This window comes from Lutjanus erythropterus, chromosome 3 (assembly GCF_056507025.1).
Source record: "Lutjanus erythropterus isolate fLutEry1 chromosome 3, fLutEry1.hap2, whole genome shotgun sequence".
Lineage (NCBI taxonomy): Eukaryota > Metazoa > Chordata > Actinopteri > Lutjaniformes > Lutjanidae > Lutjanus > Lutjanus erythropterus.
In genome coordinates this window covers 12,672,175-12,744,263 of record NC_139319.1, presented here as the reverse complement: position 1 = coordinate 12,744,263, position 72,089 = coordinate 12,672,175, and positions in this window count along the sequence as shown.

Genomic DNA, 72,089 nt, shown 5'->3' with positions numbered 1-72,089 from the left:
GAAGAACCAAAGTGCAAAGACTCAAAGATCCAAAATAATATTAAGATTGAGCAAGCAGGATGTAACACACGGGGCCCTATCTTACGCCCGGCACAAAGCTGTTGCGCTGGTGGTGCAAGTAAATTCATCATCGTACACCAAGGCAGTTGCCATTTTTGCCACATCTGCAAGGTAGCAAATGAACTTGTGCCTGATCTGTGTGGCCGTGGGCAGAAGGTCTAAAAATTAAGGCAAAACGAAGTGCCTTAGACCAGCTGAAACCTGGTCAAAGTGAAAACTCTGTGGCACAATCGGTCTGTCCGCACAAGACATCATCCAACACGTTTGGCCAAGGCACACACACACACACACACACACACACACACACACACACACACGTTTCCACAATCACAAAACACCTTCATTTACGTTCAGTCTTTTCCCCACGCAGGAGTGTGGATTGGTAAAGTCTCCTTTGAACATATTTTCTATCCGCAATGAAGTGTAAATATTGAAGTTACAAGTGTGTGGGGGTGTGTGTCTCACGCTTGGCTGAGGTGCGCACGTGTCTCCACAATCAAAAAAACCCTTTCATTAAATTTCAACAGCGTGTGTGTGTGTGTGTGTGTGTGTGTGTGTGTGTGTGTGTGTGTTTGTGTAAAAGTATCCTCACTAATAAGGATCCAGCCTAATAAATCTCAATAGACCTGCAAAGTGTGCACAGATGATCACAGCTGTCAGATCATCTTTAACAGATCAGTCACATGACAGCTGGAGCAGCTGCAGTGTTTGTGTCTGCGTGTTTATTGGGGTCCAGAAAAACGAGGATTGAACAATCATGATCTTATATCGTTATATCTGATCATGAGGGGTGGGACAGGGCAGAACACCCCTGCACCTCTGGTGCAAGCTGGTAAAAGTGGACACACCTTTAATAAATTAAATCTGTTGCACCTCGTGCTTTCCACTTGGACCTTAGATCACCGTTAAGATAGGGCCCATGAAACACTTGTTGAAAATGGAAAACAACTGAAAGCAACCGAAAGAGTGTTTTCACAGGACGCCGATAACTTGAATTAGTTGGGTGATTGGTTGGGTAGATACTTGGCTACTCGTCTGTGGGCATGCCGGTGAGAACGCTTTGCATTAGACCGCTGATAACATGCTTTCATCTCGGTGTTTGCGTGTGCATGATGGCAACACAGCAGAACTCATTCCTTCAGCGTGTTTTTTGTATGCTTCCTTGGAGATTAATGCTGTCTCCAAGATGTAATTTAGGACAAGAACAAACAGCAACAACACCAGAAAATTTTGCAGAGAAACTAGAGCTTGTCATCACAACTGCTTTTTCTGCTGTGATCTCAACATTAATCACACAGTGATCTATCAGAGTGTTGCCATGTTTCCCTATGGTGAAATTGTGCAAAATAAGATGGTGCAGATCATGGATGATTCAGGCCTGTGTCTACAATCATTACCAAGGATAGTGCTTCTGACAGGTAGATGCTGTCTGTGTCCCAGTTACACACCGCACACAAATTCTAAGCAGGTTGTGAATATGTAGTGATTTCGTGCTGGAAAAGTGGCAAAATCAAGTAGAGTCAAAATATGTTCTTTAAATAAAACTGTATTTTTAGGTGTGCACACTATTGTCCCCCAATGAAAGTCTGTCTGCCTGTCTGTCTGTCCATATGTCTCCATTTGGGTTACTAATGGGTCTTGTGCAGAGACTTGACTGCAGTTTGAAAGGTCATTTTCCATCTCAAAATTTAAATAAATTGCTTTGTGAAGTTTAAATGCCACTCTAAAATTGAAGTTTGATTGACGGCAAATATACAGAATAATTTCCTGTTTAAGTATGAAATGATAAAGCGTGCTGATACATACAATAAAGATGAGCATACAGTTTTCTTGCAGTCGGGAATTGGGATGCAACACAATGATCGCTGATGTCAACGGCTCATACAATAGAAGTAGCGAGTCTAACTTGGCATTTCTGTTCGTTTTCAGTTTCTAAGAGGTGTTATCAACAGCACAAACCAAAAAACCTTTGGACACAGTTGGACAGACCTGCAACCAATCAGAGCAGCGAAAAAATGTGACGTAGCGTAGATGGTAAATTAAACTTAGGCAGGTGCTATTTGTACCCAGAGTGGAGCAGCCAGTGTGGATATTTACATCCAAGTGTATATAGCCTCACTCTTATATAGGTGGAAGTGTGGCTATTTATACCCTTGCTTGCATGGTAGAGACAAGCCATGATCTTTTTCTAAATATAACCAAATATTTTTTTCATAAATCTAACTAAACTGCAACTGAAAACTGAAAAAAGTATTTAAAAAACTTTAATACATTACCTTGTTCATGAACACGATTTCTGCCTCAGTCATGTCAGATTTTCACAGGCAGTGCTGGTTCTTCACGAGTGAAAACAACAACTCCCATGATCCTATGCCGCTTCACAAAATCAAATGACAACTTTTGTCATTGTTTCATTGTGTGAAATAACTCTATAGAGGCAGAACTTACATATTGTTTTGGTTTAAGTGTAGCTGTTTCTTCTTCTTTTAGAGAAAATATACAGTCCAGTTTGTTTAAGACTGATGTGATAATGGATTCAATAGAAACATCGGCGGTAGCCAACTTGTCATCATATCAAACCACACTGGCCTGACCAGATCCAGGTGGCTGGTGGTGAAATTCAGCCCTGGACATATCAGCATATAAGCAGGCAGACTAATTAAACCAAACTCCATTCTAAAGAGAAGGTGTTTAATGGCAGGACCATATTTTTCAGTGAGAACTTTAGTCACACCCATCAGCACACACATCATTTACTCAGTAACATCATTAACAAATCTGAGGTGAAGTTTGTGCCACAGATCTATGTGATGTCATTATTTGAAAAGTGCAGCTGGCTTATATTAAAAACATATTTTCAATGACATGAATTATTTAGAAATGATTTATTATCATGTTTTTAAAAGTCCCCCCCTGAAAAAAAGGGAAAAATTAAGTAGCAGATTCCTTCGGTTCCCAGGCTACAAATAAAGTCACTGACTGTAAACGATTTCACACCAAATATTAAATATGGTGCCTTTACGTTTGTGCTAACTTTTTCATTTGCTTTCTCTTGCCTAAAATGAGGCTGCTGATTATAAAAACACTATAATTTCTACACTCTTCATCTTATGCGGATGTAAACACCCTCAAATTAAAGTGTGCAGTCATCACTTTAACCTCATAGTAGTTGTTTAATTTGAAATCCAAAGTGCTGCAGTACAGAGCCAAAACAATGAAATATGCGTCAGTGTCCTAATACTTTCTGACCGCGCTGCACAGCATGACGATAAAAAGGAAAATATGATGACCCTCACAGCCGCGCAACAAAGCCGAGCCCAGTACACAACTCCGATCTGCGTGTTATACAGTCGCCCCCCAGCATATCTTTCCTTTGGGAAATTTGCATTTAGAGTGTAGGGTGGGTACTCAGCCCACGTTCACTGCCCTGCTATAGAGCAACGCAGCACGCTGACTGTAAATGATGCCAGTAGCAGATTAATGACAACCATCAGGATGAACTAATTAGCAGCACCACAGTAAAGCAACCTACGGATACTATTGACTCCATCTCCACCTCTCCTTCCCTTTGTGGGTGAGGAGAGAGGGGCAGAGTGCTGCCTCGGTCTGATTAACGAACAGGAGAAATACTGAAGCCTTATCTCTCGTTTCTCTCAGAGAAGTCATCATGAAAAATGTTGATAACGGCGTCCGTGTGAGGAATCCCGAGTGGGAATAGCCTCAAAAAGTAACACACAAACAAACAGCCGGAAATTGATGAAAATATTTACTAAAAATTACAAGTTGGTACGAGTGCAGGAATGCTGCAGAGAGCACTGCTGGAGGAGGAACGCAGACACATAATAACATGTAGTTTTCTGATGATGGACACATTCACTAGACCGAGTAATTGTTTGTCCTTGAAAAGCATCAATGATTTGAGGAAAAAGAGTCTCCAGCAAATACTGATATCTGTATTCACACAAAAAAAATATCCTTGTGAAAGTATTTGTATTTTAAATGTCAGGAGGTTAGTAATGAAGTTTTAATCACTCTCTAAAAAAGGCATTTCTGGACTTTTTTGACATGGCGGGCTCAAGTGGGGACTGTTATGGACTTTTTCGGGGGGGGGGGGGCATGCATGCAGCACGTGTGTGTGCACATTAATGTACTGTTTCTCATATCTACTTATATTACTAACATTATAGGATCTTACAGTCTCTTATTCCTGTGTTTAAATTTTGTATTTCAAAACTAAATAGTCCCACTAATCACAGAGTGACACCTTTAAGTCCTCAAAAGGATGTATGTCCATTGTACATCTGTCTCCTCAGACTGTGAGATTCACCTTCCACACTCCATAATGAAAAATATTATTATTTTCTGATTTCTTATTTAAATTATTAATTTGTTAATTGAGTAGGCTAAATTAGCCCTGTAAAAAAGTAAAAGTTATAGTTAAAGTTAAGGACTACATAGAAAAAACAAAACCCCCGATCCAAAAACAAAACAAAACAAAAAAACAAAAACAAAAGGCTGAAGTAGAAGTGTAGTCACTTGAAGTGAAAGTGAAGTTCAAATCGATTTGCAAGTCTTTTTTGAGTTTTTCCAGTCGGATCTAATGTCATCAAATGTTTGATTCAGGTACAAGTCATGTGATTCAAGCCCACATCTCTGTTTCTGTGCAAAACGTTTGTCCAAAAACTGTTAAAAACACATCAGTGAACAGCACAAGATGAAACAACTTCACAAACATGCTATTCATTCGTTTCAGTTTATGGAGCAGATCTATGACACACATGTATGGTTCGGTTTTGGCTTCTTTCAAAGGTTATGAAACTGCTGGAATAGTGTCTATATAACCTTTCAGTTTACCTTTATTAGTCAACTATAACTGACCAAACAATCAAATATTAGACTGGATTTATGACTAGTTTCATCATGGTGACAGATGCCAAACTTGTAACGAAGTATTATTGGTACCGTGGATCTAGTAGGTTGTTAGTGTGGCTTTAAGCAATATCGGCAAATTAACATCTGTAGTTTGTGTTTTGCACGATTTCATTTATTTTCTTCTACTGAGCAAATGAGGCAGCATTAAAAACAGCTTCTGAGGAAAAGCTGCAGTGCAGGCAGAGGTCAAGCTCATCTAACAGGCGAGGCGAAAATGTAACTTAGCAGGCTTTATTTCCTGCAGGCGTTGTTGATGCAAAACAAGGTGTCCAAGTTTAACAGGCTGGCTGAAATGGCTGGGTTTTTTTTTTTTTTTTTGCAAATGCATCACAAATAAAGAAACTGTCAGAAGAGTGAATGATAAACGAAAGGATGTTTTGTTGTCTTTTCATAGCCATAGACTGGAGAAAAAATTTAATTCACTATGTCACTGTCGCTCAAAGGCAGCTTTTGAGGTGTTGCATGTTAATCAGTGCGCCAGTTGACGTAATGAAGCGATAAACATGCCGTAAATGCCAACATCTTTGACCATCCAGTTTGTTTTTATAACTTGTCTTGCATGACACATGGTTTAGTGATGTCTGGGCCTTCAATTTTTTAATATAAATTTCAATTGTTTTATGCAAACTGTGAATATTGTATGACCTCACTGGGAGAAAAACAGCCTTGCTCCAGTGTCCTCCAGCAGCACTACACCTAGTTTAAGTCAGTAACAACAACATGGATTTCAATGAGATAACACATAAATAAAAAAACTGGCACACATGCAACAGTACATAACGGCAGTAACATGTCTCTACAGACAGTGCATCACGTATTTTGTCTGATTTCTGCTGTATATGAGACACAGTAGCCTGTATAAATTACTTTGACATGGTTACTACAGTGAGGCTTTATAACAGGTCATAACTTTAGTTATTGTTTGCTAGAACATCCAGTAAATCCTTTCTGTTTAAATGATTTTTTAAAAAAAATGCAAATAGAAGGATGAAAGATGGCAAATAAGTCTCATGTAAATGTTAATAAATTAGTTGGTACAGTACGCAGAGCTTTTAGTAATCCAGTCCGGTCTCAATGCTTTTCAATGCTCAGTGCTTTTTCTGTTACCTTGAACTTTCTTGGACTCTCAGTTTTGTGGGTGTTTTGACTGACATGTCTCAGTCTCAGCCACTTTACAGACATACTTCTTGACTGTGTCAAAAACTTTCATGCTTAGCTTGTAACATTGTGCAAGGATAGTTTATTTTTAATACAATTACAGCTTTTTCCTCAGAGTTGTGACCACATTGCAAAAAAAAAATAATACAACATTTAGGGCATAGTTTCTTATTCCTATCACAACAATCACGACCGCTGTAATGAGTGATTGAAATCCTTCTTCCAAAATAAAAGCATGTGGGAAGCGTAATGCTGTATGAACAGACACTCGGGTCAGAAACTCCATTTCGAGGACATTTATTTGTAATGCAGACATGCGTCAGAGGTTCATATCACTCACATCCACCGCTGTAATTTGAACAAACCAGGAACATATGGTGTTCTCATTTGGCTTTCTAATTAAAATATATATTATGATATATTAATCTCCTCTTTGAACGCAAACACAGAATGATCTCCTGTAATGAACTCATGTGTTTTGACAGATAACAGCTGGAAATGTTCACAGAGACTGTTAATATTTTGTTGCACTGAATATCACAGTTATACTTGAGCTGTGTTTAGTCAGTTTGAGACTCTTGGTGATGCAAACAGTTTTGTCAGTTTTCCCTGTAGTGTCACCATGACATTGATAAGTTCAGATTTGAGTGAAATATCTCTACAACTATTGAATGGATTGCCATGAAACTGGGTCCAAACCCTCACGGTCCCCAGAGGATAAATCCTAGTGACTTTGATGATTCCCTAACTTTTCCTGTGGCACCGCCTGAATAAGTTCCTCACTTATCCTGTGAAATATCTCATCATATACTTGGTGGATTGACACAAATACACGTATGTTCGGTACCTGAGAGAATGAAGCCGACTGACTTTGGGGATATCCAAGCTTGTTCTCTAGCAACAGCATCCAATCAAGTTGCAGGAGAGAACCATGAAGAACTATTAGGTCCAGTTGGAAAGATCACTTCATTTGCATACAAAAAATATTTGATGCCAAACACAAAATAAACCACAGCATGCAAAATGTGCAGGTCAAAAGTTACGGACAGAGACACAACAACTTACAACTTCATTCAACATTTGAAGTTGCAGAATGAACAGTAAGTCTTTTTCATCAAAAATGACACTGGGGGAAGAACATGTTGGGACTTGGGACTTGAGCCCAAAGACTTGAGAATTACTTTTAACTTGCAAAACAATGACAGGATCTCACCTGGGGCTCCCTGGACAGGTAACCTTCAAACGTGATGATGCATTGTTGCTCAACCATAAACATCTGCAGCAGTAAAATGCAACATTAATGCAACAGTGATTATTAATCCCAAATCATCATTCATCATAAGGCTCTGAATGCAGGACCTTTACTTGTAGTGGAGTATTTTCACAGTGTCAATACTTTCTTCTGTTCCTGTTTGTAACTAAACGTTGACTGACAGACTAGATAATCTTTGTCTGCTTTCATTTTGTGCATGTGCATATGAACATGAGCTCTTCTGAGCTGCGCTTTATAAACACTCTTGCACATTTGTCAGTCGTAATAAATAGTAGAGTTCCGCTGTCACTTTTGTCAGGCACAAAGTCACTCAACAGCACTGGAAGTGGCTGCCAGCAAGATACAGACAGGCACACTGCCCAGCCCAGCTACACTACCAAGATTAGACAGATAGAAATGTATCATGCACTTCAACTTAAGAGCACATCAGCTTGTTGTTACTGTTGTTTCCTGAAATAAAACTTGGAGAAGAGAAAACAAAAGTTTAGCTAATTCACTCTCATGGTGGTTTTGTCTCACTTTTTGATAAGACAGATAATAATGCTTCATCCTCTCATTAAACTTGAAAGCACACTGACACCCACTTTGACCGAAGGGGCAGGCAGGGCCATTGCGTACTTTACGGGGCCCTACGCAACTTGTGTAGTGTTTGTATGGGGCCGACTGGCTCTGAGCCTACTGTAGGAGAAGACTGAGTGAGTTAGGCTGGTAGTTTCTTTTTTTCCTGGCAAGGGAAGGGAGGTCAGAGGGCCATAAGAGTAATGGTTTGCTATTAAATAGAATGGTTGGTAAATGTCAGCCTTTGTTTTTTATTTTTTCCACCTATCTTTGTGTGACTATAATGATACATGGTTATTTATAGTAGAAGACATTATTGTGACATGTTTACACATGCACGCTGACATTAGCATGGAGCTCAGTACAGTCTCACGGAGAGTTATTGTTTAGTTCTAGATAACTTGGCAAAAATAGGATTTCCAGCACAAACTACAATTGAATTGAACCTGTGGCCTCGAAGCCTCAAAGTTTTGCACTGATGTGCAATAATCATACAGAAAGAAATTCATTGCAACCAAGGCGTTTATTTTTGACCTCCAATGATGCACAAACAAAACAAGTAAAATCCAAAATGAAAATATTTTGTGATAGCTTAAGGAAGAAGAGGTTAAATTTCCAGCAACACTCGTAGTATAAAGAACAACTTAAGACCAGTGCCTTTCAGCTCCTGGAGCACCTGGGTCACTTTGATAACTGAAAAGAAGACAGAGTGATTTACAAAACCTGCTACCAGTCAAACGTATCCATGAAGTATCCAATATCATTTTAACTTTAATCTTGTCACGAACAACTCGTAGCAACAAGTCGACACACAGCCACTCTCCAAGGCTTGTTGAAAGTCATTTCGGCTGAAAGCAGGAAATCACTGACTGAAGTAGAAGTAGACGAGGCAGGTTGAGTGAAAGTGGGTACAACAAAAGGTAAATTACAGCACTTCATCACACACACACACAAAAAAAAAATCCTCCAAGCATCCACTGAGCATCATAAATCAGTGTAGGCGTATCCAAGGGATATTTCAGTTCATCTGGAGTTAAACACCATTCATCAACATCTTCAAGGGATAAATTTGAGCTGTCAGCATGGTCAAGATTCAGAAAACTGGGCATGCATTTTGAATTCAGGTAGAGAGGGAAGTTCACACACCAACAAAGCAGTGATTATTGAAAGCTATTACCTTGAAGGATTACTGCTTTGCACAAACCTACATGTGAGATAGTGCGTTTTTGACCGGTGTGCTGAGGAAGCAACTGGTTACACGTCTCGCAGGCGTGATATCGTGACCTTTTCCGTGTAACTGCGCCGAGCTGATAATGGCTCAACTGTGAACCGCCAGTCGACATCACTGCTGGTCACATAACAATATGGTTGTCAGGGGGACTGTGTGCGACAGCGGAGAGCATAGAGGATACCAGAGACGTCTCTGACACTATTGATTATCGTGTTGATGGAAACAGGTTGACTGACTTGACCACATGCCAGCGTCTCCGGGCCCGAGCAGAGGCTCACAGAAACTAGAGTCTATCACATGCCACTCTTGCTGCTCAACAGGGGGACAGATAACCTTTCTCTAACAGATGAGGCTGATGTGAGCTGAAAACATATACAGCATGTGCGTGCTACGCTGTGACTGCTACTGCAGGCAACCCTGGAGCGCCTCTTTGGATATTAACCCCTGGCAACATGTGAAAAATGACTGCTAGGTGCATGTTTGTCCTCTTTCAATATGACAATCATATTGTTTATACATTTTTGCTCCTTAACCTTTTCTTTAACACTTTTACCGGTTAATTAATCTTTCTTTCCAACAAAGAGAAGTCTCCTTTACTCTCCCACCTTCACAAGTATGTTTAAGAGGCACCTGCTATGAACTTATGTGCTGCAAACATACAAAAAACTACATTTCTTTGTGATGGCCCCAGCTAAATCACCAACCACTAAATTCTGCACTGTATAGACCAGTGTACAACATCACTGGACTGCATCAGCTGCTCATAAATCCATCACTATGTTTGGCCTTGTTCAGACTGCTAGCCCCAAATCATTTTTTGGCATATCCAGACTGTATCCAGATTTGATTTTAGAAAGTCTGGACAGCAAATTACCTCATGAAATGGGAAATGACTGCACAACATCACATTTGGAGGTAGTTTTAAAAGTGATTCAAATTGGTTTTCTACAGATGCATCTCAGTCTGGATACTCTGTTGTTAACTTTAACACAAACATGATACAGTCATCTTATTTAGAAGTAAAAGTAAAAGTTTGGGTGTTTAATTATATATGTCATTTATCTTTTAACCTCTGCTGATCTCTCGGGCTCCTTAACGATCTGTGGTGCAGTAATTATGGAAGAACAGATCTTGGGATTTGTGGGACGATCTCTGCATGAAGTCTGAACCGGCAGCTTGTGTGCAGTTGTGGACAGTGACCCTCGACTGATTCAACTGATGACTCAGTATAATTTACTGATTCATATTTCCAGGTTGAAACTTCAGTTAATGCAGTTAAAGTTGATTCTTCAGACCAGTTATTTCGCTCTGCGCTTGATTCGAAAGATTGCAGGGTCAGCAATAGTCTTTTTCGACTTTATCCATTTCTGCCTCCAGTGAAGCAAAGTCTGTTTTTAATTCGTGCACCAAAGATACCATGTGTTCCACCAGTAGAATACTGAGTGCAGCCATGCTGCTGCTGGGAGTTTTTTTTTTTTTTAACCTTTCTTTATTCACGGAGAGTTCCCTGACAGCGAAGCTCTCTTTTGCAGGAACGCCTTGATCACATTCACACATGGAAGCTGCCCAGTACAACCACAGTTTTATTTGCCGACCACTGAGGAGCTCCACTGGAGGAAATATTTTAGAGGAAATCTATCAATGATGAACAGCACTTTTAGTGGTTAATAATTTTTACTTAGGCATTTTCTACTCAAGACTGGAGATGAAACAGCGGTAAATGTTCAATTTTGGGGGGGAATTTGTAGAATAAGGAATGGAAAATTATGATATTATGTTGTTCTTTTGTTTTATGAGGTGGAATTAATTTTCAACATCCACTAGACTAGTGGCTCCACTAAATATAAAATAGCAGGACAAACGTCATGTCACTCATGGCAAAATACAATACTTGTAATAGGTTTGCCAATTTGAAACTACAACTGATACCTGAAAGCATTACAGTTTCAATTTTTCTACTCCAGTCCTTATAAGAGGCTATTTTCATTATTTCCATCTTGATTATCTAACCTCCCCATTTGTAAGAGCTCCTTTCTAACAACTTGAACTTCACTCTTCGTCTCCTCTACATCACTGCATTTTTCTTTTGTGTTCTTTAGTATTCGAGAGAGTTTCCATTATTTCTGGCAAGATCACATGCTGTGTAATTGTATAAGGCCACTTTTCTCTTTACTGGCCACTTACCACAGAAAAGTGGCCTCTTATATCTGTGCATTTTTATAATTGTACTTTTTTCAAGTCTAAGTGCCTCTTCATATGCTAATGTATGTATCCTGTATGTGTAATACTTTCAGAACTCTACTATTCTCCATATCACACTCACAGAAAGTGAGTTTCCGGTCTCACTGTCAAACTTGTTTAAAAGTTGTATTACACAATCTTTCATTTCTGTTTTTGTTACTTCCTCAGAAGACAAACTTATGTCTAACTTCAAGGTAAAAGGTGACTCTAGGATGGCTGCAGCTGCACTTCAGAATTTTTCCTTCTCAGCCCACAACACACACAGTCTGAAGTTGAGTGTCTGCTGGCGTTTACAGGTCAGTGATCCAGGTGGCAGTGATGTACTAACACATCACCTCACTGGACACTAAAAGGGAAGCTTAAATATTGAATCTGCCTTTGAAACGGGCACTGCAATTTTCCTCTTTCTCTTTGGTTGCAAACAAACAGATAAAGAAGAAATATTTCTCCTTCTCCTTCCATTTACTTTGGTAAGTTTATTTTACAATGATGACTGCTTAAGTAGCTGACCAATTTGTTTGAGGTTTATTTGTAAAGTATTATTTGTAGAACACACAAAATCTGAGCCTTTATGCCAACTGTAGTCAGTGAAGTGTAAATAATGCCAGTATGATTAAGAGACTGAGCCAGCACAGTTCTTGTTTTGTGTTAGCAGCTTTGGGGGGTAAACACATTGTGTTTGTGGTCTACTACTGTCTCTTGTCATCTTAGTCGGATTTGGTAAAAATCAAAATCACAGTGACTAGGTGACGATACAGGATCAGATGCAGGAGAATTTTTCTTCTGCTCCTCGTAATGCAGTGATACACATGTAACTACAGTGATGATACAAGAAGAAAAAGCACATAGACTGCAGCAGGTCTTAATATAACATAAGTCTTTTAAATACTCAGTGCAGTGAAATATGTGTTTTGGTTCCATTATTATAATAATATACTTCAGTTGGCCTCACACAAGAGCCTTTCATACGAACAGATTTGTTTTTAAGTGGCATGAGTGATTTAATAGAATTTGTGCCATTCATTTTCTAATGCTTTGAAAATCTTTTTGGATATAAAATCAAAATTATGAGTAGTCTAATCCTGCAGTAGCACTCATTTGTCTTCAGAATCTGTATTGATGTGGAATTTAAATATAAAAGCAAAATTAACTGAAATAGCATATATCACCAAAACAGACCTGATGCAAAATTAATATTCTGTTCACCACCATAGTCCTCACCTGTATATGGCAATTTCAGGGGTCATTAATAGGTAGAAATAATCAATAAAGTAAAATAAAGTTATGCGAGTTAAGTCAAGATTATCCAGTTAAAGTTGAATCTCTTTTGGCCCTCCCACTCCTACTCATAGTTATATTCATATGCTCTAAAAGAGGTTTAGGGAAAATAATGTTCTTGCTGCTAGTGTAACCATGGTTACTGCACACATGATATTTTTGGGTTGTTTGTAATAAATTACTTCACTAATTTTGTCTTCCTTATTAAGCTGTGCAACTTTAACCAGTATTTTAATTACACATTTACACGTGTAGTATTTAAGGTTTTTCTTCATGTCTCTCTTGTTTAAGAGCTAATTAGTTCCTAACTGCCATTGTTTGGGGGGGGCAGGTATGAGTGTGGTGCCATGTGTGCAACAGTTTTGTTGACCCCGCTGTGAACCTCAAAGAGTGAAGTTTGGTGCACTGTGCTGTCAGGTGGTGAAGATTAACAGGAGAAGAGTATAGAAAGAGAAGTTGTAGCAGCTTATTACCAAGAAAAGAGGGTTACAGGCTGGTGGCAGCGGTGTTCTTTCTTCGTCTTCGGATTAATTAACAGAGGCATTCAACTTGTTTACACCCGTCAGATCTTATTGGACAGCGGCTGGCTGCGGTCTACAGGTGCACTCTGGGAGGTTGTTTCAGTTTTACGCGGACTTGCGTGGAATTTTACAGACTGTTTACAAAGTCGCTGCGGTCATTAGTGGACGATGTTGGGAGTCTCTCGCTGATAATGACGGCACGACCAAAAAAAGAGGGTGAGCAGCAGCAAACTCCCTGAACTCTGCGTCATGTTGGATGCGGCTGTTTTATGCGACATGGTATTGGGTGTGGGGTATCAGAGTAGTTTTCTGAGTATGAGTATGTGAGGACAGTATCGGAGTGACATCTGATGCTGGTATCAGTATCGGTGCATCCCTAATGGTAACATTTGGCTGCCTGATGTAAGAGATCTATGGTGACATTCACAATTGTCCTTACAGTAAATAACCTCTTTTTCTTTCTGTCCTCTTCTGTGTATTACATAATTCTGCAAACTCCAGTCTTTTGCAGTACTTGGATCCTTGAAGGAAGGCAGCTCCTCCTGATGGCACAACATCTCAGATGTGCTGCAAAGACGGCGCATACAGACACTCTCTGTACTCCAATGTTACTGGCCGCAAGCGCTCTCTCGCTCCTTCCCACCATCTCGCTGCCTTTCTTTCTGTCTTTCTCACTCACACACACACACACACACACACACCTTATTCCCACCTCCGTATCCCCTGCAGTGCTCCAAGCGGCCTGCTGTCACTCTCCCCCCACCACAGAGCAGCACTCTCTTTCCCTGCCTGGCCCTGCAGCGCTGAGTGCTCGAGCTTTCATTCCAGCCTGTCAGGAGGAGTGAGAATGGAGACGCCGGGGTGGTAATGGAACCGGAGTAAACAGCTCTCACTCCACGCAGCATACATGACCACTGTGCAACGCTGTCCCTGGGCCCAACTCTGAAGCCTCATGCTTATGCAGCTCACGCACTGTTGGCGTTTGTTTATTAAAAGTGATGTTGGAGGACTGTTCTGTCTCTTCTCTTTAAAACACAGAAATCAAAGTTTTACACCAATATGAGCAGAAGGAGCTGCAGATGGGGAAATGTTAATATGTTTTCTTATCATAAGTATTTACTGTAGAAAAACATAAAATGACCATGATATGTCAACAAAGATTAAAGAAACATGCTATTTTGAAACACTCACTATTCTGACAAGACTGCTACAGCCGCTGCGTCTTCCTTTGAAATTTCCATTTTTGGCCAGAATGATTGCATGATAAAAAAAAAGAGTTGAGACTACTCAAAACTTTGGCTCAAAACTTGGCAATTTAGATTGAGTTAAGTTTTTCAAATAAAGTTTATAAAGTTTTACCGTACTATGATCTTTAGTTGAGATAATTTACTTTTCTTCTTTAGATAAAATTGTATCTGAGTTTTAGAGACAAAAAATGTAATTTAAGAATTGGTCACAGTGAACTGTGAGCCTTATTTGTCACTGTTTTGGTGGTTTTAATTTCAAACATTAAAATACAAACCATTATTCACTTTCACTTCAGTGGGTTTACTCAATAATTTTTGAAAAGCATGTTTTGGAACTCACTTCAACCACAGACTGTATGTTAAACAGGATTTCAACCTATTAAACATATAATCTGCGCCTCCAACTCGCTATTTGGACTGAAGTACTCATCTTTGCACATGCAGTTGCGCCTTTCAGGTCTAACTTCTAGCACGAGTACTGGATAACTTTCTGTCAGGCAGTTTAATTTAACCCTTTTGTTTGTTGTGAAAATGATTTTTGGAACCATTACCAGTAAGGGCCATCAGATGACACGCCGCTGCTGTGTTGGTGGATGATGCAGTGACTGTAGGCATTCAGTGTGATTACTCTTGAAGTGGGAGAGCTTCACACATCAGCCACAACAGCAGAAAACCTCCCAGGAGAGGCCTGCTCAGAGCTTCCAGTGGTCGCTGGAGGACTTTTGAAGCAGCGGCCACTCGATGTATCTGCTGCTCTGTCAACCCACTTACTTTATCACCATATAGTGTAGAAGTTGTTTCATCATAGAGTCTGTAGATTCTATATGGTCTGACTACAAAGACTGCTCATGCTTAAGAACCATGAAGGACAAACATGTCAAACTAAGCCAGATTCTCTTTATCAGTGCAGAATATTCACTCTGTTTTATGCTTCTTTGACAGAGAATACTGAGGTTTGATTTGTGATCAGTTTATACACAGACATAGATTGTCTCTTGTTGCATCATGAAGTACATAAAGTGTTTATAACATCCTCAAAAAGAGGGCTATAGCCGTGCTTGTATACCGTATGCACTACTATTCAAACCACACGATTGTCTTGCATATTTAAACAAATTCAAATCCATATCTAATATTCTGTAGTGTTTATTGGTTTATGCAAAATCACAAAGCTGAAGAAGGTGATGTGTACCTCCATACTGATCTGCTTCTGCTCTTTTGTTTCTCTTTCTGTTTGCTGACATGAATGTAAATATAATAAATCCACAATACCTGAGATGGCAAACAAACCCATGCAAAAATCATACATGAGACATTTCAGAATATAAAACCCTACTATATTAACAGTACAGATCTTTCTGAATTCAGTGAAAAGATTATGACATGAGTGCAATTGAGAGAGGTCTCGCTATGTGTGCTGCTTACTGAGAACTTAATCCAGAGGATATGTGGCAGGTATATTGTATTTGTCATGACTATTTGATGCATCTTATACGTCTGTGGAAAGTATGACGTGTGACTGCATCAGGTTTAATCTTGAAAAGTCATAAGCTGTACACAAACATATAGGCTAATTAGTTGTTCCTAACAAACTTTTATACAGTTCTAATCTGACATAACTGTTATTATATCTTTTTTCAACAGTAATAACTGGCATATCAACGGTTAATGAAGGATAACACAGCATAAAATAGCTGTAATTATTCATTTCTATTTTAATGTTAATTTTATTTTATTTGGCATCTTGTCTTTATTTGATAGTAAAGGGTGTGATTGTCAATAAATTAAAGATACTGCACATGGTTACATAAGAACAAATCCTCAGTCATTTATAAAACACTTAAAATGTGCAATTTATAAGAACTGGCCTCCTGTAAAATCCATACTAACAACAAAGAGGTGGCAACATATCACCAGAGAAACCACGAACTGCTGCTGACTGTAGCTGTCGATAGCTGGTTAGCTTAGTTTGCCGTGCAGCTAGCGGTCCTATCGAGCACGAGGGGAGTGTTGGTGTTTATACCGCTAGAACAGCAGCTTTCCAACTCTGGAAGGAGGCAGTGGAAGTGGCCTCAGCAGCCTCCCTGTGAACACTGAACATGGGCTCCAAGATATGATGGTGGACAGTTTGACAGTACCGAGGGGATTTACAGCATCTCTGACCACGTTTTTGACTCGAAGACGATGACATGGTGGGTTCAGTAGGGGGGTAAATCAGGAGAGGAGCGATCAGCCCCAGGTGCCAGAGGCCAAAACTGGCAGGAAAACCTCTTCGGTGTTGTTGACTGAGTGCACATTGGATGCTACGGTGACTCAGTATCACATCTTGAGGTACAAATATCAAGAATATCAAGTTAAATCCATTTTATTTATGCAGCGCCAGCATGACAGTCATAGCAGACGGTATCCCAGGGCACTTTTCATAAAGAGCAGGTCTAGACTCTTTATATTCTTTTTTTTATATGCAGAAATAATTTTTCAGCTCAAACCCGACTGCATTGACTTGAATGTATAAAAACCTCATGTGATCACTATTATCTCAATTTTTACAACTCAGTAATGGTTACTTAAGTGATGTAGACACCAAAACCTGCCACACTGTTGTTGCTGTAATCCACTCCAGAGAGCTGTGGCATACAGATGACCAGCAGAGTTTAAAAGCCCACAGCCATTATGGCTTTTAAACTGAGGGAGAAAAAAAAACACTCAGCGTGGTGAAAACCTGTAGGAGTCGAGGCATGCAGAGCACCAACTTGACTGCTCGCTCCCTTTAGAGGTACGACACACAGCCGTACACGTTTCTGTGTAAATGAACCTGCTGGAAAGCTTTAATAGTTAATCTAAAAGGTTCTCGATGATGAGGATCCGTCCGACATTTTCTAAAACGAGGTCACGTTTCATGACACGCTCAGAAGAGAAGAAGCCACTCAGGAAAACAGAAAGTTTCATCTTAATTATATCTAAAGCAAAACAACCTTTTTACACTTTATCTTACTGTATAATTTATCTGCGGTGGATTGTATAGCTGTCTGATATCAAAACATTTAAGAGTGATGAAAGTTTGAAATGCAGCTTTGTTGAAAAGGTTGAAAAACATCTGTCTTGCCAAGACAGATATTTAATCTTCATTTCACCTGACACTTGGTCATACAGCACTTTAACCAAACCTTAGTGGAAAAATATTATGAGTTGGTGTTTCTGTGTTCCCACAGATGTCTACTGTCCTTCTGCAATGACAAAATGTTTTTATGGGGAGAAAACAATATATCCAAAATTTCCACGGGCGGTGCTGCTCCACTCTGCTCTTCCTCCCAAGTCTGTGCTTGGTGTAACACCTTTTTATCAAATGGCTACATTATGTTTCAAACCATTGTATTGAATCCACAGAGTGGGACCACACAACGCCACAGGAAGTCCTTTCTACCAGTGACCATCAAACTGTTTAACTCCTCCTCCTTCTGTAGGAAGGACAGCTGAAACAATGGACACTGAGAACAAAAACAAGGATGCAACTAATGATTATTGGCATTGTTGACTAATCTAATGATTTTCTCAATTAACTGATTAGTTGTTTGGTCTACAAAGTGTCACAAGATGGTAAAAAAAAATGTCAGTCAAGACCAGGATGACGTCCTCAAATGTCGGGTTTTGTTCACAACCAAAGATATTCAGTTTACTGTCAGAGATGATTAAAGAATCCAGAAAATATTCACATTCAAGAAGGTGGAATCCGAGAAGTGGGACTTTTTTTTTCTTTAAAACATTCCTAAAACTGGCAAACTAGCTGGTGATTAAGTTAATACTTGATTTATAATCAATTAATAATTGTTTTAGTGGATTATTGGATTATTATTAACATTATGAGTCGTATTCCTTTTTCAAGACATCTGCACTTATGTTCATTATCATGTGAAATATTACTATTTTATCATTCATTTTTTATTGGAACAATAACAAATAGGCTAAAACCCAATGCAGCAAATTTCCATTTATATTTTAAGTTTTCATATCCTCCTAACCCTTAACAAATGTATATACTGATGGTTTGGGTTTGTTGAAGCATCAGCATCGTTATTCCAGATTACATCCCAATCCACTTTTTGTCCCACCTCACCTGTGTCTCTCCCTCAAACCTTCATACCTGGTGTGGGTATTTATTTGTCTGAGTTTAATTTGTCATATATATATATAAGACACTGTTCACCAACTTAAAATAGGATGTTCTTGTAAGGCTGATCCTCTGCAGGCTTTACAAGCTGACCTTACTCTGACATAAAAGAAAAGAGAATGTTTATCAATATTATATCAGGAGATAAGTTCTTGGAAGGTAAGGATTGTGCTTGACCCATTAATATCTAGAAGAGTTGTAATACCTTTATCTTCCCAGGCTTTGTTAGTAAAAGGTTTCCCCCCCGGATTAAAGGTGACCGTTATTGCATATTGAGGAAGATTCACACCAAACACTTTTAACCTTTAGGAATTTTTCTGCTATCATATGCAACATTCATTACCTTCAATATCACTGCGAATATTACTTTCACTGTCTTTGCCAATACTGCATTTTCTATTCCAGTTTATTTTGCTCTACTTTTTAATGTAACTTATCTTACTTCTGTTGTTATTCTATTTATATTTTATATTTAATATTCTTATGTTACTGTAATTTCTGGCACAAGATTAATAAAAATCTATGTGGTGATACAAAAATGTGTTTAAGATACAAATTTAAAGTGTAAAAGGCTTTTGTTTTACCTACACAGACATAATAGTGAGGTCGTAGTGGGCAAAGGCTCATCCAGTATTAGATTTGGTGTTGGAAAAACCAAAATAGACAGATATACAGTTGATCTTAATGTTGACGTTAGCTTAAAAAAAGGACAATATCTTATTATTGTTAATATTAATCACTGAAAGATAAAGAAATGAAAAGTCACATCTGACTAAAATGCAGTGCTGCCTGAGAGCAGCAGTATTTCCTACAAGAGAAGAAATAGAATTTTTCCAATTCACATAATCCTTTTTTAAGAGATAAGATTGAATCATCACTGAAGCATATAACCCCAATCACACAGAGTGCAGTTTTTGCAGTGAGAGGTGCTTAATTGAAAAAAAAAGAAGAGTGTGATGCAGACTCGCACTCACAGCAGAGAGAGAGAGAGAGAGAGAGAGAGAGAGAGAGAGAGAGAGAGAGAGAGAGAGAGACGTGATGAACCTATTCATAAAGTCAGTCTAACATGTAATTGTGTTGTCACTTATAGTTCACTAATGTATGTAAACTTGCCATAGGTGCACTCTGGTACACAAAAAGCACTATACCTCTGGATCTAATTTAAGTATGTGTAGATGCTATGTGTGTGATTAAGATTTCTTTAAAATATAGCGCCAAATCATTACTACAAATTTAAAGTAAATGTTAAGAAACTGTCACTATGAAATCTAAAATGTACTGTTTTCTTTTTAAAGCAGGAGATAAGCCAAGCTGCTTCAGTTGTTGAGTGCTTCTGGGCTGTAATTATCACCCGAGAGACTAATTTTGCTTAAAAAAGAATTTCAGCCATTTTCTCTTGAGTAGACAAACAGCTTCCAAGCATCGTCTGATGTACCTAAGATTTTGTGCTGTAATAAACAAAGTAGTCATGGAGACTAAAACGCTTCTCGAAAAACACAGCCATTAACCTGAAGGCCGTCAAAGCCTCATGTATCGTCTGCATTTACATGAAAGCCGTTTCTGTCCTCTCCTCCTTGACTTGCACCTGGTGTGTGACTGAACACACCTGAGGCTGTCATGATGTTGCGTGTAATCTCACAGAGTGTACAATATCCCCTGCTGCAGAGCTGTTAGCTGATGGTGGAGAGTCAACACTGACAATGACGCATACAGCAGTGGTGTGGCCACAAGCCCAGAGCCAGCAGTTGAGCAGATTAAATCCCTATTCAGATGGGATTTGTCTCAAGGACAATGTGCTAAAATAAGTGCTAACAAAGGACATCTGCTCCTTGGAAATTTACATGGGATAAGACATCACTGGGATGGTGGTTTCTGCTCCATTTACAAGTTGTCATCACACCAAAAGCTCGACCATGTGTGAAAGTGTTTGCCGAAAGAACTGTTCTCCTGACCGCTGCATTCTAACATGCACAGATAAATTACAGCCCTGCTTAGAACGTGAAAGAAAAGAAACATGAATTCAACTGATGGTAAGCCCATGACAGAAAACATGTTCCTGTGAGTTTAAAATAAGATCGAATGAAGAAAATTAAAGATTGATTTAATTATATTCCTCTTGAAAAGATAGCAGTCAGGTCAGTATATGGGATGTGATAGTTTCTCATTATTTTGGATAAAACTGTATTAATGTAGTGTCCCTTTTTTCCCAAATTGGGTTTATACATGTCAAATAAGGACTCGGGGTTTCCTTGGTGTTTTGTGCTCTCTTAAATCGTTAAAATCATCCGTTACTACAGGAATATTTTAACATATTGTAATGTTGTTGTCATGAAAATATGTTAAGGTGACCAGAGTCCACCACTAAACAGATGCTGAAGTGATGAACAATGCTTTCTCTGACGGATCTGTAAAATTTGTAATAATTTCCTCTGAGGTTTCTTGGAAAGAACTATTTATCTTGGCTCAAATTAAACTTTAAATTAAAATGAGACAGTGTTCAATTTGTACATTTCCAATTAATTAATTTCAATTAAATTCTCTGCTAGTGTAATAGAGTTTTTTAGTCAGTGAAAAGCGAGTCAGCAAAAAAATGCAAAAATGTAAAAGTTATCTACAGGAAAGCATATAAATGAACATATTTTAGTAAGTTTAGTTCGTTTCCAATTATAAATGAATAAAATATAGGTTTACTTTAAATGAAAGTCATTCTTAGACATTCTGCTTTAAGTAAAAAGAAATAAACACAAGTAATTTTGGATTTTTGTCTTTATCTTTTCCAAAACATGCCCGCCCTCCAAAGTTTGCAATTAATTATATAGTGAAAGTCTGTGTAAAGGAAATTCAGAGATTAGCACATTATACATGTTAGGAAATAATTGCTGAATACGTGTGAAAAGACTATGAACCATGTAGTTAGGCCATAAACTGTTTCTGTGTTTAGGACTTTTTGCACACACAAAATCATGGTTCTGTGATGCACTGGAGCCACAGTCCTGTAACACTATATACTACAGTGCATTAGCATTTAGCATTAGCAGTGCGAGTGATGAGAACACTGTGTTGCAAGGTGAGGTGCCGGGAGACATGGTGAGACTAGACGAGGACAAAAATATCACACAGGCAGGGAGCACTGCTGAAAAAATTAGGCAGACTTTTTATTGTCATTCTCACACTTTTGCACTCATTTCTCTGCTTAGAACAAATCTGGTGCTGCTCTGTTTGAACCAGTCCTGTCTCTCTCTCAGTGCTCTCACATATACAGCACGAGAGCCCGCCATGCCAGTTCAAACTATCAGGTCAGCGCTGCAGACAGGAAGGCTGACAAGATTTTCTTAGCTTGCTCATCCCAACAAAGCCTCATTTCATTCTCCAGTGTGTTATCATAAATAGCATCCATTCAAAGTAAGCAAATCATTAGTGTCACACAGTATTTATCTTAATTAGCTGTCATTTCATCACTCATCCTTTGACCAATCAAATCTGAGAATCCGCCTACTCCTACAGCACATAAAAAGGCTATTGTTCAGGCGTGCTTCCTCTTCAAACACCAGCACAAGATGGCCTCCACAAAGGACTCAAACTCTGACAGGTTATGGCTGTGATTACAGTATAACTTAAAATATCCTTAAGAAAAGTGTGCTTCTAATGCTGAGTACAATTGTTTGTATTTCTCAGTTAATATTTAAACTAAAAATTGAGTAAAGAAAATGCTTTACAAAAAAAAAAGGGGGTTTAGCAAATAGTGAGGTGAGGGAGTTGATGCTTCCTCACATACTGGTTCTTTTAAGTAACCTAGGTTGCTTCCTTCATTCACTGCAAGAGAACCGACTCATCAGTGACACACCCTTCTCCACTGGTCACAAACGTACTTTTAGTGACTCTCAGTCCAAATCATACAAGCAGTCACTGCTCATTTAAGGTCCCACAACCTGATGCTGCAAAAAACAAACAAACAAAAAAATATATATTGACAGGAATGAGTTGAGTTGATTCTCTGGTAGGTCACTGAGTCTGGCGGCTGTTTGTTCAAGTCAAATAAAGGTTATAGCAGAATTTAACACTCGAGACAGACGGTATTCCCAGCATTTCAGAGCAGAGAAAGCTACTTATTTATTTGTTCATTTATTTATTTACAATTTGGTAACCTAATTTTATATACTTGGCGATTGTTTTAATTTAGTGGTGTGGTTAATAACACATTTATCTGTGGTGTGATAATCTCAGAACACATTATCGGCATAATTTCTTGAAAGCTTTCAAGTCTGTGTAAAGCAAAAATAATGTGAGGAGTAAGTAAGTAATGATTAATTGTAAAGGTAGTTTTCTTTAAATCTTACAGAACCTCCCACTAATTATTTTACCGTTTGTCACCACAAACTGAAAAGGTGAGTTCTAAAGAGTTTTTACTTCATCTGTGGTCAAACTGTACATTTACTGCCACCAAACAACTTTACTGCTAAACTGTAATTCCTCTGTTCTGATTATCAACACCTGTCTGCTCTGAGCGCCGCCACCAGCGCTGTCTTTTTAGACAGCCATGTTTATGCCACAATCACATGCATCGTGTTGATGAAAAAATAGATCAGGAATATTCACACACATTGAAGTGAAACTGCACACTGCACAGAAAGTTTGGCTTCTCGTTTGCTGTTGATGGATGCTTTATAGAGAGATGCTTCAGTGTGCCGCAAGCGCTGTCATAGTGTGAGCGTGATGCTGATGTGATGTTTGAGTTCTAGACAAAAGCGTGTTTTGACTCATTGTCTTAAATTTCACTCCTGAAAATTTACTGTTTTCATCCCCTCTCACCGCTCTCATCAACCTTGTTTTAGGCAAAAAAAAAACCCCAAAAAGCTCAGATAAACCGACTGTACGCCACTGTCCATCACCAAATAACAGACTAAAAAAGTGACACAAGACATGCTGATAAAGACAGTGGAACATTTAGCTGTTAAAGAGTCAGATATTTCCCTCAGGAGATGGTCAATGCAAAATAAGAGTAAATATTGGACTTGCTAACATACCACTGTTTGCACATCGTTTAATTAGGCAGCTGTTTACTGACGCATTGATCTAAGTGACTTTAAAAGGTGATAATATATATAGGTTGTTTCACTGTCCCCAAGTGGCAAAATCTATTAATGTAATCCAAAACTTTCCTTCCGCCTCACTTCTAAATTTAGATAACAACGTAAGGAAATTGAAATGCTGTATTCGAGCTGAGTAATAAAAGGCAGGGTATCTATAGCGTTTAGCATCCTCTGGACTCTCTTTCTGTTTATCTCTCTCTCTATAAAACACAAACACACAATCTTGATCGACTCACAGCGACACGGTTAATGAAGCTCACAGTTTGTACGTGGTTCAGTGATGTATATCAGCCGGTGGCGTCCCATCCTTAACCCTTCTCACGCTAATTACCATTCCAGAGCAGGGGGAGACGGATTTGGTGTGTTCATGCACAGACTGGCATGAGCTCAGGGTCTTGCTGGTGAATAAATGGCTTTCTAATGGCAATATTAACCTTCTGAACAGACAGAAGTGCTTAATGTCTCCTATGATTAAGCCGTGAGAGCTGTAATGTCAGAGGTCAGATGCTCTAGGCGATGAGTGGAATTATCAAGACAATGTGCGAGTGATGATTTACGGACAGAAAAGGCAATGGCAGTTTGAACAGCGCGCTAATCTAAAGTGCAGAGTGATTTTCCCCCAACTGTAGCTCACTGTAGCAACTGGCCAGCTGCCAGTGATGTGGTGGTGGAGTACTGTCCAAACTAACTACTAAAGTAACTACGTGCTACACATTCAAAACTAAGAACTTTAAATATTCAAAGCAGCTATAATCAACACTCTTGTATTAACAACAGATCACATGAACACTGTGGTCGCTTATAGTGATGAAAGACACTCTACCGTTCCCCTCGACTGTTTTAGCATCTTTTAGCTAATTGTGCTATTTGTGTATTGGTTTTCCAGCTCATCACATACCAACATTTTGTCACCACGGCTTCTCATACTGAAGCACAAGGTGACCTTTATGCAGCTGTAACAGATACTGTCAGAAGGCTTCTTCTTACATGCGACTGATGTTGTGAATCTGTTGCAGTGTTTTTTTTTAGGTATAGGCACAAAAACTACTTGTTTAGGTTTAGGAGTGCACAAAAAACAGACAAAAGATCTGCACACTGTACTGTTGGCAATTTTAATGTGGCAACATTTTAATCTAACAGAGATCTTATCAGGCATTGTTGCTGGGAGCTATCAGAACAGTGTATTTTTTGTCAGATTTCTGCCCTCAGTTTGCTTTTTTGATGCAGCACCTGTAGTCTTTTGGATGCACAGACCCCAGTCTTTTTGTCCTAGGTTTAGCAGAAAACTACATTTGGGACTACAATGTTAAAAATTTGCATTTATGCTAACTCTGGCATATTATAAATCATATTATATACTGATGTTCATTAATGTCCTCTGTCCCTCTTAAATAAATAAATAATGAAATCATCAATTAACATGTTACATTCCATTTTAGTTGCATATGGGGCATGAACAGCTGTCTCTTGGTTGAAAGTCCTGTGTTTTTTGAACCATCCATCCACCCCAACTCTCCCTCTTTACACCATGTCAAAAGCCCGGTGCATCTTTCAGCCGCTTACTGGTACGATGTGTGCCTGTAAAAGTCGGTGACAAAACGTGGGTCTCTGACGAGTTGGAAATGGAACTGGGCTGCGCAGGCACCCTGGATCTGTTTACGAATGTCAAGTTGAGTGATCCTGTTCATTTTCTGTGAATAGCAGGAGATCCGGCCACACAGTGCATGATGGGTACCAGTTGCTGTATCTCAATTTGCATAATCATGACTCGACTTCAACTTTATGCAAATGACTCTATCTAACACACTGCACCAGGCTCAGACCAGGCAGTGCTCATTAAATATTGATCAAGAATCTGTTACTGCATTGACTATTTCTTGCCTCATATGTTTTCAGAAACACATTTTAGTGCACGGCACTCTGTAGCTGTAATATGAGAAATTTTGTGATCCAGCAGCCATGTTGAAAATGGACAAGTCAAAGGCGAGTGCTGCTCAACTCGCAGCACATATGGGCTGCAGGAAGTAGCTGTATTAAGCAAAAAAAAACCTAAAAGCTGAAAAACTGAGTGTAATCTATACCTGCCCAGTCCCAAATGCAGACAAACAAAGTCAGCGATTAGCATTTAGCAGCTATAAAGTCAGATATTTTCCACAGAGGGAGATGGAGACCAAAACAGAGTTAAACAGAGAGAGAATATTGAACTTACCATCACCGGGTGGCCAGAAGCACGACTCCAATCAAATGATATTTTTGCTCTGTTGTATGTATAAAAGGTGGAAATGTGCCAGAGTCGTGTTTGGAAATAATTTAGTTTAAATAGTCCTTTATCACAAATAATTAACTTTCAAAAACAAAATGAAATAGCATTCTAAAGGGACATAGCTTCCAGACTGAGCTAATCTACCTAGCATACACCCTCTGAGAATATAAGGAAAAAAAATAGATTAGAGCTTAATTAATTTTGAAATTAATTAAAAATATAAATGGTAAAATAATTGAATGAGCCAAATCAAACAGGGAAGGCAAACAGAGCAGGTGGCAAACAGTACAGAAGAATGTGTGACAGTGGGTTGTGACAGTGAAATAAAAAAGCATATAGAGGAGGGCAGATTGGCAGCCACAGATGCACACAATCGCAGCAGACACATTCGAGCAACATGCACAATCATACAGACACAGATTGAGTGCCGAGATGCAGCAAACACGATGTAGAGCTCCACCGAGTCTCCAGTGACATGTTTCTGCATCACTGATATCAAGACGAGAATCAGAGACGAGGACTGTATTACGCTCATGTTTTCTTCATGCTTGAAGAAACACAAACGTTAAAGCAACATCAAACACAACAACAATCGAACATAGCAGGTCGGCAGGTGGATTCGGAGTCTTCTCGGGCCGCCAAAGAGGAGGAGTCAGGATAAAGATCATAAAAGAAGTCAGTAATAAAACACGCACGCTTCAGACTTGAGATTTAGATCATGTCTTCAAGAATTGCTGCACTACTTGCTGATGAAGTTGAGCTCACAAAAACAGATTTTAAACTGCCACTCTCTAGCACAGTTCAACAGGGCAGCGTTTAGCAAGTTATTTAAACTTGTCTAATTATCAACAGATTAAACACAAACAGCTTCTTATTTCCATAAAATATAAACCAGTTTTGTTAATAGTTTGTTAAGCAATAATACTCATCATGCTGCAGTTTGTTCTGTTATAATTATTGGAATGTTGTTAAGGGTGTTTATAGGATGACAGGATGCTCGTTAAAAATAGAAAAAAAGCTGGTCAACACAAGCGCAGGTTTGCATGCAATGCGAGTTTTCATTAACAACACACATGTATGCTTCACCCTACACCTGAAAGGTAAGACATTCACAGAAATGCCAGCTTTTCACAATATATACTAAAATAAACAAAAGCATTTTAATTCAACGGTAACACAGGTGTCAATTCAATCATGGCTGGAAATGAGTTGGGAATGTTTTAACCTGGAGAAAAAACCCACAGATCTTGTCTTTTTTGATTTTTATTTGTGGATAAATGAGAAGAGAAGCAGAGAGTTACGGAGAAAAATGACAAAAAGACCTGAAGTTCCAGGGTTAGTCGAATAGTTGCACAGATGCACACATAGGCACTGTCCATGAGTTCATGCATTGCTACAGTGGCAGGTTGTGGTGAACAAACTCAGATTGCACAAAATGTCTGGCAGTCAAATTCATGCAAATAAAGTAAGGCAAGCTTAAACTTGTGTAAGATCTGTGGGGATTTAATGATTTGATGATTTACCTTGGAATCAGCCCTCTATATCTACAGAGGACGGGGGTCCACCATGTTGCTTCACCATGTTTCTACAGTAGACTAGAACCAAGCACCCAGGAAGTGTGCCGGGTTTTGACACCAGTTTGACACAGTGGCCAAAGAGTACAATAACACAAACATCATATAATGCACAGCACCCCAAAAAGACTTTTTCCCATGCTTATATTTTTAAAGGAGCGACTGTGATAATGGTAGATACATTTTTTGTGCATCACAACCAGCTGAAACGACTTGTTTCACTATCAGGATTTGATCCATTTGATTTGCCCGGGAAAGTCTCTAGTGCTTCTATAGTTTATAGCCTGAACTGTATCAAGTTTTGGAGCCGGGTTCTCTTACACTTACACTTGGAAGGGGAGGTTGAGGTGATCTGCAAACTCTCTGTTAGATGACACTAAATCCTGCACACCGGTCCTTTAAATCAAAATTTTAACAGCCTTGAAAACAGTTTCTTAATCACGATGATGATGGAGTCATGCATGAACCCAAAATAATCTGCCAAAATTAGAAGAATTTTTTGTTATTTCACTTGTGTTTGTGTCTGTGTTCTTCTCATTGGTTTGAAGCGTGCGGGGTGCCGACAAGCACATGATGTCACTCACTTTGATGCACCAATCAGGATTTAGCAAAACTCAGTTGTGACTATTAAAAACTAAAACTACTTTGAAACAAAGTTTTCAGGGGCTTTAAACAGGCAGCTCTGCCTGTGATAGCATGCGACGAGCTAACAAAACATTGACCTGTCTCGCTGAGGACAACAGGCTTCTTCGGGGACTCTGTGCGTGTCAGTTTGTGTTACATCTGTGCTCTAAACAAATGCGAATCTGATTCTGAACAGTCACTTATTGCCGCAGGACATCTCATTCAGTTTTGAAACCAGAAACATGACAGACAACAAAGGGAATTGTGATGCATAAATAAGATCACTGAGGGCTACCAGAGCTCCCACCGCTCGTCTCACTTCTCCACAGTTGGGCCAGCATGGAGCTCAAAATTAACCTACATGTTTCTATTATTTCGTTGGTTGAAAATTGTTGCCAGTGTGGCATTTACAGTTTGTTTTCATCTCTCTGGGGAATCAGACAGAGTGACAAATTGAATCCTTTTGTATATTCATAAAACACTGTTCTCACTGACTTGAAGTGTCAGTATGACTATTTAATATCCATGCTCTTACAAAGATATCATGATGCAGTGAGATGAATAAAATTAATCTACAAAGGTAATTTCTCCTGTGCTCAGCCTTTTGAAATTCACTTGTCAGGTCAAGAATGTGCTGCATTTGAGAAATCTCATCGTGAGGTCGTGAAACGGAGCGCACTTTAGATTCATGAGAGAAAACTACAATCAGTTCGTCTCTGTTGTGAGGCTGCGAGCAGATGTGTGGAGCGAAAGATGACATTTTACATAAACAAATAAATTGAATTTCTTGCAGGGTGCATCTCTCTGTTTTCCTGAGAGATAAAGACACATTTCCTCTTATGCACAAATGTCAATGGAAAAATAATATTCAATCTGAAAGACTTACAGTCAACAAAAGGATTTATTGTGTTCCAGCTCAGACATACTCCAGGAAATGGCGGATATGAGAATCTGCTGCTTTAGCTGGCAGCTTCATTGTGCTGATTCACTGTTTCTCTCACACCAGGCAGACAATACATTAAACACTGGAGCTGATCAGAAGCTCAAAGCAGACCAACCATGCAGCTCTTTGATATGTGCCTATAGTTGTGCTCTGTATAACTGTTCAGCAGTTTTGCCATTTCTGTGAAAAAATAACTATGGCTGTGCTTAATAAATATGCTTTTCCTCCCTTAAAGGTATAATATGTAACATTTCTGCATTAAAATGTCTAAAAACAAGTCGTGCAAGCCTTCTTACAGTATCTCAGACATTTCAAATCCCAAATTTTTGGCCTGGCAGGGGAGCCCACCATTCATGGAAAATTATAGGGGAAACACTTGAACTGTGAATCCATTCGGAAGTTATTTGCCTTTTTGTGATGGGTCACTCCCAACTAGCATACACTCAAATACACACCTTCAAACACGCACCCACCCACACACACACTTGACCTCCATGTCAAATTGCAGCCCCCTAGAGCGAAAACTGTGGCCGCTAAAACCAACCAAACTGACCATTTAAAACCTCTGTACACTACCTAATGGCAGACAGACACAGCTGGTGAATACAGAGAAGTATTTAGACGCTAAAGAGGAAGATATCTTTCTCAGGAGTTGGTGGAGACCAAAACAAAGGTAGAAAAAAATCAAATATTCCACTTTGCAATGTGTCTCTTGGATGTGCAAATAAGCAACTGCTTGCTTTGCCATATCAACTTATATGAGAAGAATCTGGCAGAGTTTTGTTGACAGCTTGTTACTGAAAATATAAATGGAGGTTTAATGTACTGTATATTCTTATCGATGAGGCTTTTTATGGAAATGTCTTAATACAGGCCTCAACACATTATTTCTCTGGCAAGTAGAACCACTTTTCTTTGGAGTCAAACTTGGGTTATTTGAAAAGTATTTTTTATTCATAAACAATGTAGCTGATCTCCTTAAATAACAGTTGGAATAAAACAGCTCCAGGGCATGCAGACTGTTCTGTGGACAGACTGGAGCGGCGGTTCTCAAACCGTCTCTGATCACACGCAAGTTTCCAACTCCTAAATCTGAACAACCCACATAAGTACACGCACACTTCTCCTCTGACGGTTATTAAACTCGACAGAAATCAGAAGACATTTTTTTTATTTCTTTGTGTGCAATTCCAGACTCTTGACCACAACCAAAATTAAAAAAGGGGCAAATTAAATGTCTTTCGTGTCTGTCTCTCAGACATTCAGACACACACACACACACACACACACACACACACACACACACACACACACACACACACACACACACACACACGGATGATAATAATAGAAGCATCAGCCAACTACCATTTTGGTGAGTAGATGAAGCCTTTTTAATCGAGCAGACTCTTTCAGTTTTAGGGGACGTGAGGTGTGTCTTAAACCATCCTGCTGCTGTAATCTTCTCTTGATTGTACTGATCACAAATCTCACACCTTTAAATGAAGAGCCTGGAAATTTACTGTTTGGATCCAGACATTTGATGGCTGTTGTTGGGATTTTGAAACAAGTCAAAATAAATGATAACTCCAACAAACGAAGGTCAGACTTCTGCATATTTCTAATTGATGGATAGGGACTGCAGGTGTCGTTATGCTCAAAACAAACTGGTTTGAAAGACATGTTGCCTGATTATGTCTATGTCTGTTGACAGAGAAAAGGGTGAGACATGATAATTGGGGACACCAGCATTATCATTTCATAAAAGATTATGTCCTGACAGACATGAAACTTGAAGCAGAAGCAAAAGTATGTATAAAACATTTTTTTGAAAATAAAGATAATGGAAAATACATAAATAATTAAGTAAGCTGTACATTTCCCATTTAAACAATAGAGCAGGAACTTTACGTTCAGTGTAAAGGAAATTCTGAGATTTTTTTTTCTGAATTGTCGAAACTGAAACCATTTCTGTCCGCTGTATTCTGGTGGCTCAAGCATGTCTGTACAAATCCAGTAAAGCTGCCAGATGGAACGTCCATCTTTCAGGTTGTAGACGTGAGACAGTGGACACACCCCCAGTCTTTCAGGGCAGAAAAACTGCTAATTTAAATTTAAATGTTTGACATTTTTTTAAAAACCCTTTAATTTTATGGTGATTTTTTAATCATTCCATGTTGGCTGCGTAGGTAATCACACACTTTTCTGCAGTGTGACAAAATTTAGAAAACATATTGCTTTACACAGACTTGGAAAAAACGAATTTCTCTTCAGCAGAATTCACTACTGTAGATAGATAATGTACATGGTGTGATAAACATAAATTTTCACACCATAGTTACACTGTGAAACCAGTATACCTCTGCAACCCTAACTCAGATAAAAAATTAAAAAGCTGATGATGACAATATATAACTTAATATTACACCATAGACCTTTTAAATTATTAACCACACCATTATGCCCTTATGTCCTAACCCACAATAAATTCCTTCTCTATAGACAGATATATAGGCAGCCTGCATTAAAATGATTATCAATTATAAATACACAGTTGCCTTCAGTGGTGTTGCCTCACTAGAAAAAGGACAAAAGAGAAAAATTAAACAACAGTGAATGACAATTATTACAAAGGGATGGACTTCCAAGGGATATCCACACTGGTGGATACAACAAGTAATATTAGGCTAAATAATTGACATAACAGACATTTTAACAGCAGAACAAATCATGACCAAGGCAGAAAATACAGAGATGTAGAGACAATATAAATGCCGCAGCAGCTGCAGCCACAAACACAAGCAAAGATAGCTGCATGGTTTTTGCTCAAAAAGCTGCACTACATTGCAGATGAGAATGACAACAACATTCAGTGAGTTTGTTGTTGTACTCACCTGTCAGAGTGTCGACCTCCTCCACTCTGCTCGAACTTCAACCCCACTGCTCATTTTTAACCGGTGGTGTCACGCTCCTCAAAGTTTTGAAACGCAGAGTGCTCGGCAGTCACAACTGTTGCAGTCAAACAGCAGAAAGGCCTCATAACTGAAGGTAAGAAAATGTGTTGTATATGGAAGTCAGCGCTGGAGGATGAATTCCAGCCAGACCCAGCATGCACCTGTTGGTCCCGCAACATCGTGGGTCTATTTGATTTCTGTCACATAGCGCTGCTGCTGGGTGGTGCATTAAATCAGTGATTAATCAAGGTACATGCAACCTTTTTATAACATATGCTGAGGTACAGTAATGCTAATCTTAACCAGAACCATATGTTCTTATAGTGCAGATTGATTATTCTCCATGACTCTGATTAGTTCTTTAATTGTTTTGAATTTATGCACCAGATATCGGTTGTAAGGTTGCCGCTGTAAGATTTTATGTCTTTCATTTTCCTCCACCAGAGCGAGAAATGCACTGTGCACTGATGAATGGTGGTGTGTTCAGGCATCTGGTATTGACATGGAGTCAGCTCAGCCACAGAGCAGGAAAATGGAAAATAAGGGGGTGGGGGTCAATGAATTATTAATGCCTTGCTCTGCCCACTATATGGCCTATGTGTCATTTTGATGGCCTGCCTTAACAATTCCTGTTTCATGCTGCAACATGGTCCCTAACATTGGTTCACAGTGTCCTTCCTTCTTTCTTTCCTTCCTTATATATTTATTTCTTTCCACAATATTAGATGTTACCCTTTTTCAGAGCCGATGCAATATCTACATCCAGCTATAAGGTCACAGTAGTTTTTCAAATATTAGCCAACACTCAAGTATATCACAGAGCCACCAAGGCACCAAAGCAATGACCTTTCCTGTGCTAAATGACTTTAATTCAATTTTCCAGTCAGTCAATCATTACAAGAAAAAAGTGAGTTGCACATCACATCCACGCCCTGCCCCTTTCTCACAAATGCGAATCAAAGCACCTTTTTATGGAGCAGTAATACAATATAAGGACAGATTTTTTTTTTAAAGAGAATCAGGTAAACAGATTTCAGAAATGCAGATTTCAGTCCCTGTGCATAAACCACCGTAAGTTTCAAATTAAAGTTTCAAAGTCTCTCCCCTCAGCAAAATCTTTCCCAAAGCTAAGAGGTTTACCTTTTACGCCATCTCTTTGCCTAAGAATCTGGACTAAACCATGGTTACACTTCGCTCACATAAGTGTTTCATTTTATGACAGCATTATTGTAAAGTGTTCGCTGGTTCAGTGTAAGTTAGCTGCTCTAAAATGGGACAACAAAGAGAATACAGAAAGAAAAAGAAAACCAAAGTAGACACAAGATAAGAAGGCTGTTCTCCTTGAACAATATGGAAATAACAAGCAAATAATCTAAAGTAAATTTAACCCGGAAATAACGAATACACACAAGCAGAACACGTAGCAAGAGGTAAGCAAACTGACCAAATCAAAGTGAGAAATCTTATTAAATGAGACAGTGTTATGTTAATGGTTGGCTAGCTAGCCACAAACTTGCTAGTGAAATGTCAGATCTACTCTCTAAGAAGTTGCACATCGCCATCATGTCCAGCAGCTTTTCCTTGTCCTGAAAGCTGCATCTTGGTATTTCCTCCTCCTTGTCCATCACCATAAATCCAGCCATTGTCTCATGTGTTCCACAAGTTAATTCACTTTTAAGGGACTATTATGGGTTTCTGAGGGAAATGGTTACTAAAGACCTTGTATCAGCACATAAGGGAATAGGTAGCTAAGACCAAACGCTTAAAGATTAATGAGTGACAACATCCTTAAATCCTTATGGTAATGGTTTCTGCAGCTCTTTTTTTTCTTTTGAAGGCATCCTTAGATGAATATTTAAGGAAAACCTTAGCCTCAGTGGTTTTTATGTAACTGAGTACATTTTTTTTGCTCTTGCCACCGATCACAGTACAACAGTGCTCCACATCAGTCTTCTGTTACAGAACTGAGACAAGAGACTTAGAGAGAGTGAGTGAGTGAGTGGGTGAGGTATAGGTTAAGACACCAAGATTGCTAAAACATCGGGGTCATTATTCAGTAATTATACAGAGAGAAAACAAACAATATGTGTGGTGTTGGTAATAGGTAATAAGCCAGGTGAATGCTCACCGCTAGCTGTGGTCAAAGCCTGTGAACTGTGGGCCTCCATAAATGGATGTAAATAGGAGTTTAGTGGTGCGTAATCAGAAGGCAGCAGGAGGAGAGAATGAATAATTCACATGGCCTCTCTCCTTCATATTTTCATTCTCTACTGGCATTTTTCTGTGATGTACACACATACACATATATTAGAGGAATAAAGAAGAATTGTACTACCTGACCTCAGCCCAACAGTTCACGACAAAGTGTCATGTTTTGGATCAGGTTTGGTTATGGCTGTTTACAGATGTTTTTTGGGGTTCTGCAGTGATCTGCAGCCACGTGTATTATGCAGCCTGTTATTCCAAAAACAGATACCTGTTGCTCCAAAGGCCCTTTGCTCTGAAAAGTTTGGTGATTGTTGATCCTGCCCATGGTGCTGAATAAATGAGGGTTTTGCCCTTAACAGGCTATCTGTCTGGGTGAACACCAAATGACATTTGAAGCGATTTTTTTTTTTTACAATGTCAAGAGTTTTACCTCATTGGGTGCGTGCATCTGTCACCCGAGTAATTAGGGTTAACTCTATATACTTACCCTAAACCAACTGCAGGGAAAGGGCATATTTTAGGAGCAACTGGCCTTCTGAACAGTGTTTGTTTTCTCAGGATAATGGGCTGTCGGACCAGTGGCCTTTCAGTCCAGTGAGACATTTTTTGGACTGTTGGGATTTTGGAATAACGGGTTGTTAGAAAAATGGGCAGTCCCTGTTGTATTAGCCTGTGGGATAACTGTCAGTAATGAAAACAACTGAAAGGATGCTTATAAAGTCCCCAGTGATTCAGGGAAGGCTTATTAGTTTTGGAAACATCTGGCCATTATTGGAAAAAAGGCAAAGCTGATCTTGATGTGAACTAACAGGTGAAGCAGATGGTTTATTATTATGAGAAGCTATTGTGACACATGCTGGGTGTAATTTGTGTTTTCTAATCACCACTAAACATGGGACCTAAGAGGCTTATTGGTAATTAAAGCCATTTGTGTTTTGTGACATTGCCACCATACAATATCCTATTCTTAGCCATGGTAGCAGCATAGCACTATGGAGGGAGTTGGCTGGTTGGTTCACCACTCTGGTCCAGAAATAACAACTAAATGAATTGGCATGAAAGTTGGTACACACCTTCATGTCCTTCTCCAGGTGAATTGTAGTAACTTGGTGATCCCTTAACTTCATCCAGCATCATCATCAGGTCAAAATTGTCCAGTGCTTTGCTTTATTGAATGAATTTGAATGAATTTCCTTTCATTCTCTTAACTTGTGTGTATGTCTGTCCTTTGCTTAGCTACTCTGCTGGGATTCTGGACTTTGGAAATACAGTGCTACAAGATATTTTTCTGCATGTGCACGAATATGCACCAAAGGATAAGCTTTAGGTATCAGTGGAATTCGTTCTTTTGAATATATTAATTAAAAGAGTATAAGTACTTTAAAATGTGGTAATGCAAGGGAACCAAATATCCTGTCCACAACTCCTCTACAAAAAAACAGTGTGTAGGATTTGGTGGCATCAAACCATGAGGTTGCATATTGTAACCAAACAAATACTGCTCGCCTCATCCTCCCATTCCAAGTAAAAGAACCTACAGTGGCTGCAAGTAATAGTAGTAGTAAAAAAAAGCAAAAGGCCCAATCTATGTCCAGTGTTTGGTTTGTCCATTTAACGCTACTGAAGAAACATGTTGGTGCAACATGGAGGCCTGGATGAGGACCCACACCCTCTGTAGGATCATTCTAAGGTAACAAAAACGCAGTAGTTCTTATCTTTAGGTGATTATACATGAATGACAACATACCCATAAATATTATTTTCAATTTCTGGCATAGTCTGTAAATAGATGTCCTTATATGGACATCCTGGTGGCATCAAATCAGTGGCTCAGGGTTGGAGTTGGTCCCCAGAGTGGCTGTCCACTGCTTCTTATTCTAGGACGGGTTAAATTCAGAGAATGAATTTGACTGTATAATTGTACTCTGTAAGACTGTATGAACACATTAAAGTTGACCTTTACCTTGAAGTTTTACACACTGGACCTTTAAATAAGCAGGGGAATTCTCTTCTAAGGGGAACTTAAAATGACACATCCCGAAAAATGCAAAAGTACCAATAAAATACTACATATTTTTGTCCAAAGTGCTAATGGAAGCAGCACACAGAATATTGTTTCTGTCCTCTCACAGCCACTTATCTGCCAAATGGTTGTAAGATGCCAGTATTGATTTTGAATTTGTTTTCACGGTATCTTGAACTGTGAAGACATCAGGAAACAAGCTTCTCTCCTCTTCTTCTTGAGAAACATAAGTCGTTTGGGGTCAGCCAAAGCGTTTCAGTCAAGAGAGCGGATGAGTGTATTTGGGCATAATTGCATGCAGGCTTCTCCATTTAGTCTTGTTGCTTTGCACAAATACAAACATGATTCAGCGTCCTACAGTGTTTGTTTGCAGGAAACCAGACATGTCTTGTTTGTTATCGACCACTTAGCACCTTGTATCTGCTTGTGTCCATTGTCAATTTAAAATGTTTGGCTCTGATCCCATTTTTTCATGTGCTTGTGTTCTTTGACACTGTCAGAATTCTCAGTGGCCTGGCCAGCCGATTGGCTCAGAGTGTCCGTCCAGTGTTAAAAATGCAAAATAAAAGGGATAAATCAAAGCAGAAACAGCATGAAGCAACTACAGTGACTCAGACCTGTTGACCGCCAGCCCTCCCCAGACCTGCTTTTAAAGCCTGATGGTGTGATCTCATCACAAAAGATTGGCTGTAAGCACATACACATCAACACAATGTTCAGTCAATGCGTGGAGTGCACACAGATGAGCAGTGTGGAGGAGAAACTGACAGCGCAGGTGAAAGAGAAAAGGTGAAGCTGAGAGGGAAAGCATTAAAAGTAGAAAAAAGCCCTGGAGGAAAGTGCAGTTAAACACTGCAAAATGACTGTTCTCTACACGAGCAAGGCACACAGTGCCCTAAACATGCTGGCAGACCCTCCTTCAACACATCATAATTATCAAAACTTCCTTCCTGAGTTGGTTTTGTGGCTTAAAAAAAGTGCATCAGTACTTCATCAAAATTTGTAGGAGGGCAGGGGATAAATAGGAAATAATACTGAAAACAAAGACCTGTATGATCTTTTCTATCAGCTGGAAGCGGCTCTAGTTACTCATAGCTAGCAGAGCTTCATGATAATCAAGTCCAGGCAGAGCTCTGAGGAAATGCCAGGTGAAAAACAAAAACAAAAATGCACAAAATATGATACAACTATTTATTCCTGTATCCATAATTATGACGGTGCAATTGACTAACTCTAGAAACTGAAGACTGTCTGTTTTTTATCTATTTTGGATGTCAAACAGGTATTGTATGTACTTACAAAAGTGCCATAAACAATAAACAGAAATAGTATTTTAACAAAATGTTTGCAGTATTCTCTGTCTGTTGTGAATGTGTGGAGATCAGCCTGCTGACATTAGATTCCCTGCCTGAATTATTGTACCAGTCTTGTTCTTCTCTCCCTTCAGTGACGATGAATGTACACAAACAGAGAAAGAAAGAAAAGCAGACTAGAAGTCTGCACAAAACAGTTTAATGAATCTAGACAACACAGCGTTCACATTTTGCCTCATTATTTTGATATGATGTTTAAAAATGTCCTCACTGACTGTTAATTTAGTATGTAAGAATGCCCTTAATGTGACTGTTTCTTTTCAACTAAAAGTTTCCAGTGCAGATACTCATGCAAATAAAACATTTCTAAACATTATTATTTAAACATTATTTTTAAAGTAAAAAGTTCAGAGGATTGCATCTGAACTCCAGTGCTTAACTATTCTCTGTGTGAGAGCTGATGTTGCTCAGTAAACTCTCCTATTTCAGCTGGTGGGTCTAATAACAGAGAGCGTGTGAGTTTGTTAGAGTTTTTGGCTTCACTCTTTCAAGTATAACAGCACTTAGGCCCAGCTGTGCTGTAAGCCAAACTGTATTTTTTAAGGAAACCTAAGAAGGCAAAGTTCTGGTACTAAGTCATTGTTAGCTTTTACAAAGGAACAATAGAAAGCATCCTGACTGGAAACATCACAAACTGGTATGGGATGTGCACAGCCCAGGACAGGAAGACTCAGCAGTGGGCAATTAAAACCACCAGAAAATCATTGGTACCCATCTTACAGAGCATCAGTGATAGGTGAGCTGAGATGCCTGCGCAGAGCCCAAAGGATACTAAAAGTCAATGCTTACCCCAGCCTGGTCACGCTGCTGCTGTCTGGCAAGAGATACAGAAGTATCTGCTGCTGTGCCAACAGACTGAGGAGTGGCTTCTTTTCTCAGGTTGTGAGACTTCTATATTCATCCTCAGCACTAAACCGTGAAAAAGTTTTTTTTTTTTCACCCACTGTATGTGTATTTTTCATTTTTGTGAGTAGCATAATGGCCTGGTCATTCATGCATGAATTTGCATCTTTTCTGTGCAATGATGATGAATTCAGCTTTAGTGAACTTTGATGGGGCAGAGTAACAGCCTCAACCAACAGCACAGATGTGTGTGTGCCGTTTGCCTCGGCAGGCGATGGCTACTACCCTTACTTTGTGTATGTGTGACTGTGACTTAAAGGGGACTACAACTAGCATCTCGTTGCACAACCCTGTGTTGTAAAATGAAAAATAAATTAACCTTGTAACCTTTTTAATGCTACAATTAGCATGTTAATATGCTAACAATGACAATGCTAAACAAAGGAATTAATCCATCTTAAGTCCCACCCCTTTTTTGCTCTGTGCTCCAATAACAGCTGGGAGGAAGCTTGGCTGAACCTTAGAAAGGTCTGTACTATGTGCTAGCCTCATCTATGTTGAAATGAAAATCAAATTTTGAAGATGGTTAAAAGATGTCGCTAGGGGACTTGTAAAAGTGACAATCCTAGTTAACGAGCTAGCTAATCACCATCATTCATGAACTAGCTGGTTCCATCAGATGGCTAATGCTAGCAAAATGCTAACTGACTAGCTAGCTAACCAAAACAATCATTAGCTACCAAGTTAGCTAGTGTTTAGCTAACTTAAGATATGACAGGAAAGAAGAGATTTGACTGAGGTTCCTCATGGGTGCCGAGCGTGCTCAACTGTTGGACCACAGCAAAAAGAGGCGGGATGGGTCAGTCTGACAAATGAAATTTTTAACCTGCTAGATGAAAAGTTAAGGGATCATTGAAGTGATTACAATTCATCCTGAGAGAGACATGAATTGTGTGCACCACATTTTATGGCAATCCATCCAATAGTTGCTGAAAGATCAAACTCAAAACCACAAACGTGAAACACATGGAGGTTCAATAGGAATGGTCAGGAGATTGCCAAAGTCATTATAATTGATTATATGTGGACCAAGAACGTCTGTATCAAATTGTGTACCAGTTCATATGATAGATTTTGAGGTAACTTGGTCCTGCTGGTGGCGCTAGAGGAAAAGTCAGGAAATGATTTAAGACATTAGGATTCATCCTCTGGGAAATGTTGGTACAAGATTTCATGGTAATCAATTCAGTGGTGTTCTGTATTCTGTAATATAATCCAGTCTATTAAAAAAAAAGATGGAAATATCAATATATTTTCATGTTCTTGTGTGACACGTGTGACAGGCAACACTGTCTTCAAATTTATTTTTGGATTTCTTACTCTTTTCTTGCCTTCTTTTTGGTCAAACACAGTCATTACTTAAAACATTTTTTTGGCTGTTTATCCCATCATTGAAACTGTCACACTAGTATTTTAATGTTGTTATCCTGTCAGTCAGTAAATAGTTGAGTGAACAGCACATTTTACAGATGCAAAGAAGCATTAGCCACATAATTTGTAATATGGCAAAAAAAGAGCAAAATTATACACAATTATCTAAACATCACATTATATATTCACATTTCGGGTAATTAGGTAACATTGCCATCACAAGCTACAAATAATTCAATGTCATTTCTGAAAATTAAGGGTCATGGTTCAGATAAAGATTCAAAGAGAGAACGAGAAAGGAGTCTTTGTAGAGCAATTTCGAAGTTACAGGATAAAAACTAATTCAGTGAGGAGAAGGTGATGAGAGTCTTCACCTGAAAAAATTAGTTGTCAACATAAGGGTCAGAGCGAAGGTCATTCTTTCACTGCGGCAGTGCCAGGAGGGAGAAGAGTTCAGACTATATGGAGAGATAACAGGTAGGAGGGCAGCTAAGTGGCCTCTGAAGGCAGAATTCAGAGCACCGTGAGGTTGTGGGGGTTCTGATATGAGCAGCCACCGCAGAGAAAGTAGGAGGAGAGCGACCAAGGACAATTAATGAAGGTTGAGTTGAGGCGCAGCATGCTGGATGAGTTGTAGGTGTCGAAGGGAATCTTTTGGGAGGATGTCAAAAAGAGAACTGTTGTAGTTCGGGCCAGAGGTGAAAATAAGCTTTTTTTTTTTTTTTGACTCTTGCTCAAAAACGTCAGAAGAAACTTGTTTAAAATAAACAAAATCTAAATATAACTATGCTTTTTCACTCATTTCTCTTATGAGTGATGTTAAGATGGTTCTATTAAATGCAAATGAAAACAAGAAGATGATATAAGTAACACACAAAAACCCCCACATCGCCTCAACATGTCCATCCTCACTTTAGGTTGACGTTTGGGGTTAAGCGTATGTGGTGATCTATCCTTAATATAGACTGCAAATAAGGCTGCGCTCTCTGTTCATTTTTATGAGGAACGGGGTGAGGTGCATTCACTTCTGATAGCAAACTGATCCCAAAGGGTTAGGATTAAGCTCTCATTCAGGACATATTGATTGTTTATATCCTTGTTTATACAACTGCACAGCGCAATAATAGAAGCATCAGAGAGAGAAGGGATGCAGCTTGCAGTGAGTGCACAGACAACAAGGTTAACAAAAGTCAAAGTGTTTGATGAGAATCTGTAATTTGTAACTTTGTGGAGTCTTGCTGTTGTCCTGCTAGCCATGCAAGCTTCTACAGTTCATACATATGATGCCACCCATGCTATTTTCTGTCCCATCTGTGTGCCCACCGATGTGACAAAAAAAAGATTCTGTAAGTCAAAATAACAAAACTCAAAAACTCATCACTCAGAAAAACACACCTGCCCCATCTGGTCCGGACTTTCGGCTTTTTAGTTTGATCCAATCAAAATCACAGGTGTGAAACCTCACCTACTGCAGTCCGGAACAAACAACCCAACCTTGTGGGGATTTTCTATTAGCACTTGTGGCTGCGTCAAACCATGCCGCGCTGATTTGCATTTCCATTACCAGTTATAATGCCTTGAGCTGTGCCAAGTTGCACCTGTGATGGACCATCTCAGGAGTAGAGCCAAATGCACCGCGGGTTGTGATGCGTCCACTGTGGCCAACCCATGACGACCCCCCTTTCTGTCCCTCAAATAAGTGTTTGTTGTGAGACTCGGTGCATGTATGTGCAGGAGATCAGAGAGAAAGAGGTTTTTAAAAGTCTCAGTGTGTTCACTTCTCAGCACTTTTGTAACTTCTGGCTGAATCACTGTGGTTTGAAGTTTAGTTTCTCTCCTGCGACGATGTTTGTACTTTCAGGTATCTGCTTTATTTCACTGTTTCATATTTGCTTTCAGCTGGATAGGGGTCATATTAAGTTATTGCTGATCAAAATCCAGCATATGCTGCTTCATAATAAAACCTTTTCAATAACAAAGTAATGGGGGACTTTTATTGTTAAGAATTTATGGGATATCAAATGAATTTATCCACCATTTTATAGCTGCTTCACTCAGGACAACCGGTGGTGGGCTACCATCAGAACTAGGGGAAAAAACAAACAAAAAAACACAACAAAACAAAACAAGCCACACCTGCACATGGAGAAAGGCGGAGACCAAATGTTCAATTGCCATTTGGTTGGCAACTTTATAAAGAATCAGTTGGGAAAAACTCATTTGTTTTCCAAAAGGATGAGAAAGAGAATTGAGCTGAACTGACAACACTCTGACATTAGACGCACGCCTGTCTACAAACCAACCAATCGACAGAACTCAGGTTTGTCATGTGTAATTATCTAGGTGTGCCTGCTTAATAGCCATGTGAAACCAAAACAAACCGTATCAAATGTGTACAATTTTAAAAAACATAAACCTTGGTTTGAACTTTGAGGTGTGAAAAGGCACATACCCCTGTAATACTTGACACATCAAATAACTGCCAGAAATTTATTTATTTATTTTTCATTCAGGTGTTTATTGGACCTGTATCATTTACGTTTATGATATTTAGTTTGTATCATATTTCAATATCAGTTTGTTAGCTTTTTTTTCAAACAGGAACCCCTATATTTTGCCTTGCAGTCTGCACAAGCAACTTGGTCAATAAAGTATGAATTGGTCAATTATGATAGTCAAGGAATTGTTTTGGTGAAAATCCTTTTGAAACAATTATTAGCAAGTGCTCACTTAATTTTGCACTCAAAGGCCGGCTGCTTCCTGCAGTGCACTGATGATCCACTAGAGGGCAGACGACTTGTCTCAGAGTACACACAAGATATTTTTCAGGACAGTATTTATCAGAAACTCATGTATCAAGCATGATACAAATGACGTTGGAACATTAATATTGCAAAATAATGAGTTAGCATCACAAAAAATTTGAAATTATTTTGAGAAAGTCTCTCATTATAATGAGATGGCTTTTGGCCGAACCCTGCAAGTCAGTTTTGCCAAATATAGAATCTGGTCTGTCCCACCACAACAGGTGCAAGAAGAGACTGAAGGTGATCTCTCTCACACAGAGGCGGTCTAATCAGGCCAAATAAGTGAAAACATCTGTTGAGGTGAACAATGTGTGCAGAGTTTTAACACGTTGTGATGTGCATAATCCTTTCTTTGATATCTCTCACAGGAGCCCAATGAAATAATTAGCATTATAATTAGCTATTTTTTAGGAGAAAGACTTTGTGGCAGAATACATCTACTTACTGTGTATTCAGACTGCAGTGATGATGTGGACATTTAACAACCCTGTCAGCTGAGTTAAACTGACCGCAGAATAAGCGGCCCATCAGCCAGTCCTCTGCCTGTAATGATGTGATTTCACTTTCTCATGGACTGCCTGACAAGTGCTAAATGACCAAGAAGCTTATTAGGCTTGAGTAGGAGCTTAACCCCACATTTTGACATCATCTTTGATGATGAGCTTCAATGCGTAGATTTTCTGATGATGATGTTCAAGTTCATGTTGTGTCATTCTTTGCTTTTTCACACATGAAAGTGAGAACCGATATGTTTGTTCTCTGCTTTACTCCGAATGAATCACTACTACTACTGCCTCCTGTAAAATATGTAAAATATTTTACTGAGACAAGACGGGATTATAAGAACAGAAAAGTGATCAAGTCTAAAACGTTTTCTGGGTTGAATTAGTATTATTATTACAACCAGCAAAGACACAAAACATAGGATTTTATTTTTAGTTTTAACATTGATGTCATGTGCAAATCCACCCAAAAAAGTAACAACAGACACAATCCATTTTATCTTCACAATATTATAAAATTTATTTCATTTGCACTTGAAGAAACTTAATGAATCTGATTTGTTTTTGTTTTGGCTCCATGTGGGATGTAATCTTGCTGTCGCAAAAGGTCAGCACTTAAATTTCTGTATAAATTTTACAAACTTAATCAGTCTGCTCCTCTCTGATTTTAATTGAGTGTTTCAGCAAGTAGCGCTAGTTGACAAAAGGTCGATTACATAATTAGTGAAAATAGGTTCATTGGCTCTGATACGCATCTTGATTAATGACTCGTCTGTTTGGCGTTTTAATGTTTCCATCTCTTCCCGCTTTTAATGTGAAAATAAAAAAAAAAGGTGTTTATGCTGGCAACAGATTTTGCAGACATGGATGTTAGAATCAAGCAACAAATCAAGCTTTAATATAATAAATATTAAAAAGAACATGATTGTTATGTAAAATCAATTTTAGTACACTTTCAAAGCAGCAGAAAAATATGAGTATTTTTCTTCTCAAATGAATGATCCTTGTATTTAATAAACATAATAGAGGAGTGCAGTCAGTAGAGAGCACATCCCTGCCCGGCAACAGATGGTGAAGCACTTACTGCAATGCCACCATAACTGCCAGCAGAGATTTGCAAAGTTCTGCCAACAGGCACAGGTTGCATGATCCGCTGCAGTCTGTTGCAAAGCTGTTGGTTCTGTGAGAAGATGAATTTAAAGGTACATTAAAGGAAGATACTTATGAAACGAAGGAACTAGGTCGGCATACATATTGTACAAATTAGGTGCTGTGTACAGTATGTCTTGTTCAATGGGTAGAAATGGAAAAATACCCGAGCCAGATGTCTCTCTGTAGGAGTTCATTAGCAGATCTCCTGGACAGAGACATCAGTGAAAACCAGAGCCCTCCTATAGATTTATTGGTCTAAAACTAGCAGCATGAGGAGACATCAGGAGTACAAATATATTCATATTTTTGATGTATCTGAAAATTACACACCCTAGTTATTCTTAGTGAAACATTTCTTTTTCCATGACATTATGCTGATTGAAAGACTGTGGCAATTTTACAGGTTGCATTTCACCATGGCAAAAATATTTGAACCTTGCAATAAGAACTAATCTTTAATAACAACAGCCTTCACATTAGGCTGGCAAATATCCTGTTTATATCACTCTGCAGATGATAAACACAATTTCATGCCTGATTTTAGTGGTTTTAAAAAAACAGACTTTATCTCTCTCAGTACTCAGCACGTAATTGATCATCATAGTTTACAAGGTAATTATTATTTCTTCTTTCACGCCACAAGACATTTTATATTTAATCTTAAACTTGACCCCGCCTTACCTTTGCTTCCTGGCTGTCTCAGATCACTGCTGGCAGACAAGGTCATCATGAGTGACTGGATCACTTCATCATATTCAGCCTCTAATGATATAAGAGACTCATCTTTAAAAGTAAAATATGCAGGATTTATTCTTGTTGTTTGTAAATGCACCAATTAAAGTTAACCGTCACAGCTCAGTGACCGAGGGAGAGAGACAGCAGTGGTTGTTGAGCAAGCTTGAGGGTGCATTAAGGAGGGAGTGGCAATAGCAAGAAAAAAATAATGTTATTTTCTGATTGTTTGACAGCAGTTATGTTCTAAAGCACAAATAAACACGCTCACGACTCTGCACAACCCTGCACAAAGGTGCCACTTTGCTGGACTTTTGTTAATGCAGCTGAGGTGAACCTTCATCCTAATCGCTGTGTGTGTGGGACAGCAATGTGGTCACAATGTTTGTTTAAGTCCTGACTGCATGCTGTTATTGGCTGGGGGCTACACAACACTGCCAGAAGACTGATGCAGAGAAATGTCCCGAACACAGCGAAATATGACCATACAGACAGAGGACAGGATTTCTACAGATACAGACATTGCCACACACTTCTAGTGAGTTACAAGTGATAATTGAGAGAAATTATTTTTGAATGATTTTCTGTATATGTTATTCTGAATAGTTACTTGTCAGAAAAGTATTTATTCCTCACACATGACTTGTGTGAGGTTATACTATGTTAAATGTTCAGTCTCCTTGCTGGTTGGTTTGACACATTCAGAATCATTACTGCATTTAAAGAGCAGCTCGCTTTGTGCCCTAAAAAGAAATAATTAAACTAATATCATAAACTAATCAACTATTGGCTTTAAAGAATGACTACTAGACGACTAGGAAAATCTTTAGTTGGGAATTATTTCCAGAGGGCTGCGTCACTGAAAAGAACTTAAAACAAATAGTTTGTTGCAGAGAGTTAGATGATGTCCATCAAATGTGAAGGTGCAAGAAGCAATTAGCTTAGCTTAGCATAAAGACTGGAAAAGGGGGGAAACAGCTAGCCTGGTTCTTCTGTCCAACTTCTAAAGCTGAAAATGATTAGATTCTGTGTTTAAAATGTATAAAAACCAAAGTGAAAAAATGGCTAGCTGTTTTTAGTCTTTATGCTAAGCTAACTGTTTCCTGGCTACAGCTTCCTATTAAATGGACAGAGTAATCTTCTCATCTAACTGTTGATAAAGAATGCCAATTAGTGTATTTCCCAAACGCTGAACTATTCCTTTAAACATGTATTCAATTTAATGGTAAAAGTAAGCATATGTAGTGAATCTATTTGTCTGCATTTTACCTGGCTGATAGGAGCAGTGGGCAGCCATTGTGCAGGACCTGGGGACCAGCTCCAGTTCTAAGCCAGCAGCAAGGGCACCGACAGCAAAAATCGACCTGAAGGCAACACATGCGAAGACCGGGACAACATGCAAACTCCACACAGAAAGTTCCTGCCTGAGCTGGGATTTGAACAAATGGGGGCACACTAATATGAGCAATCTACTGCTGCTTTTGTCAATAAATAGACACGACATGAATGAGGATTTTGGACTTTATGTGTTTCTGAGTCAACAAGGACATTGATTGTGCATCTCTACCATTTATAAGCAGAATGATTTTACTGGCCAACAGCACAAAATGAGTACAATATATCTGTGGGGGTCGATTGGGTTGTTGATTGGTACAAATGAAAGGGTGCTGAGATTTCTGGCTGTTAAAAAGTCACTTTGCGACCTGTAGTGAATTTTGGAGGCCTCACATCCTCAGCCAAAGCACAGAAATGATTAATTATTATAATTGTGCAGTGTGACTTCTTCACCTGTCATCCTTGTGTTGAGTCTCGGCAATAATTATGTTGCCTTTTTGTTTTATTGTTCAAATGTTAACCGTGAATGCTGTGCCAAACACCTGTTGATGTTACAAACAGCTGGTCATTTGTTCAGGGAAAAAAAAAAAGAGAATTGCTCCCCTTTTTTTTTAATCAAAAAGCAACACACAGAAAAGGTCCCCACAAACTACTGGAAGGAAACATCAATATAATCCTCTCAGGGATCATTTCAGGAAGCTTTGCTCTGCAGCTGCAGGTTTATTTTGGTTATATAAAATGAAATAAAAATCCAGTAGAGATTTTCTACACCACACCTAGAGGATTTGTCTTCAGCAATACATACAGAACCCAGATTTCTGAAATGTATTGTGCCTCTGTGAAACGGCAGCCTGCATAACAGACGCTGGAATGTGTGAATTCCAGCTTACATTAACATATACTGCACATAAGTCTGGGCGTTTATTCCGCCATCGCCTAAACCACAGCTGACCCCGGACCCTCTAATCCTGTGGGAACTTCCATTATCAAACATGAATTAATATCCATAAATTTCCACATTAATGCAATGTGCATCTCACTCGAGGATGGGAGCAGGATCATTAAAAGGATTACGGACGTGGGCTCCATTATTGCCGTATTCCAGCATCCCTGGTGGTCATCACAGTGCAGAGGTGTTAGGGGAAGGTGCAGATTATTATGCAATAAAAAAGATAATTCTCTTTGTCACACCTTAAATGCACGATATGTAAATTCTGCCGCTAGGGGTCTCTCACATTAAAAACAATAACTAAAGACGTGGATTGATGACATTGTGAAGTGGTGTGGGGTCATAGGAGTTCATTTCTTTTTTTAACAATATATTTATTGTTTTTGCCATAGAAGATGTACAGAACATTGTAAACACCCCCCACCCTCAACCGTGTAAACATTCTGGGAAAAAAAAAAAAGGAAAAAAGAAAAGAAAAACAAACAAAAAAAACAGAACAAAAAAAAAACATACTAGTCATGTTTATTGATAAGAGGCATGCCAGTTTCCACAAGTGCTGTCAATCGAATTTAGTCATTAATTTCAGTCTGATCACTCTCCAGGAACCGCATAAAGGTGTCCCATATTTCTCTGAACTTATTTAGCTTCCCTTTGGCAACATAAGTTAATTTCTCCAGTGCCAAGCATGACGCCATTTCCCGTAACCACATTCCAGGTGTAGGGCCGTCCATACTTTTCCACCTCAGTGAAATCACTCTCCCAGCCTGAAGCAGGGATAGATCAATCATAGGTGCAGTTTTGTGATCAGGATAGATACCTAATAAACAGAACTTTGCCTCAAGTGGAACCGCCATATTAGCCATACATGAAATCATGCAGGTTACATCTTTCCAAAATAACTGGATTTTCTGACATTCCCACATGCAGTGCATTAGAGTGCCAACATTATTACTACTTTTGGTACAGCTATCAGGAAGGTTGGGGTTGTACTGATGTAATTTTACTGGTGTCACGTAAGTTCTGAATAGTCACTTGTATTGTATGAATTTTAATGCTGTGTTAATAGTCTTCGTTTGTGCCTTTAAACAAGCTTTTTCCTTTTCCTTTCCTGCAGTATCTACTTCTAAGTCATCTCTCCATGCATTAAGTCTACAGTGGGAATTGTCCTTCGATTCGGCCCGTAACATACCACGCAATACTGACAGCTGACCTCTAGCATCCTTATTACTTACAATACATTTCTCTATAGCTGACATGGGAGTGGGTCTGCGATTTTATGAAGCTCCTTAACTGCAAGTATTTAAAAGGAGTGATTTCTAGGGATGTCATATCTACAGATCAGTTGATCAAAAGTCATTAGATTCCCATTTATATACAAGTCAGTTACTTTACATAAACCTCTGCTAGCCCAGTGTTTGAACCCACCATCCGCTCTACCAGGTACAAAGTTATCATTACCCCATACTGGGGAAAACTGAGAGAGTCTGGGTGTATCCCCATTATAGGCGTGAGCCTCATGCCAAACAGAGGGTATTCTCAACAAATGGGTTTTTTGTCTGTTTCTTGAGTTTAACATGAGCAGAATACAAATATAAATGAAGAGGTAGACCTGATGCTGTAGTGCGTTCAATATTTAACCATGCGGGAGGGTCAGAAGCTGAGAAATAAAACATTGCTGTGCGCAGGTGTGCTGCCCAGTAATACCATTGTAGATTAGGGACTTGAAGTCCACCGCCATCATAGGGAAGATACAACAGGGAAAGCCGTAATCTTGGACGCCTGTTGCTCCATATGAAATTTGCTTGTGTTCACTTTTATACAACCACCACAGCCGATGACGTGATTCAAGTCATGTTAGTGGTCAAGGGAATAAAATGTTTTATTCACAGTAAGCGCCAACTTCCTTCCTGACATGTCTGATGTATCCTGTGTTTTCCTGGAACTTATAGCAACCAGCAGCTAGTGAGCAACAGCTAGCAGGAAATGCACCAATAAAAATGAGAGATTTGTTTGAACATTGTTGTAAAGATTTGGGATGATGATGTAAGTACACAACTCAACAAAATATATAACATATCTCTTGCTTTTTAGACATTTTAACGCGGAAATGTTACGGCTTTAAAGGACCAGTGTGCATGAGTGGATAATAAGGTGTAACATATAGAAAAAGTGAAAAGGTTTATTTATTTATTTATTTTACTAAAGAAAAGAGTACTTTGCAGGTTCCTTTTCTAAAACTGTAGTTTTACTCTTTACTCAAGTGTGATTTTGATCCAGTAATCTACTTTGCACCTCTATAAGTAGGTGCCTGTTTAACTACCTGTCTTTTGATTATGGTGCAGTGTTGATGACTCAGCAAAGCCCAAAACAGTAGGCAATCCGGTAAAGGAAACACAAGGATTATCATTTTTAGGTAGTTATACACTAACGAAAGCATACTTGTGAATGTTAAATTGCATTTCTGCCAAATTCTGCCAATAAATCCCACTAAATCTTACACACTGTTCCTTTACACATTAATTTAACACTCAGTCCACCTTCGACAACCTTGTACAGTATCAGCATATTTTCCTTTTTCCAGAAACAAATACAGTAATTCTGTCTACTGGAAAATATCTGTGGCGTGACCTGGGACACCGTCACACCAAGGACCTGGGCTAAAATCTGAGGAACCTGTTGTTTGATTGGTATGAAGTCTATGTACAGTACCTGGGCACGGTTAGATGATCTGTGGGTCCTGGGTCCACTTGAAAAGATGATTTTAAATGCGACTGCTTCTGGGATCTTGTGTCAATCAGTCAACTGTCAGCAGCGTCAGCAGCAGCCGTCAGAAGCAGTAGTGGAAATACTGCTGTTTATCGAAGTAACCCACTACTTCTTCTTGTAAGCTAGTTACAATGTTGATCAGACAGTGTTACAGTGTGTGGTATATTAACAACGCCACACCCCCACTGCCTCTGCTACACCTCTGTTAGGCCAAGCTAACATCTGAAACCACTCTGAAACAATCATGACAAAACATGACCTCAGTCTGGCCCTTTGATCATTTATAGACATTAAAAAATTGTAAATGCAACATTGTGTTTATTATAATAACAAGATACGTCCAAGTTTATGGATGATTACGTCGTCTGATCATTAAGTTTATAATTCTATTACTAGGCTTATGAGTCCATACATTGGTTCTGTCTGTTGTTATGCACAGAGACACTCAGGATCTTGGAAGGTTTTAATTTAGGCTGTTAATGAAAAAGATGTTAAATGCAACCTTGTGCTCATTAAAACAACAAGCTACTTCTAATCTTGGACGACAAAGATGCTTTGTTTTTTCCTGTATTTTTGTGCATAATGTTTTCAGTTGTGAAGACTAATAAAGCAGAGAAGAAAACAAAACTTCGCATTGTGTCACACGACTGTAACTTTACAGGTCAGACAGAGGAAATGTAAACGTCCGTCCTCTTGGCACTTTACCTTTTTCAAACGTGGCCCTTCTAAAAAAAAAGTGACTGAATGTGACCCAGGCCATCAGTGAGATGGAGAATCTCTGCCTGACATCAGCCCTCACTCTGTCAAATCCTTTCTCCAGTGTTCCTCTATCTCTCCCCCGAAGTCACTGTCACTGTTTTCAACTTCAGCCGGTGAGAAAGACGCTCCGGGTTGCATGCGTCTTATGAATTCCAGGTGACCGTCTGATGTTATATCTGAGCATAAGAACCTCTGAAAACAGCTGAAAGGTGTCAGTTTAGACAGGAGGAAAGATAGAGGAACACGGAAAAAATAATTTGACAGAGTGAGGGGCGGGAGTGTTTGCAAGTGCTGGGAATGATGGGAGGGGAGTCCGGGGTGTGTGTCAGCTTTCAGATCCATTTTTTTTTTAAATTTGAGAAGGTGTTCAAGCTGAAAAGAGTTTTAAATTGTTCTTTAGATGATCAGCTGCTGCTTGGAAACAGCACTTAATAATTTTCTGTTATGTTATAAGTTACTTTAGGATAGATCAATCATATTTTACTGCCAATCAGTCGGTGGCTCAATGTATATAACTAGACTTTTGTTACAGTTTCATGTGCATAAGGGCAGCAGGAGCTCAGTCTGTAGACCAGAAGGTCACCGGTTCAAGTCCAGGATGGTCCAAATTACGGAGAGTGGACCAGTAGCTGGAGAGGTGCCAGTTCACCTCCTGGGCACCACAGATCTGCCCTTGAGCAAAACAGCGACCCCCTGACTGCTCTGGGAGCCGGACTATATATACGTATAAGTATGCATGCAGCCTCCTTGCTCTGACATCTATCTGATGCTTGTCTATAGGCTCTGCTTGTGCGTGTGTGTGTGTATTTCGGGCCTGTGTGTATAAAAAATGACGACAGAGTGAAAAATGTAATTTCCCCTGGGAATTAATAAAGTATGCCTTCTTGTTCTTTCTGCTTCTTCATATCCATTGTGTCAGAGGTACGCAGGACTTCCCAGCATTTAGCATTAAATATCACTCAGGATAATGACAAAACAAACATGAACGAAACAGAAAAAAACCCCACAAGAATAAACACATCAGTACAGTGATTGAATATAAGTGACTCTTGAGAGGTATTTTTTATGACTAAAAGGTAAAATACTCCACAGAGACAGAAAATGTAGGGTCCTTCTTCATTTCAAGATGAGGTCTGGTGTTACCCATAAATTCTAACACATCCTCATACACGATGTAATAGATTGATCACAAATGACTCCCAAAACGACATATATTACCAGTGGAGAGTGCTGGCGGCGGCAGGCTTACTGGACATTAACTACATTATGTAAGTCATGTGGCATAACTCATGTGACAGTACACATGTGGTTTATGTTTGGTTAAGTTAAGCCATGAAAACTAATTCGGTAGGTTTAGGTAATAAAACTACTTGGTTAGGGTTAGAAGAAGATTGTGTTTGGGGTTAGGCAGGTCAGATGATGGAAGTGATGTCACTCATGGAAAAGAAGTGATGTGAAAATAAAAGCCTGAATAAACGCAAACATCCTATTGTAGGCCAAGGAAATACATAATGTCAGGTTTAAATGTATTTGCATTTGTATATGTGAAAGTGAGAAATGATAGAAAAACTGTGTTTGGTCTCCGCTAAAGCCAGGATCAGAGCAGAGGTCTGCAGCTGGCTCTGGAGTCTCCAGTGGCTTCCTCTGGCTTTGACAAAAAAAAAAAAAAAAAAATTACATGGAAATGAAGAATATTTACTTTTTAAAACATTTTAATTTTCATGTATTGTTGTTGTAGACCTAAAGTGACTCTTACATTTCCCCAATTGTTAAAATATGTAGTCTATGAACTGAATTATAAAAAAAAAAGTTATAAAATGTTGTGCATGTAAATATTTCATCAACTAAAATGTGTCACAGCCTACGGCTATGGTTCAGAACTGTTTCACAGTAAATTTTTCCAGTGGATGGTCTTGAGTCTCCCTCAGCTAACCATGGATACCAAATCTAAAGTGTCAGAGGAAAATAGAGAATTCAACAGTTGCAGCTTCAGACAGTTTTTTTTCCCTTTTGGCCAAAAATGTCTCTATTGAAACTAAATATTTCTACCACAAGCCAAACTACCATGTGTGGCCGATTTGACAATCAGTGGCAGAGCTGCATTAAAACCAGAACTACAACCAAAAATATGTTAAGTCTTGAAATAATAATTGTCATTCTTTCATATAAATAAAGACTGTTTTTTGGCTCCTACACTGTGAGATGAAGTCCCATCCCATTGCTAAATTAATCCTTTTGTGGCCCAGCGCCTTTGCTAAACTCGATGTGATGACAATTAACACTTCAGACACATCACAGGAAGTATGACTGTCTGTGACGACTGCAAGTTCACAAGACAGAGATTTAAGGTTCGTCAGTCAATGCTGCTGTATTTACTTGGACAACAATAGAAGTTAATAAATGTTATGTTTGTGTTAGGAGTGGGTGCCGGTCAGGGTTTGTAGCCTGGGTGTACCACGAGTTTCATCTGAGCTATGATCATGTCAGTCTTCAAACGTGGCGTAAAAACTGCAGGAGAACAGATCCTGGCGATCCTGCACACGCCGCTCGTGGAAGTCAAAATAAAGAAGACACATAGAGTTACTCCTGGGCCATGACTGACGATCTTGCCAGAAATTCTGTTTGCATCAGAATAGGGAAGAAAAATACCACACTGGATGATAAAAAGTGGTCGCTCTGATCCGAGTTCCTGCTGTTTCAGCTTGATAAGAAGACACAGGGTGTGGAAAAAAGCCACATGACCACATGCATTCATCATAACGTCTCAACAGTGCAAGCTGGTGGTTGTGATTTGATAGAGGAGTGTGTGTGTGTGTGGACATTTTGATAAAAGTGGTGCAAAGACTGAGTGATGCATATCTGAAATCACTGCAAATTAAGTGCTGTTATTAGCAATTTCTTGCATTATCTCTGACGCAACATAGTAGTGCTGAAATGATTAAGTAATGAACTACAATTTTCTTCATTGATTAATTATTTAATACATTTATGGGGTATTTTATGCATTTTCTCCATTTTATATCATTGAATAACTTTGGATTCTGGACTGTTGATCAGACAAAAATGCAATTTCATGATGTCACCTTGGGCTCTGGGCAACCTTGAGGGGCTTTTCTCACTATTTTATACACAAAAAATGTATTGGAAAAAATAATCAACAGACAAGTAGACTAAAATAGACCATTTCTGTGATTAACTGCTCTCACGCAATAATAATATGAAAAATGCAATCTCACAAAAGTATTGATCGAACAGACTATTGAATCAGATGATGAAATCTTTGACCATTAGTGTCGATGCTGCAGCCTGCTGCATTTAGGAGCAGCCGGGATGTATAACACTGGGCAACATTTTGACAGCAAAGCACACAGTGATGGCCGGTCCTTAGAGGCAACACGGAGGCACTGTGGAAGTCATGATTCCATTACATTTTGACGTTCATCAGTGCTGGCAGGTCGGCTGATTATTTTCCAGTGGCTGCGAAATTAAATAAATGCTGCAATCTGTCCTTTGTACTGCAAGTCCGAGTCAGTATTTCACTGAATTTCATCCCAATAACTCAGACTGGGTGAAATAATTGCGCTGAATAACAGTCCAAGCCAGGTTTGTATGTTTGTGTGCTTTTGTTGTTTGAGCAATTTATAAAGGATGTTCTGCTACAAATCAAAGGACTTCCAGGTGATGCTCGACAGCGATGCAGCATTGGCACAAGCCGGCTCACACAATTCCTTAAAATGAATATTTATATCCCACTACCTTGAAAACATTTTAATGGAGCTCTACAGCAACAAAAGGGAAAAAAATGGAACAAAAAAAGAATGAGAATATCCATTTTCCATGAGGAGGAAAACACTTGCTTCAAGGACGCTGGCTTTGTTGGAAGGTAGGAAGGAAAGGAGGTAGAAAACTTTGTAAATTGTGATCACATTTTCTGCAGGCCTACTTCATAATCTATGACTGCATTTTCCTTCCAATACAGGAAAAGTTCTCAGTGATATTCAACATAATTATCTCTGAAAGCTGCATTTAGCATTTCTCTTTGCAGAAAATGCTCCAAGATGCGCAGCAATTGTCAGTTATGAACTACATCAGCTGCTGAGATTGTCCTTCCTTCACCAAGGCCCCTAAAATAACAAGTTTACGTTCAAGTGGCAAAGCCCTCTGGCAGCCATAGTACAGTTCACACACAATCAAGTGGGAGGAGAGGTGACGGTGTTAAAGTGAAAATGGTTGGCGTAGATGGATGGATCAGATTTGAACAAAGGAGACAGCTTATTTTGCCTTCCCACACAACAGTCAACATTATTTTTGACCTTGATCGTTCCTTAACCTTAACCAAGTGTTTATTATTGTAACCATAATAAAAATCCCCGTGACCTCACAGCATTTCAGCCTAAATCACAGTCTTCTCAGTCTATTTGCTGTTCCACAGGGCGTGGACAAGTGACACATTTTTAAATTTAACCTGGAGGACATGTTGGCCTTTTAAAAGTTCTACCACCCCCCAGACATCCAGCAGGACTGGAGCAACATGGACACGCAATTAGAAACCCATTTTTCTTCACCTGTTCAGTCCAATATTGACTGGCATTTTCCTTTTCAATTGTCATTTATTGGCGGGTGGTAAGCACGCATTTGGCTTGTGTATTCTGAATTGACTAAAGCACATGTAACGGTGGACCAGAGTAATAAACAGAGCGGTTGATAACCGGTAGTGGCACAGATGGCTGTTGATTCTCATTTGGAACAGCGTTATCTCTGGTGAAGCAGACACCTCCACCCCTCCACGGGTGGCATTTGTCCTACTTCAGTGGAGAACAGACAAACCTCCTGTCACAGCGCCCCTGTGGAGCGAACAACACACCAAACCACTCACAGAAAGACACCTTTAAAATTACCAAATTCATGCAATTTATTAACAAAACATACAAATAACCAAGACAAAAAGTCAAAAAAAAACCCAGCGGTGAACAAAACTCCAAGCTGAGAGGAAACAAGTCCAGAAGCTTTTGTCTTCTGATGCTGGCACAGGTGATTTTAAGCGCTTCACTCAGTCCAGGTGCACCTCTTTGAGCAATCAAATGGGTGGGACAACAGCACAAGGATCACATACAGCTGTAAAATCAACATCCTGATATCCTAGGAGATTTTAAGAAAAGGTCACATTGCTTCTGCTCCAACTTACCTGCAGCCCAGAACTGGTCTTCATGTTGACTGTATATGACTTCAGATAGGACCAGCTGAAGATCAGGACATGATGCAAATTACGGACAGAATGTAGCATGAATATAAAAGAGCTGCTAACAGCACTGTGTCAGAAGGAAGGAAAAGACAGAACAGTGGAGAGAAAAAGTACAACACAACGTCATTGTTTCTGGTCCATACCCTGCAAGTCTCCCACAGCTCTGAGATCAGCCATCCTGCTGCCATGAGCCAGCTTGGTTCCATCGCTGACCATTCGGACCAAACTGTGGTTGCCAGCAGCAGCTCTGAATAAGCTCATTTTATTGTTGCTGTTTCTGTGTGGACCCCATGAAGGCTAGTGACCACTTTGTAGAAGCTAATGAGGATTCAAATAAAGAACAAAGAAGAAGGTAAAAGCCACTTGATGCTAAGACTTTTGGAACTACAGTCAGCTTTCTCCTTTCCTGTTTCTTGTGCTAAGACAGACTGTGTGCTCAGCTCGAAAACAAAAGAAAACCAAAGTTTGAAGATGTTGCTGGGGGACAATCAACATATATACACGTGACATCTTAAGTGATATTAAAACGCTGTCTAGCTAGCTTCTCTAATCCACATCAATCATTGGCTAGCTAGTTGCTATGAAGCAAAATGCTAGCTAACTACCTAACTCATATACTGTACATGTAGATGTAAAAATTTTGCATACATTTCAACCACAATTCATGCTGTTACTGCCACTTCGTTGTTTTTGAAAATATTTTATCTGCACTAACTTTTGTGGCTGTAAATCAATTGATTTATTTTATTAGAATGTAATTAGCGATTTTTGTAACAAAAACAATATTTTTTGCATTATAAGTTACATTCTGTGAGTGACAGTTATTGTCTTTATATTTTGTAGAGCTCAAGTGCAGTGTGTGATAGACAGGCCTACAGGATAGTGGAGCAACGACCATCTGACTCAAGTGAGGATGATGCTAGTGGCAGTGATGATGAATGGCTGCTAGAAAAAGTATTAGCAAATGCTTGCAGTAGTTAAGAGTCAAGAGGGAGGTATTAAACTGTATTTGAATATGTGAAAACACTAGTTTAACTGCATTACAAATATGTGTTATATATTATTCTATTTAATCATTTTAATCATTGGTTTGTTAAATACATATTTCCTTAATTAAAAATTAAAAAGCATGCTGTCCACCTGAATGGTCATGTGAAAAACTGCTTGAAAAGGTTGAAAGGGATAAATAATAAAAAAAAAAAGAACCACTGTAGTGACCCTTTGAGGGGTTTAGGGGTCTATACTGAAAAAGCAAAATAATACAAACTAATCACTAAAGTAACACTTACATTTAAACAAAGAAGAGAACATTTATTCACTAAAGTGATAACCTGATTTTGTGTTTTACACACTAATGTTTAAATGTGTGAACATGTTTCATAGTTTTACAGCTTTTAGATAAAATGAGACAGGGGATGGCAGATGAATCGCCTGACACCACTTTACCGTCTTTAGATTTTCATTTAGGAATTTCTGACTCACAACTGTTCTGTGTGTGATTTGTGTAAGTGCACTCGGCCCTGCAGTCTCATGCCCTTATACTGGCATTGGTGGGGCGTTAATCTATGCTGATACGTTCATGAATATGACCTTTCTTGAGAGCAAATTTAAGAAGAAAGATATTACTGAATGAGGCCCATTGTATCTCATGTATTGTATTCCCTATATTTTAATTAATCCAGAATAAAGGAGAGTTTAAAAAGGCTTCATCAAACAGCCCCAAACTTTCCATGCCCGGCATCAGTTAATTGGTGTTAAGTGTCATCTGCTGAGTGCGAACAGAAAGAAAGTTGTCAAATAGATGCAGTGAAAACATCCCCAAACTTAAACTTAATTTGCACCCAAGTGGGAAGTATAGGAACCCTTTGAAATTATAGGAGGTCTTTGTGTTTAAACATTGCTTTAATAAAGTTTTAAATCATTACCACTCCTCTCTACCCTCTGAGAGTACTGACAGCCACCATATGATACACTGACACTGTTTTCTTTCACTTGGCAGAGACTGTCAAGTGAGTCCCTCCTGAAATACCAATTATATGTGCAGTTTGACAATACTACAGCCTGGCTGGTTGCATCTGGTCACTCTATCTCTCTCTCTGTCTCCCTCTTGGATGGTCGCACTGACAACCACTATATGATACTCGTGACAACTTTTTAAGTTTTGTTGCACTCGAGTTACCTGAGGACATATATGTTGGAACGCTCAAATCACAGAGATGTATGAGATAACTTATCTGTCTCTTTTCTCTCCTCTCTACCTGTCCCTCTTTCTCTCTCTCTCTGAAACCTTCACTGACAAACAATAATTTTATACCTTGTTTTTACCACGTGGGTCATTGCTGCTGGCATGCTGTCAAAAAGCCTTGTATGAGCTTTTCTTTGTTAAAGTGATGAGGTGTTTAAATTTGACAAGCCTTGACAGCAGCAGAGTTTAGCTTAGAGAAAGACAGATGAAGGTGACCCTGTATGAGAAAAATCACTGAGTTACATTAGCTAGTTGAATAGAGGGACAAGAGGGAAAGACATCGGTTCACTATGGCACAAGTATCGTAACAACTTCATTGAACTCATTTTGAAAACTCTGCAGGGTGTAAGCCTGGAGGGGATTATGCATTTTGTTGCATGTGTGTGTCTGTGTGTGTATCTGTCCACAGTTAATCTCGCCTATTACTGGACCCACCAGCCCTGTGTGTTTTGAGCACATGTATGACTGTATATTCAAGGACCTTTTGTGGTTGTTATGATTCACAGCCTTAAAAAAACAACTTTATTGACTGCTCTGTTTCCTGCCGCCACTGACTGACTGCTGACTCTTCACCCCTCTTAACCAGCCGCTATGGACTGCAAGTGATCAGCAACTGCTTCGGTTTTAAATTTTGTTTCGAGCAGGGACAATGTGCGTGGCAGTCACGTATGTGGCGGACACTTTTGTTGTCATTTTCAAGTTGACGTTTTACTCCGCAAATGTTTTGGAATTGACCCTTCCTAAGTCCCTCCCCTTTTGGAACCTTCATCAGTATTCTCATTTGAAGATGGTGGAAAGATGTTACTGGTGGCTGTAAAGGCAACATCCAGTATATATGGTCACATGTTAAGTCAGCTAATATTAGCAAAGCACTAGCTAATTAGCTAGCTAATCAACATCAGTCATTACCAAGCTAGTTACATGTAATGGCCAATGTTAGCAAAACACTGGCTAAGTAGCTAGCTAATCTCTGTCAATTGTTAGTTAGATAGCAAGTGTTTTGCTAACATTAGCAAACTCAGGCTGTAACAATATATTGCTTTTACAGCTCCACCAGCAACATCATTGACCTGACATGTTTTTGGTAAACATGACAGGTCAGTGTGATGGCCAAAACAAATTAATGTACACTGAATTCTTTTGAAACTTTGCACAGAATCACTACCTTTTACGTATGTAGATGGTTTCAGCAGAACTCATAGCAATAGAAGACAAAAAAACCTTACTTCCAGATGGGTAGCTTAGTTCTTTTGGTCCAGATGTTTCACACTGACATAATTTTTTTCACAAATGAACCAAGAGGAGCAAGTATGAAATTATACAGACTGGCAGGTAACCCACTGGACAATTTTAATGATTCATGAATTAGAAAAGAGGAGCCCTCTTTTTTTAATTCATGAATATATACAACTAGGATAATGCACAGGAAGGCCAGAGCACAGTGAGAACAACTGACAGAAGTTTTTGCAGCCCTTATTTTCTTTATAGAGAGCTTATGAGGTTACTCACAGACCCTTGTATAAAAACATACATAAAAAGATGGTACAGAATTTAATGCTTCAGATGAGTGATAAGCAATATTTAGCCAAGTTTGAATAAGTTTCGTGTTCAGCAAAAGATTTATTATAAGTTTAATTTTTGGAAACATGATTAATTCACATTTCTTCTATAATAAAATCGTTTGGTTGGTTCGTTACCACAAACAAACGGCACCAGAGTCACAGTGTCCCACTACTTGAAGCGGTCTTGGTAACGTTGTTTGTAAAAGTTAAACATTTTGTTTTAGCAGCTGACATTTTCTGTGGCAACAATGAGCCTCTTGCACACTTGAAAACCTACTTGTATACGAATAAGTGAGATTTATAGTTTATCAGAAATATTTTCAAACAGCATTTTCCAAGAGAAAAGACTTAAAGGGTGGTTTTGGAAAATATGTCAGGCTCACTTGGCCATCTTCAATACAGAGAAACACTAAGCTGCTTCCCAGAGCTTTTCTTTATGAACCACCTGTGACTTTCTTCACACAGCGGATGAGACGTTCCCAGAGAGGGCAAGAGGTTGGCCAACAACACAAGTAAACCATTTTAGATATTTTAATACTAGTACACAGGTAAGGGAGTCACAGAAGTCACTTTATACATTCTCCTCTGGTTTCCAACAAAAATAACCATGTGGTCACAGTGCTTTTGCCAGAACCAGTCATTTTGTTAATCTCTACCTAAGGGGCAAAAGCAAGAAGTAACCCATTGTGGAATCGAATTAATCCAGAAGCATTTAATTAATTAGGGCTCAGGACATGGCCTTAAGAAATTACATAGTAAAATGTCAGTGTTAAGAGTTGCAATGCCCACGGAGAATCTCGCTGTGAGTCTGTATTAAATTCTGTAACCCTCCATCCTACAGCCAGTCAGCGTCTGCTAATTTTGGAAGAGGAGACAGTTTGGGCGACTAAAACACAGATTAATGATTTTCCAGCGAGCACATCCTTATGTAATAATAGTCTTTATAGATTATGCGCAGTGCTCTCTGACTGCTGTAACCTGAAGTTATAGTAATATAATAGAATCGATGCAGAAAAGATTTGCCACTGAAATGAAATGGGACAAGGTTTTATATAATATGAGCTAAACCAATCTCAAAACAAGAATTAAGAGCTACCTGTAAAGAATATGCTCAAACTTCTATCCATATGTTGTGGCTTTTCTGTGATTAAAAAAGTTTACAGATCTTGGTTATTTCTCTGCTGCCGAAACTTTTTAAATCTCATTTAAAACCAGTGCAACAGGTGTGCTGAGTGTATGACAGAAAATACTTTATAACATAATGCAGTCAAACACAACAGACCTTTTCCACAGCAGGTGTTTTGACATGAAGTAGTGCACTCTTAGAAACAAAGGACTACAACCATAAAGTGTTCTTTGGCTCGTCCCTATCGGAGAACTCTTTTTGGTTCCTGGTAGAACCTCTATGGGACCCGTTCAGAGAGTTGTACCTAGAGCCCAACATAAAGGGTTACACCTAGAACCATCTATGGAAGTTTCCATCCAGAAACCCCTATGAGAATTTCTCCAGAGGCTCCTTCTGTGATTTTATGGTTCCACACAGATGCTAACAAGAGCAAGGTTCTACCAGGAACCACCAATTTTATATTCTATGGGTTGCATCTAGAACCCATCCACTCTTGTCTTTTGAGGGTACAGTTGAGGCAACACACTATTGAATTTTGTAAATTGAAGTAATCCATCATTTTTACAATCTGTGTCACATTCAAGAAAGTTTAAATGAGTAAAAACTTAACTGAAAAATCTTGGATGATTAGTGGTTTCATGCACTCATTTCTTTCAAAAACGGTTCTTTGCATGAAAAAGGTTCTTAATGGAACTCCTACAAAGGCCCATTTGCAAACCCTTAAAAAAAAAACAACTTAAATATACTGATGATACTAATTAAGGTTCCATTCCATTCAGGTCAAACAGAGTCAGGGTGCTGTTATTGTGCATGCTGACTCATTTTGAATAAGAATGTTTTGCTTTTAAGCATCACAAACTATAACTGACAATATTGTTAAAGTATTTAATTAAATTGAGCAGGTGGAAGTATTCATTTCAAAGTTGTCAGAAAATAAAAATCTGAGAAGACTGAAATAATAATAAAAACATGTTTGCTGTCAGTTAAACTGCATAATTAGTGTAACGTGGAAATCCAACACTGCAGATTATGCTTTATTTTTGCACTACCCAATAATTACTGTGAACACCATTTGAAAGCGTCTGTCTGAAAAAGAAAGCTGACCTTCTTGACCTTTCAGATGCTCAAAATGATTTCAAGCGCCTGTAAATCTTCTCACTAACAGCTTCCACACAAGATGCAAGAAGCGACATCAACACAGACAGAAGCACACACATGTGTGTCTGTCATATTTGGGGACATGACAGACATTAATTTCCTGGAGACTAACCCAAACCCTACCCATAACCACTACTTGCATAACCCAACCCTGTGTTTGTCAAACTTTTTCTGGCATGCCCTCTTGAGAAGCCGAAAAAAAGTTTTCATCAATCATTAAAGTGGTATTACACTTTAACACGTGTTTTGAGCTGAAAAATAAATGATATTACTGCACTGTGATGATAGACATCACTGCTGGTGTTAATATTGACATTTCATAAAACACTACACGGACTATTTAATTATATTTTCTAGTTTAATGCCATGTCAGGTTAAGATTTTATCTACAGTCAGGTGAAAGCCATTTTTAAATTTGCAAAAAAGTCTGATGTTAATCACAGTCGCAGCCAAGCCACAGCACAAAGAGCCAAAATCTTTGCATCTTTGTAAATTGATGATGACATAAATAATCACAGGCATGAGGTCTCCAGAGTGCTTAATCTTGGGTTTGCAGACAAGAAAAGAAAAGAAAAAAGAAATGCAAACAAGGTATGATGTTTTTTGAGGTATCATAGAGTGTGTATGCATGGAGCAGGACCTTTCTCCTGTCCTGAGCACTGTGGAGAGAGGTCTATCTATGCAAGGCTGCCTCCCTTGTCACACACTGCGTAACCACAAGGCCACACCCTCTCCCCATCCCGCCCCCTTCCTCAGTCCCTTTGCCCACTTTTTTTTTAAGCATGTTTAAAAAAAATATGTGGTGGGTAGAGACCTTACACTTACACTTTCTCTACAGCTAATTAAAAGGATCCAAGGGGCATCATCAGTTTGAAAAACACTGCCCTAAACTTAACCTATCCAAAAAACACTGACCCAAAAATCCAGGGACACAGCTTTTGTCCCCAGTTGCACTAGTCGTCCCCAATGAACTGGCCTTGAGTCTGAAATGTGTCCCTGATAAAAGCTTAAGTCGGACACACACACACACACACACACACACTAATCTGAAGGTCACATCTTTTGCTAAACGTGTTATCAGTATCAACGCACATCACAAACGCCACAGACATTTTGAGAGTTACATTGGCCTCTTTTGTTGTGTTGCTTTCACACTGAAATATTGAGCCTTGATTAAAAAAAAAAACCCAGCACCTTTGTTCTTAAAGGTGCCTTTGAAAGATTAAGGATTCAGGGAAACACATGGCTACCCTTGGTGTGACTCCATATAATCAGGAACTGTATATAAAGGGTAATATCTCAAATGGTTCTGTCAGCTATGTACTGTGTACTGATAACATTGTTGTGCTGTGGATCGGCTTTGTTTATTGTGATAAAAATTTGTTTGAACATCATTCACACTTTTCTAAATGGAAAACGTCTCTGAAATATTTTGAGTAACTGCCGCTGAGTGTATGCAACACCATGAATCAGCTTCACGGGGGGTTTCAGGCTTTATTTATTACCCAGCAGTTGCACTGTACAGAGAGGCAGTGTCATGTTGTTCATGCTGTTTTCTTTCACACACTGCTTCTGTTTGATTTCACTGCGGTTAACACCCACGTTTATTTCCAAATTTGTGTTGCACAATTAATGTTTGGCACTTCTAATAAGAGTGATGTGGAGCGACTGCAGCAATGGACGCGCACACAAAAGATCAGGAGGGTTCAACCAGTGCAGCATTTAGAGTTTTTTCCTTTTAATTTCATCACTTCTGGGCTCACAGGTGAGGATAACATTAGTGATTAACAGTTTTCTTTTAGCAGTTTCCGTTGTTATTGTATCATCCGCCTTTGAACCTCTCTTGACAGCACAGTGGACAAATTGTTTGAGGGTTAACAGGATCAGATGCTACTTTTGTCATGAGAGGCCACCTCTAATCTCCCTCCACCTTCCAAACAAAAGGCTCACGTCGTTCCTGCTTGCAACACACATTTTTGTGAGTCAAAAATGAAACGTGCAGTTTTGCATTTTAGGCACGGAAATGCCATTTAGGATGATAAAACAGACCAGTGGCGCCGTGGCCCACCGGTCAGCACATTTCCGTATGAATTTTATCTTTTTTAAAAATCTCTCCATGTGGGGAAACTCACAGTCAGGAAATTATTCACCTCAGCTCATGATAATCTCCACTTAAATCTAGTTTTGTCTGTCCTCACAGCACTGCTGTGTCTGCAGCAGCTGCTGCGAGGCTCTTGCACACTGCACCTTAATAATTATGAAAAAACTATATTCAATAATCAATTAATGCTAGAGTAGGTGGTGTATTTCATAAGCATTTTTGTAATATTTGATGAAATTCTCTTCAGATCCAGGCAGAAATCAAATGCTTTGAGAAATATTGCCTGTAACAAGCCTACCTGTTTGTCTGCCTACATACCTGCCTACCCACACGTATTCTCCTTGTGTCCTCATCGCATGTGACCCGAGTCTTTCACAAAATTAGGAAGTTATATTGCTAAAACTATAGTGGCTATCCGTACAAGAAGAAAGTGCAGCTAAAATTTCCTGATACGCTAGCACTTACACTAAACTGTTACAAACAGTTTCACCAACCTCCCTGCGCTCATGTACAGAGCGTCTCTGGCATGTAGTGCTGGTTGCCTGGCAACCTCACTGCGACAACAAGTGTCCAGGAATTCACTGCGCACGGTTGCTGTTTGGAAAGAAAAAGTTTTAGCATGCAACTCCTGTAAAACCACATAACTAGAACAAAATGGTTGCTTTTATATTCCTGTTGTGTGTATATGAATTGAACAACCAAGCTACATGTACAACATGTTAATTAGTGAGTTTAAGATGCGTTGGTTGGTTATTTAACAGACTTGGCACGGCATTAGGATGACCAGATCCCAATGTGGGACATGTTTGTGTGGGACATTGTGGGATAAGTTACCACTGCTGAAAGGTAGTCTAAAATTTTGATATTAAAAAAAATAAACATTTCTATTCTGCTCCTTAGTAACTATGCTTCACCCCTCTGGTTCATTCAGAGTAGCATAGATAGAGCATTTCTTGGTGGTGGTTTCCATCATATTCTGCCTTAATCTACGTAACTTGTGACTTTGTCATGACTCGTAATTTTCTCCGTTGGCTGTAGGGCAGCGAATATGGTGGCAGGTTAACCTGCACTTGACCCACATGTGCAGAGTTTGACATCAAACACTATTCTGCAATGAAAGCCTCCCCTGCTTTCTTCACTGCCATTGGGTAAAAGGTAAGATCTTAGCAAAGCATCCGTCCTGCGGTGGTTTGACTTTTGGAAAAGCCAATCAAAATGTGGGACATGGTCTCAATATAAACGTGGACACCTGGTCATCCTATATGTTATATGTAATGTTATTACAAAATTCAGTGTCTCTGCATAAGTTTCACTCACTCATTCAGTCACAGCAGGCTGCCCACTCAATTTTTAGCATCACCAAGATCCTTGGTGCATAGTATTTTGTGTTTTTTTTTATCCAAAAAGCTATTATACACATTTTCTGATGGCATCTGTAAATACTCTAAATTTAGGCATTGGAGTTAGGATCTTGGAAAAAGTTGGATGAGTGCATCCCTACAGCTAAGCATATGACCTCCTGACTGTAGCTCCATATTAAATGGACAGACATGGGAGTCAAACATTAGTAACTCCAAAACTGGCAAGCTGTTCATGCTCTATACTAAGAAGTATCTTTATGGCACAGAAGTAAAATACGCTGTGGCACTAGAGAACTTTAAACAGGTGACGAAGTTTTTAAAGTCAAACTAGTTTCTTTCACTCCAGTCACACCTCATGAGCACCTAAAGCATTTCCTTACATCATCATATTCCCCAGATCTGGGTCAAACCAGGTTGTGTAAAATCACCAAGAAAAGGAGATTTGGATCTCCTGCAGTGGTGAGATTATGTCTTTACTCTCTTCAGCTTAACCACCATTTTTAAACCCTCTTTCTCTACATGAAGGCAAGAAAAATTCAAGGGATTTAGAAAAAAAAATTATAAAACCTCGACCTGGAATTGCCATCTTATCACAGTGGAGGAGGTTTTTGTGCCCTCGTGACCCTGAGAGCTGTAGTGTGAGGAGCATTAAGCTCTCGGTCCACAGTGAGGGCCCAGACGGAGCGATTTATTGGCTCTTATGTGAGGAGGGGCCAAAGGTAAAGCAAGGAACTGAGGAGAGTGAGGGCCCGTCCTGGAGACTGGCTGGAAAAGGGGAGCTTACAGGCAGCTGTCTGGTGTCTGAGAGATCCACAGAGCTCAAGGCCAGTTCTTTGTAGCTCACTACTTTAAAACAGACCAAAAAAAGTCGTTCTCCATTTTTTTTGGCTTGAATTTGATCACTGGAGTGTTTCAGTCTGTGTTTATTCTCTTCACACAGACATTAGCTTTGACTAACTTGCAGCAGGGACTGACCATGTGTGTGAAGTCCTACTGTGTGTTGGTTTTTTTTCTAATTATTTTTGGGGCTAACTTAAAAAACAAGAGAGAGAGAGAGAGAGAGAGAGAGAGAGAGAAAGAGAGAGAACGAGAAGGTCTTCAGTTGGACTCTAACTGTGGATGTTACTGTTCACAGTTGGCATCTTAACCCCTGAGCCACAGGAGCTGCCTGTGTTTGTATTTTGGTGAGAGCTCAGAGTTGGACTGATTTCAGAACTTATCACGTACCCTTGAAGTTTTGCTCTTTTTTTCCTGCAGCCTCCTCTCTTTTCTCTTTGCTATTTGTCTCTCTCCATCCATGAAGTGAGTCCTACAGACTCTGGAAAAGATTTTTCATCTAACTTTTATAATGCATTACCCTTCCATTGATGAAGGCTGAAATGCAACAGAAAACTCAGAGTAAAAAAAAAACAAGGAAGTGGACACTGTGTCCTCTACGCTATTTATCTTTTTGTATCCATCAATGACTCCCCATTTATTTTGGAGGCAATCGCACAGCCTTTAAAATTTGCCTCACCTTCAGTCTTAAAAGACCTGAAGAGTTCAGTGAAAGGCCCATTGGAGGGACATGAAGGTAAGTGTCTTGGTAGACTGGACCTTGATTATGGAACAGAAAGTACAGAACAGAAGTCCAAAAAATACAAACAGGATTATACTGTATACAAGTCTGCTGGCAGGGGACGTGGGTAGTAGTACATCTGGAGTACTCTGTTTAATGTAATTAGTGTCCCCAGATGCAGTAAACTACTGAAAATGGAAGGACGGATTTATAAAACACCTTGTCCTCTCACGAAAATTTAACACCTACTGTCATCACATTCATACTTTACATCTTATTTTCCACCAAAAGCAGAACCCAGTTTTCATTTTTGGGGACTGTGGATAAAGTATTGTCTTTTCTACTTGAATGCATATTTTAAAAACTCAACAATTAAAGAAGACAAATTGCATCCATCAGTTTTGTCTCATGATAAATCCAGCGCTCCAGTAATAGTTGATCAAGCTTGGCACCTCAAAAGCGTTGCTCCAAACGACATCACCAGCACAAGACAGCGGTGCTCGCATCTAGGATACGTCGTTGATATGACTTCATTTTTGCACAGTGGGAGGAAGTGGAAATGTGGCGTCCATCTTTATGTCAGTGCTTCAACATAGATGAGCCTATAGCACAAAGCATGTCTAAGTACAGCAAAAAGGAAAAGGGAAGGCTGACTAGAGATCCACCGGGCACAAGCTTTATTGGAGTGCAGAGCAAAAAGGGTCGGGACCTAGGAAGGGTTAATTATTAGGGGAGGTGCACATCTTAAAATGTAGATCCATTAGAATTTAACTTGTTAAGGCTTTTATCCATGCTACATCCTTATCAATGATGAAAAACATCTACGCACTGATGTTCACTGCTTAAACTTTGCACAGAGCCTCAAAGAGTGTGCTTTCACTGGATGTTTTACTCACACATACTCATCAAAAATCAAGCTTTCTGTCTATAATTCAAAGTATCCACGGATGTTTGAGAGCCACTTACCTTTTTTACTTGCAGAAGGGATGGGAGTTTTTCAAGCATCATCAGTGTTTGATGATGAACTCCACAGATGCCGTCAACTGAAGCCCAAAACACCGTCTGACGTAAAGCCATGCAATAAAGATGCAGAATGGCTTTTCCCTTTGATTTTAACAGGAACTAATTGCAGAGATCTGAACTCGGGATAGGAGCGAGCTCGTCATGACGGGTTGTGTTAAAATGCCATTGGTTGTGCTGCGGAGTGTTGCCTTCATTAATCACAGCTTCTCTTCAAATCAGCTGTTTCTCATCATGGGGGTTATTTAAATGAGGTGTACAAATGTTATACTTGGTAATTAGAGAGTTACTCTACCTGGTACGTCTGCTAATGTCCTTCATTTATAACGACATGAAAATCAAAAGAAGGAAAACACACATGCGGTATCATATATGACACACAGCATGTGCTCAAACATGTTAATGCTAATTAGCACAAACGTCACTGCATCATTTCAGCTCTGTGTACATTTGTGTGTCAACACTTTCCTTTAGTTAATGACTAACTGACTTTTTACCCTTCTCAGGAGAAAGAGACAAATATAGCAGTAGCACATGTTTATTTCAAACAGCCTACAGCTAAATACACATTAGCAGCATTACAGACTCCACCATGATGGGATAGGTTAATGGGACAGGGCCTGCGGGAATAGCTCACACAGAGGATGCCCATATCCTTGGCAGCACACACACAAGCTAGCTAAAAACACTCCTCTTTGAATCCATAGGGCATTCTGGTAACACTGCAGTTGTCAGTGGTGTCATTAGAGCTGAATTACAGACGGATAACAACACTGTGGCTCTTACTATTCTTCTTTTGAGGATTTTTCTGCGCCTGCAGCGGTGGAGTGAAGTCAGAAGTGAGATCACCTTGTTTCCACTGTAATTAAAGACAAAATAGTTTTCCCACCTTATTTAAACAATTCCTTTAAGAAGTTACGGCGAGTTTATTTATAGAGCACATTTGATAAAAAGACATGTTGACAAAAGAGACCTGGAGCTGTAATGATAGACAGAACCACAAATGAGACTAATAACTCTTGTCTTTAAGTCTTGAGATAATTAGACATTATGGCCAATTATCAGTGAGTGCTGCAGAATCTCAGGCTCATCGCTGTATGTGCGTACACAAAATCACACCTGCAGATATTCGACTATGAAAACATCTCTCAACTTGCCTCATCTCTTGTGTGTTCCTAAAAATTGATGAAATTATGTAAATATTGGGCAGGAGCAGATGGTGCACCAGTGAGGTAGAACTCAAGAAACAACAAAAAGTCTAGTCTTTTTTTTTTTTTCAGATTCAACATGTGGAAAAGATACAGATCACATTTTTCTACATAAGTGAAATAGCATTAGCATTAATGATTAGGGCATAAACCTTTGGTAGGCTAATTGAAGTATAAATTGTTAACATTAATGGTCATTTGAAGTATGGGTGGGGAATCTGGACAAAAAGACACTCTATTTATTTAAGTTGCTCTCTTTTTTCAATTTTCATAGGACACATTAACACAGACTACAAACAGACTTGAAATAGCCTACAGTTCAAGGGACAGTTCACCTCAAAATCAAAAGTACATATTGTACCAGGGCTAAAACAGTACTTTTAAAATGGTACTGGTGCCGATGGACAATGCCATAGTCCACTGTGATGGTTGACAGTTGACCAGTCAGAGCTAGAGTGCAGCTCAGGCCGCATTTTTCAGACTGAACCTGGGCCGAATCCGAGACAGTAATGATCAAGCCCGGCCCGACAGCTTTCTGATTTTTATGTCCGATCCCGCCCCGAGCCTGACGTAGTTTGTTAGCTGACGTAGTTGTTGTTATCACAGTTACAGCTTGTCTGTCATTTGTCATCCAAACCCGGCGCGACCCGTTGGAACCCGTCAGGTCCTGCTCCTACATAACTATTGCTCACAAGAAGGTCTGTGGATTAGCTCCTGCAACCGGGTCATAATTTCTGGAAGGAGACAACGTGCCAACCATTTGATAGCTTTAGCGATACTACACAGGTTTAAAAATGGTCATAAAATGTCCCTTTTCTCACAACACAATTGCATTGTTTGTGATGCGTCACCCAAGAAAGAGTCATGTTTCACCTCATTGGCAACATAGTCGTCTAGTTGGTTATTTTACAGCCTTTTTTACTTTGACATATCAATATTATTCTGTGTATAAATGGTGTATAAATGATAAAGAACATTGCTAGAAGAAGCAACTTTAGATGAGTATGCTCACATTAGAGTAAATGCAAAAGAATGTGTACTGAGTAACATCAAACTATGGCATGAGCTGTTGTGTAGAGCTACCTGTGAGCTGTAGGTCTGTTGACATGCGCTCACACATGTAAGCAACAGCATGAACCCCTACAGGAGTAAAAAAAAAAATAAACAAAAAAAAAAAAAACTGATGTCATTGTCAAAAGACAATGTGAATTCAGTAGAAGCATAATGAGATTTCAAAACATCTTCAATTTAGACCATAAACATAAGGGGTACATTGAAATATCACATATCACTTGAGGAGAAAAGCACATCTGAACTACTCTTTCTGATGCAACATGAAGTTAAATAAGCAACTGAAAAGTCATAGATGGACGGGTGGATTTATAAAACACCATTTTCTCTCACAAAAATGCATTCTGTCATCAACTATCATCAGTGGCACTTGGTCTTTCTGTCCAATTTCTTTCCTGAATTCACATATCTCATCCTATTTTCCATCCAAAGCAATATTCCCTGCCTTTTAGGGATTGTGCATAAAATCCATCATCATATTACAAAACGCCTGGAGACTGCACATCCACCCAGGGCATTCCTTATCACGCCTTTCAGCGAAAATGTACGCAGTAATCCCAGAGACAAAAAAAGATTCACTGCCATCCACAGCTCAGCTCAGTCATTGAAAGTACACTTAGGCCTCTCAAAAGAGCGGAAAAGTAGAGGAGCCCACTACCTTCCCATAGTAGACCTAAAGTAATTCCCTGTAGTCATTACAGCTCCCTGCATTCATCACATTGTAGTCTTTAGTGAGAAAGGGCAAGATGAAAAGGAAGACTCGGAGGAAAAGATGTCATTGGGGGCAATCAAATTCAAACAAGCAATCCGAAAAAATCATTCGGCTCAAATAAAAGGGAAGAGAGAAGTCTTACAGTCATGTACTTTAAAGTTCTGTAGAACTAGCCTACTTTTGTTTAATTATGCTGATTCATTCATTCATTCATTCAGTGAGATCACTCTGACTGAGTGGAGGCACATTGAGTGCACTCACAAGTCACATTAGGCAGGCTAGACCTCACAAAAACACAGTGACAAAACATGTTCAGCATTTAAACAACAAATCTTTTTTTTTTTTCTGATGGAACTGCCACAATCAGTGGATTCAGTAAATCCATGTAAACTTTTCGACTTTGGTGAACACTCAGAGCAAAATATCTCTGCTGTAGACAAATATTAAGCCACTCCTGACCTTATTGCACCACCCGCTTTTTGCAGAGTGGTACAAAAATACACTTTTTCATTATTATTTTTTTGCCTTTCATGCTTTTATTCTTGTAGGACAGCTGAAGCAGTTACAGGAAGGGGGGAGAGTGCGTAGGGGACGTGAGGGGCAAAGGGCCACAGGCTGGAAATTAACCCAAAGTTGTTGCAGAGAACTCAGTCTCAGTATATTGGACACAGTCTGCCAAGTGAGCCAGCAGGGCACCCCACAAACATGCTTTCTGAATAAATTGTTGAA